Source organism: Haemaphysalis longicornis, unplaced genomic scaffold (genome assembly GCF_048455015.1).
Source record: "Haemaphysalis longicornis isolate Haplotype H1 unplaced genomic scaffold, Haemaphysalis longicornis Haplotype H1 scaffold_7, whole genome shotgun sequence".
NCBI lineage: Eukaryota > Metazoa > Arthropoda > Arachnida > Ixodida > Ixodidae > Haemaphysalis > Haemaphysalis longicornis.
This window is the reverse complement of record NW_027526422.1, coordinates 34,133,721-34,205,220: the sequence shown is the minus strand read 5'-3', so window position 1 is coordinate 34,205,220 and position 71,500 is coordinate 34,133,721. Positions and strand designations below refer to the sequence as shown.

General features: G+C 48.8%; 2 protein-coding genes and 1 long non-coding RNA gene across 3 annotated transcripts; 2 read left to right on the top strand and 1 right to left on the bottom strand.

Annotated features, from left to right (window-relative positions):
• Window positions 1–28,839: 28,839 nt before the first annotated feature.
• Window positions 28,840–30,408, top strand: LOC144145535 (uncharacterized). Its single transcript, XR_013317518.1, has 2 exons — window positions 28,840–28,927; window positions 30,073–30,408. It is a non-coding gene; the product is annotated as an uncharacterized LOC144145535 (long non-coding RNA).
• An 820-nt stretch (window positions 30,409–31,228) lies between these two features.
• Window positions 31,229–44,579, bottom strand: LOC144146244 (solute carrier family 22 member 15-like). The gene is made up of 4 exons (XM_077678208.1): window positions 43,646–44,579; window positions 40,254–40,881; window positions 31,512–31,858; window positions 31,229–31,326 (listed from the first exon to the last, which is right to left on the bottom strand). The coding sequence occupies exons 1-4, from the start codon at window positions 44,577–44,579 to the stop codon at window positions 31,229–31,231; spliced, it is 2,007 nt and encodes a 668-aa protein (XP_077534334.1).
• A 12,977-nt stretch (window positions 44,580–57,556) lies between these two features.
• Window positions 57,557–70,689, top strand: LOC144146243 (solute carrier family 22 member 4-like). Its single transcript, XM_077678207.1, has 4 exons — window positions 57,557–58,493; window positions 62,875–63,543; window positions 68,297–68,430; window positions 70,555–70,689. Exons 1-4 carry the CDS (start codon window positions 57,557–57,559, stop codon window positions 70,687–70,689), a joined length of 1,875 nt encoding a protein of 624 aa, XP_077534333.1.
• Window positions 70,690–71,500: the final 811 nt, after the last annotated feature.

Sequence of the window (71,500 nt, the reverse complement as noted above, 5' to 3'; positions counted from 1 at the left end):
GGCGCGCGCTGCCTGGCCGCGGACATGGCAGATACCCACGTGGGGGATTGGCCAAGAATCGGGCGTGAGAAGGGCTAATGCACCTGCTTAAAGGAGTACTGACACGAAATTTCAAAGCTGAGATCCGCTCTAGCAATCAAGTACAACGACAACACAAATAGGTGTCTGTGAATAAATGCATCTTTCTTTCTTTGTAGTTGTGTGTGTGTGTGCGATCTCTCGTCGCGAACATTACCGAACCACGCAAATTCAACTCGTGCATTCGCACTTTCACATTCTTCCCCTCGGGGAAATGCGGGGAATTTTGCTCTCTTTCCCGGTCTTGACGTTCTTCACAGCTCGAATTACGTCACTAAGGCCATGTAGCGGTTGTTGGCAGGTTTTTCTTCGGTTGCAGCAATGAACGCTTTTCGATTGCAACCTAAAAATGAAGAAACTATACGGTACTTTTTAGACGTCGTACGCTCGAGTTTGTGACAAGTGACAGTTGTTGATGGCATGCTCTTCCGTACTAAGCGCATCGTAGTTCCTGCCAAGCTCACAACGACTTTTGTCCAGCTGGCTCACAAATCACAGCCTCGCATCGTGAAAACAAAACAACGCCTACGAGAGAAGTATGATGGCCAGGGTTAGGCAAACATGATGAAACAGCTATCCGCAGTTCGTCAGTATGCGGACAAAAGTGCCAACATCTCACCCACACGACTTCAGCCAATTCCTCTTCCTGACAAACCTTGGGACAAGATAGCTATTGACATTGTTGCTCCTTTTGAGCGCGCACCTTCAGACTTGTGGGCCTGCTCTCTACGGCATGCCAAGAAATGAGGCACACTGCGGTTGCGTGAAAGAACTCTTTACTTACATCCTCGTCCGGCATACACACGCACACACCAAAAGTGCGGCACGCACACACACAGCTGGCTGGCGCCGCATCTTTTCAAAGTGCTACGAGTTGTGCCGCGCCTCCGCCAGATGGCGCCACGGGTTCCCTTGACCGAGAGAAGACGCAGTTAAACACCCCCCTCGCGAGGGGCACGATCAAATGCAGAGCATTTCCGGGGGCGCACGACGTTAAGTAGTTTGCGTTACGTTAATGTTGTTGCACTTGTGGCAACTGCTGACGAGAGAGCGCTCGTCAGCAGTAATTTGAATGAGTCAACGATATAAGGCGCGTTCGTAGCGTCCCATTCTGTGTCGGCTTTGTGCGCAGTGGGTAGAGCAACATGTACATTGCGTTCCGCCCGCAGGGTCGAGGCATCAAAACCGGGCGCCGGATAGTATTTTTTTTTTATATAGTAGGGACAACGACGGTGCGGACTACGGACGTCAACGCGGTGACATCATGAGTTACTGAAATGCTCTGCATTTAAAATAAGAGTACAGCACTATGACCACTCACAGCTGGATGAACTTCGCGTTGCTCTCATTTATAAAGTTTGTGATGATGCTGAGCTGGGTGTGTTCCTGCACTAAGGAAACAGAGAGACAATAAAATACCACGACACTGCAAATGGCTTATCTGCTAATATTCTCGTCCTGTACCGTCATTAGGTTCAAATAGGCCAGGTAGGGAAGTTACAGCCTTAGGAGGTGCATATAAGAAAGGCTGATCACCACTGGCTGCCTGCGAGGTGCAGTTATCAAACTTTACATGCCTTCAGCTTCCCACTGATTTACAATTTAAAGTTTGCTCTTTTCACCAGTTAGGCAATGTAGAATAGTATGTATGTGAGGGCACTTGTATTTGGAAACCCGCATCATACACCTGCCTGCATAAATTGCTGCCCGTGCAAGCATCGCACTCAGCCACCAAGAGCGCAGACATCAAGGGCGATAGCAAGCTAAGTGCAATGGCTTGGCTAATCTCGCCTTTACCCTAAAACAAATTGTCCGTTAGTGGGACTGACCTCTTCAGCTTCAGCTTTCATTATAAGTATTTCTCTCTCTCTCACTGTCACCGTGGAGTTCGTAGATATACCAGAACACAGTGAACTCGACCACGTCTCATTTGCGCATTTACCTATCGCCGAAATAACAAGCCGAATGTGATACGTCCAGCTTGGCACCCCAATGCACACAGTCATTTCTACATCACTGAATTCGCTTCATCACAGCACGGCATATCCTCGCTTGGTGAACTCTTTTGCTGCATGTTGTTGCTGACGGCAACGTGGCTTGTATACTTGTAGGATATGGGGGCGCACAACTAGTCGTGTCACACTTCGTCCTCGATTCTTTAGGGAAAAGATCGGTGTCGTCGCGTTGTCGCCGTTTCACCTGCGAGGGCTCAAGGTGACGGCTTCATTCGTGAGCTGGCTCAAAGAAGCAGAACACGACGCCGAGGGACACTTCGACGATACATTTCAACATATCACGCGGGTATCATCTACGTTAAAGAAACCAACTCGGGTGCAGAACAAATTCTAAGGGCAAAATGACGCAATAACAATAAAAAAAAACGGCGAAGCGACCGTAGCGTACACACACGATGCCTTTGGCAATCGCCTCCACATGCTTTGGCTGAAGCCTTGGGTGAAACTAAAGGAAGTGACGGCTACGTTGACAGAAACTCGGTCATCAAACAAACGCCAAAGCGAACCCACCGCTGCAGAAGGGCGCACTTGCGCAATGGTGATAAAAAACACCTTACTATGCGCAGTGCTTCATGAAAAAAGTAAAAACAACAAAAAAAGCCCACGGCCTAGGAAGTGACGAAAAAATTCTGACAGACTTTAAAATGAGTCGTCGCCCTTCTCGCGTTGCGTCATAAAGGGAGCATTTTCAAGCAAAAAAAATTGGCCGCGTATCTGCTCCTTTCGTTGCAAATGTCGTCAAAAGACGATAGTCTTTATCGGCTATTGCGAAGTAAATGCCTCCCTTCGCTTTGCCGCTCACCTCTCATGTTGTTCCTCTTGCGTCGCGCTCCTCCCAAGGTAAAGACGTCAAAGGTTTGCTTAAATCATTTTAAATTTCCCGTGTTCCACTGCTCCAAACCTGGTGTCTCGATGCGAACGCTGCTGTACGGCGGAGACGCGCGTTAATCGAGGCGCCCTACTTCAACGTTTATAGAACCGCGTTTCCCTACTCCACGTGCGTTGCAAGCAGAACGTGGAACCTATCTAGTGGAACCTTGCGTAACTGTTGCCGGTTGATTTCTTAAAATGTCGCGAGAAGCTATAGTGGCGCGGGCGACAGTAGGCGACGGCGAAGTGAATTCTTTTTCTGCAGTTGATGAAGTATTTAATTTCGCAAAAGCAAGCATGTTTGATTTTTTTATAAAAGAACACTGCAAATATCACTTCTGTATTGATTTGCTGTCTCATATTTGCGTAATGTCTTGTTCTTCTTCAACAATGTTGACAAGTATGAACCTTACACCGGACATAGACGGGTAGATTTAGCTGTGACTATATAAGACTAATGGGCAGGCATTGTTTTGCTTTGGCCGGGTGGCTGAATCGAGTCACAGACAGACAGACGGACAGACATACAGACATACAGACAGACCAAAATTTCTGGGTTTAAGGAGCCCAAGAAAGACTATCGTCTTTAAAAAATACGCTGCACCAATTACCCTCCATTTGAGCAGGTACTGTCGGTCGTAATACCTTTCAAGTGTTCGAATGATTGCACCTCTAATACCTATCCAAAGGAACACAGAAGAACGCGGAATCCTTAAGGGGACCCTGCAACACTTTTTTCAACTTTTTTGAAATCTTAAATGCTTGCAGAAAAAATTTGGCCAATACCCCCAGTACTTAGATTGGGGGATCGCAAAGTACCTCAGTCAAAAATTACTGCTTTATGCCCATCAGATAACTTGTAAACTCGCTCAAAATATTTTGCTTTCTTTCCCGGTCTTGAAGTTCTTCCACAGCTCGAATTACGTTACTAAGGCCATGTAGCGGTTGTTGGCAGGTTTTTCTTCGGTTGCAGCAATGAACGCTTTTCGATTGCAACCTAAAAATGAAGAAACTATACGGTACTTTTAGACGTCGTACGCTCGAGTTTGTGACAAGTTGACAGTTGTTGATGGCATGCTCTTCCGTACTAAGCGCATCGTAGTTCCTGCCAAGCTCACAACGACTTTTGTCCAGCTGGCTCACAAATCACAGCCTCGCATCGTGAAAACAAAACAACGCCTACGAGAGAAGTATGATGGCCAGGGTTAGGCAAACATGATGAAACAGCTATCCGCAGTTCGTCAGTATGCGGACAAAAGTGCCAACATCTCACCCACACGACTTCAGCCAATTCCTCTTCCTGACAAACCTTGGGACAAGATAGCTATTGACATTGTTGCTCCTTTTGAGCGCGCACCTTCAGACTTGTGGGCCTGCTTTCTATGGCATGCCAAGGAATGAGGCACACTGCGGTTGCGTGAAAGAACTCTTTACTTACATCCTCGTCCGGGCATACACACGTACACACCAAGAGTGCGGCACGCACACACACAGCTGGCTGGCGCCGCATCTTTTCAAAGTGCTACGAGTTGTGCCGCGCCTCCGCCAGATGGCGCCACGGGTCCCTTGACCGAGAGAAGACGCAGTTAAACACCCCCCTCGCGAGGGGCACGATCAAATGCAGAGCATTTCCGGGGGCGCACGACGTTAAGTAGTTTGCGTTACGTTAATGTTGTTGCACTTGTGGCAACTGCTGACGAGAGAGCGCTCGTCAGCAGTAATTTGAATGAGTCAACGATATAAGGCGCGTTCGTAGCGTCCCATTCTGTGTCGGCTTTGTGGCGCAGTGGGTAGAGCAACATGTACATTGCGTTCCGCCCGCAGGGTCGAGGCATCAAAACCGGGTGCCGGATAGTATTTTTTTATATATAGTAGGGACAACGACGGTGCGGACTACGGACGTCAACGCGGGTGACATCGTGAGTTACTGAAATGCTCTGCATTTAAAAATCTTTATCACGTGACTTTTGGCTGTGACGTCACGACCTCGATCTGTTGATGACCGGAGAGAGCGTCCCACCGCCGCCGCCGGCTGCTGCAGGAAAAAGTCTTTCCGCTCAGCGTTGGCGAGAGCCACGGTAGGTGCTTTGCTTGCTGTGCGTTTCTTCATTGTGAAGCGAAGCGAAATTCTTCGCAGCTGAGACGTAGCGCACACCGCCGTGCTGTACGGACCCAAACACTGCTCCCGTCGTCTACGTTCGCTCGCGAGTCGCCCGTACCGCGAAGCCGTTATCAAACCGGAAACAGCAAAGGATGATGGGAAAGAGTGCTGGGCTCAGTGGGCTCAAGTCATGGCGGGACTCGGCCTCACAAATGTAACGTCAGGGCCTCTCCTAACCTTTTCTTTCCTCCATGAATCCGATCCAAATCCATTTCACTCCAATCCAAATCCAATCCATTTCAATTCTATCCAATGCTTCTTGCGCATGCGCAACACTGTGTACACGGACGCCAAGCCCCGGACCGAGCGAGGTCCTAAGGTGCTTCGCCCCAAAAACAATACGCATACAGGGTGTAGCAGAAAAGAAGGCAGTTATAGTCATTCCTGCTAAAAGTCGAAGAATGAAAGAGAAGAAAGCGATGCAATTACAGTGCTGCAGCAAAGAGGAAGTTGATACGTGCCCATAGGCTTTCGCCTTAAGAGAATGTTGGCAGAGTTAAGCGCCTCGGGAAAATATCTTGCCTTCATTTTGTAGCGAAGATGTATACGATGTACTGTTTGGATTTGGTAAGTTAACTTTTTTTATAACGTTTGCTTCGCAGCTCTTAAAATTTTGGGTTTTTTATTTTGTAAGCTCTCTTTCATAATTTTTTTTATTTTTGTACGTGATGCCCTTAAATTCATTTACACCAATTATCTCCGTTTGAGTTATTATAGCCATTAAGTATGTCTACTTTGCTGTTTAAACATTTTTGCGCCGATGCAGGGAGTCACGCTGTGGTTCGTTTCCGTGATTTTGTTTGCCATTCTTTCCTGGTCCTTTTTATTTTAAATGCGAATGCATTTATTAGCCGGGGGTTGTCTTGCTCCGTTGGCCGGCGTGCGCCTGCATTCCTCCAGCGCGAGCGCACGTGAGCGCGCGCCTCGTAGTTCTGCCTTCGTCGTTGTCGTCGTCGTAAATGCGAATGCATTTCTTAGTCGGGGGTTGTCGTGCTCCGTCGGGTTGCGCCCGCAGGTGTTATCTCTCCGCGCTCCTCCTCGCCCCTAGCAACAGCTGTGGCACGCCTAGCAACCGGAGCAGGTAGTAGCTCGGGTAGAGTGTACTAGAACTTCTAGTACACTCTAGCTCGGGCGGGAGTAGCGGAGGGCAAGGGGAGAGGAGGAGCGCGCTCGGGCGTGTGAAGGCGCTCGCATCGCGGAGCTCGGGCGGAGTAGCGGAGAGTGAGTGGAGAGGAGGAGCGCGCTCGGGCGTGTGAGGGCGCTCGCATCGCGGAGCTCGGCGGGAGAGAGAGCTCACGCGCGGGGCGAGCGTGTTGCGCGGGTCTCTCTCTCCTCTCCGCGTACCCTGTCTCCGCTCGCTGCGCTCGGAAAATGTATATAAATGCAGTGGAGCGCACACCTCTCTCCGTTACTGCTTGCCGCAGCGCACTCATCGGTGCACCCAATGCATTCGCATTTCCGCGCGATCCCCTTCGGGGAGGTGGGGGGAGTTTTTTTGTCTTGATTTTTGTGGGGCAGGTGTATAACGTCCTAGTATTTTATTTCGTGCGCTCACGTTTATAATCGTTGAAATTGTTTGTATTTTTGCATTTTTTGTTTTCCAAAATTACATTCCAGCAGTTGTCTTCATGTGAGCTATTATGAGGGGTAAGTCTGTTAAATCAGTCAGTTATGCTTATTTGGGAATTGCCGGGCGTTGCATGGTTGGTTAGTTCTCATGATTTCTATCCACGTTTCAGTCGTTTTTTTCTAGAGATTTCAATTTTTAATAATTTTTATTTGCCTATATTTTATTTCTAGATATTATTTATCCAGATTTGTATATTAATGAAATTAATATACGATATATATATATATATATATATATATATATATATATATATATATATATATATATATATATATATATATATATATATATATATATATATATATATATATATATATATATATATATATAAAGAATTCTTGCCAATCTTTCCTTCCATTCCTTCTTCCAAACCCTTGCCAATTTCTTCCAAAAAATTCTAGAATTTCGGTAAATCCAATATTTATAATGATTTATAATGTATCAATATTGTGTATAATATGTATCTATAATATATATACGTTATATATATTTTATATATACATTATTCTTAATGCTCTTGCATCTGCTGTCGCGCACAAAGCGTAGAATGTGGTTGCACATCCGGCCCCCGGTCCCTTAAGGAGAGCGCTTCATGTTTTACTGGATGGGGCACCGCAATGCTCGCCGCGCCACCAGGCACGTGCCAACTGTGGCGAACCCCAAAAGCCCGTGACCCCGCGAAAACTACAACTTAAAGAATGGGCAGACAGCAAACGCAAATTCGCTCCCCGCACAAGAAATTGTACAGGGAACAGCAAACCACCATAAGGCTGACGCAAACGCCAACGCTACTCACACCCGACAAAGTATTGGTGGTCAAAGGCTGTATAAACACTTCCCTGCCAGTGTGCAATGAATGCCACGTGCCGACCAATCAAGAGCACATATGGCTGTGCCCCAAGGTAGGCAGAAGCAGTATCCGCAGGAAGTGGCTGACTCAACCGGCCACGCTAGAGCAGCAGCTACCGTTGACAGGCTTTGTCCAAAAGACCATAGGTCCTCCAGGCAAGATCCCTGGAAGACCCGCCAATGAGGAAATCCAGTGGCCCCCTGGAATAAGGAGGCCTTAGGCTTAAGGGCAAATAAATTCTCTCTCTCTCTCTCTCTCTCTCTCTCTCTCTCTCTCTCTCTCTCTCTCTCTCTCTCTCTCTCTCTCTCTCTCTCTCTCTCTCTTGCAGTTGGATACATATCCTCGGGCTCGCCTGCAGCGACAGGTAGGAGAGCGGCGTCGTCGGCGGCACAGTCGAAGCACCGTAACAAAGATGTGCCTTCTGGTATGGCGTGGCGTTAAATCTTAACAAATGAGTTTTTGGCTTACCTGAAGTTAACGTCTTTCTTAAACGTCACTCTCACGGACATATACTGCAATCGTCAGAGTACAACGTAATAATTGTTTGGAGGTTTGGAGGGTTTTATATTTGTTTGTGCTCGCAACCTCTGTCTTATGAATGCTTAATCCTATAAATGGCGCTTTTTTCTGCTGCTTCTGTTCGAGTATTTTTCATACTACACTACGTTGGTGTGTTCGTATGGTTTATTCCTTTCCTTTAAATATTTCAACAAATGTATAAGTAAAGAGACAAAAACAGCACGCCTTAGTATCTATCCGAGAACTATTCACAGTGCATTGAGAAAAAAATTTGATCCAATCCATGCTTTGAAGGTGGTTTCAAAGCAAAGGTTTAAACGACACCCACAACAATTGCCCATGGAAGAGTGAAAGCAGAGATTCTGCCAGCCATTACCCGGAATTCGCGGGGGCGGCGTCCTAACGCAGCAGCAGGGTCGGCCACGGCCAGTTTAGAGCTGCGGACGATGCCGCAGTAGACCGGCCGTGCGGCGGCAGAAAGAAAACGGACAGGAGTGTCTTTCCAAGAATGAGACAGCGGAACCTAGCCATCCTGATGTGCTAGCTCGGGGCAACACCACCGCGCGACACAAGCGCAGACACCGAAACAATTCGGCACGTGAGCTTGGTGATTCCCATTTATACCGATTTAAACTATAGTTAGTTTATACGGTTTGATGATTCCGAAAACGCTGAGGGAACTTTATTATCGCTATATACCTTTTGCTGCAATACGTCGTAAAATACAATCGAAATAGTATTCACCAATTTAGAAAACGGAGTCCCATTCGTGGCATGCACTGCGCAAAAAGTAGCGTTCCTCTAGCGGCCAGATATCGGTATGTGGTCTTTTCATTTTTTCCCCCGACTGCAAACCAATCCTTGACCTATCTTATGATACGACCACCTAATTCTGTACGACCACCGTTCGACCACCTAATTCCGTCGGGTGCGGGTTACCCAGGAAGGGCTCTCGAACGAGTTAATCAAGCCGTGCGAAGGAAGCGCACAATGGACGCAAAGCTGGCCAAAACAGGCCCAAAACAGCCGCCAGAGCAAACAACAAGGCTGCCCCTCCGACGCACCCGGCTGTGCAAGCTGTTGTTGTTGTTGTTCCTTTTGTTGTGGCGCATACCCACTTGGGGGATTGGCCAGGATCGGGAGATATATTGGGGCTAATGTGCCCGATTTAGGAGACTAAATTTTGGAGAAAAAAAAATTGTTGTTCAGAATAATTGCACAACAAATACAGGAATGAAAGTGTGCACTATGCAGGAATTTTCAAGAAAAGGCTATGCGGGATTTTGCAATAGGCTCTTATTTCGTCTGTGTACAAGAAGAGCGGCTAACAGGGTAGGCGCCTAGTCTCTGAGACGTAGGTGTGGACGGCCGTAACCAAATTCCTGTGGGGAAATCCAAGCGAAATGGCACCGAACGACAGTAAGACCGGCATTGAAAGGGTAAGTCCAAGGTGGTGAATTGGCTCCACTAGGTATTTTCTTCTCATTGAAGAGAAGCCGCGGCAATGTAAGAAAAAATGCTCTAGGGTTTCGGGTTCATCACAAAGAGCACAATGACGAGTGCAAGCAGGCACATGCGCGCGGGGAACGACGACGACGACGATGATGATAATCATGATCACGATGCTTAGCGGCTTCACCCTTGTACCGGGGTGGCGTTGCACAGCGACCTTAGTCGTAACGCCACTAATCACGTCACCAGAAAAAAAAAAAAGAAAAAAGAACTCTATGAACTTTTTGCGCTAGTCTGACTTCTTTGTTCGCATGTCTTGCCAGATTGTTTTCTGCTCTTTACCCACCAACATTCTAACCTTTTTTTACTAACACCTACTGCTGCCCAATTCACTTTTCCGTTAACATTAAAGCTAAGGGCTTCTAGAAGCAAGATGGCTTCCTCACTGAGGACTGGACTAAGGTGCCTTAACTGGACGGATACGTTTGCACTCAGTTACAATATGTCTCACGGATTCTCGCTCCCTGCCGCAGCCTGCGCACTGCGCACAATTCTTCCTGTACCGGCTCACGGATAAGCGTTTTTGACCACAAAAAAGATAATCCGCGCTGGGTAATTCGTCGCGCCGTGTATACACTCTGCTCCGTGAGTGAAAACCGCCCTCCCTCTCCCCAGCCACGTTGGGAGTTTCTTGTCGCGCACGCCACGAAGGAACCGTTGGCTGGTAGATGTACCGAAAACATTGCTTTATAAAGCGCGCCCCTACCATGGCTTTTGGATGTTTTTCGTCCTGCAAATTCAAAGCACTGTTTCTTCCCGCCCTTCACCTCACTCTAGAATAAACCCTTTCCCCTCCTCTTCCCCACTCTTCCGCTCCACGCCGCAACCGATCAGCTGCCCTCGCTTGGTTCACAGGCCGGCGTCGCAGGTCCAGCTGAATGAGATGACGCCACCGCCACGCGGGCCACCCTCCTCCTCACCGTCTGTTTTCTTTCTTTTTGTCGCTGCTGCATTCGGTATGCCGCCCCCGCGAAAGCCATGTAGCGGCTGCCAGAGGCTCTGGTTTCACTCTTTGTAGAGCCACGTGTATGCATCCAGGTGATGTCGCATACGTGACCGTTGTGGGTGTCGTTTACAGCTTCGCAGTCCAACCACCTTCTCACCGTGGATTGGAGCCAATTTTTAAAGACGACAGCCTTTCTGGGGTTCTTAAATGCAGAAATGGGGGGGGGGGGAGGTAAAGAGAATTTATTATAACACTCATATCAGGGCGTAGCACGACTAGTGGTACCAGCGCTGCACTAAGAATAGAAAAGTATCCAATCAGTTTTCGTGTAACATGGTCATTGTACACACTACACAAAAATGTTTGGGATGGCAACAAGCTATATACTACGCATCACGTCACAGAAAGTTCACCAGCCTTCAAAGAAAGAGTTCGTAAACTATACTGAACTCAGTACGGCACTAGAGAAACGCTCACGATGCTGTTCCTGACCACTATAAAGCGAGTAGACCAACGGCAAAAGGAAGGACTCTTCTCCTAGAGCTCCCACCTCGTGTTCCAAAGGACTCATGAGAATCGACCGGACACGCCACAGCAGTGGGAACATTGCCTGTTGCGGCTCCGCTCGAAGACATGCAGCACCACGATTTCTCCACAAAACAAAATCACCAGCACACATTACAAGATTCACCAACACATCATTTGAACGAGTGTTCATTCGAAGTGTGAGTCCGAACATACTCCATAATACAGCCCAAAACTTTGCTGCTACACGACAGTAAAACAAGGCATGTTCTAATGTTTCAGTGTGGCCGCATTGCGCACACCGTGCGGAACGCAACACGCCGAATCTCTCCAGACAGTCACACGTCGGGAGAACTTCCCAGATACGTAACCACCCGAAATCCCTAACATCAGCCGGAAGTGCTGCCGAAGTCAGCTCATGCCAACAGACACCACGTGACCTTCCCGTATGGTGGTTGTCTAATTGGGTTGTTGCCGATTTTTCTCACACTTCACTTGCCGTATTTTTCCTGAAACTTTGTCCTGGCAAGGAAGGCCGGATATTTCGCAATGTTTTTATAATGTACGCATAAAATGGCGGTGGCTGCTCATCAGAAGTACCGGCGAGGTGTACGTCATAAAACAATCACCGGGAAGTTCCCAGAAAGTACTCTAGCAGCGCCTTCCCTGTGTACTCGTGTGAGTCTACAAGGTCGGTCACTGCATGTACCACCAGCACGCTACACGTGATTTCCGAGCAAGGCTGACTAAAACCACATATTGACTTGGGCAGCCTCAGCAGCACTCGCGACACTGTTTCTATCTTGCCCGCCCAGACGATTCAGCCACCCGCCCAAAGCGAAACGAAAGCTGCGCAATAGTCTTATATACCCACCGCAAAATGTAAACGTCTCAGTCCCTAAGTACGGTGTCAATTTTCACCCTTTTCAACATTGTTGAACAAGAATAAGACCTCACGCAAATATAAGGTAGAAATCAATACATAAGTGACACTTGCAGTGTTCCTTTATATTAAAGTTCATGGATGCTTGGTTTTTGCAATAGCGAATGAAATACTACATCAACGGCAGAAATCCGTCACGTGCTTTTGCCCGCGCTACCTCGTGGCGGCATTTAAGAAATCACACGGCAATAACAACGAAAGGTTCCACTAGCTGGTATCCACGTTAGTAGGACAACGTGGTTATATAAACGTTGTACTAAGGTGCCTCAATTCACGCGCGTCTCCGCCTTACGGCAGCGCTGGCATCGAGGCACCCGTCTTGATGTCGTGAACGCGGTAAATGTAAATTGACTTCAGCAAACCTTAGTGTGTTAACCTTGGGAGGAATGAGAAGGGAGAGGAACAGCATGAAAGGTGAGCGGGAAAGAAAAGGGAAGCATTTACTTGGCAGGGGTATAGTCGACTGTCGTCTTTCGTCGACACTTGCAACGAAAGGAGCAGATACGCGGTCATTTTCTTGCTATAGTTTTTTTCTATACTTTTGTGGTGTATGTTTTCCCCGACATAGACTTGTTTCTTTAATTTGGGAATTTAAACTTATATCCATCGTTGTTTCACGGTTTCTTGAAATTATAACTTGCATAAAGCACCGTGATTGGCCTAACGTGCGATTGCGTTGCGCGAGTTGATGAAGCATCATTGTCGTCGTCGTCTTTGTCTTTGTCGTCGTCAGCTGTATCATCACTATCTTCAACAGCAGCATCGCCTGGCTGGGCACGCGCTTGTGCAGAAGCTCGCTTTCGAAGAAGAGAATCCTATAGCACGCCGATGCAGACGCTCCCAGAAGTCGCTCCACCCGGGTCTTCCAGCCGCCTCGGCCAGACGCCGAAGGCCAAAAAAGACCGCCAGAGGCTTTCCTGCAACCCCTCACCCTGGTTAACGTCCCTGACGTCGCAAAAAGGAGCGCGGGTCCCACGTTCCAACCTGCGCGTGTCTTTGTTCACGCTGCCGTTCTCCCGAGGACCACAGCCCGAAGATTCAGCTCTTTACAGCATAACACCGCCGCAGGAGCACATCCTAATATTTGGACAAGGCCGTTTCCAGAGGCTGGTCATGTTATGCACCATGCTGGTCGTCTTCACGTCCATCGTTCACGCCCTGGCTTCCAGTGACTTGGCGCCGCCCGTCGAGCACTGGTGCAGGGCGCCGGCGGCCTACTCCAACTTGCCTCTGGAGACGTGGAAAAACGCCAGCGTGCCTGCCTTCCATGCCGCGGGTAAGCAGCAAAGCCACTGCTTTCGTTACGAGCCCCCGTTTCCCGTCCAGGGTGACCCTGAAGCCGACAACCGGACCCTCGTGCCCTGTGACGCCGGCTGGGACTACGAGCCGGGCGCGGCAGAGCGTTCGATAGTGAGTGCCTGGAACCTCGTGTGTGGGCGGCGTTGGATGCTTTCCCTGTTGACGGCAGGGTACATGGCTGGCGGCGTCCTCGGAGGCGCCGGTGCTGGGATACTGGCTGATCGCATTGGCCGTAGGCCAGTCCTCTGCCTCCTGATCTTCGTGCTCATCCTGACCGGCTTCGCGACCGCGTTCGCGCAGAGCATGCAGGTCTTCGCCGCCCTCCGCTTCGTTCTGTCCACGGCGGCCTCGAGCACGCTCGTCACATCCATCGTGCTGCTCTACGAGGTCAACGACATCGACCACCGCGCCCTCTTCTGCGCTCTATCCGTGTCCGGCGCCGGAGTGACGTCCGCCATATATCGCGCACTCGTCGTGGCCTTCATTCGGAACCGGGAGATGGCGCAGATTGCGTACATGGTCCCCACGAGTGCCCTCGTCGTGGCGTTGTACCTGATGGAGGAGTCCCCCCGCTGGCTCCTGGCGACCGCGCGGGTGCGTCAAGCTGAGCGCGTCATGCAGTGGGCGGCGTATGTGAACAAGGTCGAAAAAGGTGACTTCGACACTCGTCTAGCTGCGCTCCGGTACGAAATAAGGAAGCAGAAGGAGGAACTGGAACGCGGTGTGCCACCCGATGTCGACGCCATTCTCTCGGATCGAGGTAATTCCCGCTGTTTCTCTAGCAACCGACTGCGTATTATCGCGTTGCTATTGGAAAAGTGCAGTGCGCTGGTTTAACAGAAAGGACATTTCCTTTCATGTGGGTGTGCAAGCAATGCTACACTACTTGTTATACCATTGAATTTATGGATCCATATTGGCGCTCTGCATTTCTTGCGGTCAGACTTGAATAAGGGTCACTAAACACTTTTTTATGTCATCACTTTAATTCATATACATAATACAATAGATTTCATACGTCCGTGAGCTCGAAATCACGGCTTACGGACAGATTATTTACCATATCCGATTGAGAAGCATGTCATGTCTATCCATAGTTGGATTTGGTTAATTACGACAATAACGAAGGCTGCCAAGCCTAACTGATGTAAACGACCTGACTGTGGTAAAAATGGGATGGCGTTTGTCTGTTGGTACGGCAAACAGATGTCTGCGGTCGAGAACTCGAGAATCATCATCCTCAGCCTGTCTACGCCCACTGCAGGGCGAAGGCCTCTCCTATAGATCTCCAAATATCCAGGTTCTTTGTTAACTGCGACCAATTTGACCCGCAAACTTCTTGATCTCATCCACTCTGTTACCCTCATGACCAACGGTTATCTCGCTTCGCTTTACATGCCCTGCCCACACTCATTTCTTCTTGATTTCTACTTAAAGGAGCCATGAAGAGAAAACACAAGTTTGGTTTATTCGAAAGATTGCCTCGTTAGAACCATAACGACACCACTTATAACGCAAACTTCGCTCAAATAAGCTACATAATTAGGAAAAAAGGAAATGACCATGCGACCCACCAGCTCATTTTCCGCAACAGAACCTGTGATGTCACTTGGGAATGCTCTGCGATTGGCGGAGGCCGGCAAAAGCAAACGCATGTTAGGCAGGGCTTACAGTTTGCATAGCGAGCTAAATGCCCGTGAAACATACTGCAGATTCTTTTTATGACAAAGAACGGTGGAGTAAACGGTTGAAGGTCCGAACGAACTCGCAAGCGTGTGCGCCAATGCATACGAATCTAGCGACGGCCGATCTCGACATCTCGCCGTCGCGCAGACGAATTTTCGGGTTCGAGGCTCTTCGGGGCCAACGAACCGTTCCAGCACGCACAGCCGCGACCTTGCTTCGTATCGTAATCCCTTCACAGGAGGTTGGCCGTCATATCGCCAACCAGCAAAGGTAAAAATAGAAACGAGGGGAGTAAAAAACAGCAAGAAGCGATGAGATAGTGCCAGTCGTCGCGTAAGTTTCGAATGGTGTTGGCTTGCTGCTGTCGTTACGAGCTCGTTTCCAGTTTACAACCACTGAAAACTTCAGTTTGTTCGAGTACTTTCGAACGGCTTTCCATACACGACACCGGCCAACTGGCATAAGTGATACTGCTACTGAAATTGAACTATTATTAACCGTAATCAAAATACGGCACATACGTACCAGTCTATATTCGTCCGTCGCGACGGGGCTGACGAGGCAGCGGTGCCGACGGCTGGGCGTTCGTCTGTTGTGGCTATCGCGGAATGGTCGCTTTCCTGTCCACCGCGTATCCCACAACTCTTGCCGCTCGTGCACTTAGAAGCATTGAGCGTTTTTGTGGTGTGAGGTTGTTAAATGCAAGCCCGAGCTCCTCGGCGAGAGTTTTATTCTCCGGATCAGGCGATTCCATGACTAGGGCTGCGGGTGCACTAGGTTTTACTAGTATTTTTAAAATGGCCGCCGTCTCGATCGACTCCCGCGTGTGGGTGCTATATGGAGTCGAAGTATCCGTTTCATGGACCGGCTCTATGACGCCATTGTACACGTCACGGAATGTTCAATTTTAGCGGGAGATTTAAAATTTTGGCTTAAATTGCCTTATATCTCTGTGAATAAAGCATCATTTGCTTCCGGGAAAGCGCTTAGGGTACTATGAAACACCTAATCTTTCGAATAAAACAAACTTTTGTTTTCTCTTCATGGCTCCTTTAAATGTCCTTACCAGCGTTTGTTCCCTGTCCTACTCCGCTATATTCTTGTCCCTTAATGATACGCCAACCATATTTTGTTCCATTGCTTGCTGAGTCGTTCTCAATTTAAGTTGAATCCTTTTAGTATGCCTCCGTGTTTCTGCCGCGTAGGTGAGTACCGGTAATATGCAGCTGTCATACACTTCCTTATTTAGGAACAGTGGTAGGCTGCCATTCATTATCTGAGAATGCCTGCCGAATTCACTCCACCCCATTCTTATCCTTCTAATTATCTTTGACTCATGTTTGGGGTCCGGGGTCATTACTTGACCTAAGTAGATAGTATATTCGCTCAGCACTTCCACTTCCACGTCACCTATCTTAAAACGCTGGGCTTTCGTTAAGCTACTGAGCTTTACCTTAGTTTTGTGTATATTGATTTTCACCCCTAGAATTGTACTCAATTTTTCCAATGCTGTAATCAAGGTTTTCAAATCGTCCCCCGAAATACTTACGGAGGCAACATCATGAGAAAATCTGATGTTACTGAGGCATTCTCCATTAACTCTTACGCCCAGCGGTTCCCAATCCAATGTTCTGAGTACCTCTTCTAAACATGCTGCGAATGACATTGGGGAAATTTTGTCTCCTTGTCTGACGCCCTTTCTATAGGTATTTTACTGCTTTCCCTATGGAGGACCATACTGGCTGTGGACCCATTGTAGATGTCCTCTAGTATTCTTACGTAATACTCATCTACACCGTGATTCCGCAATGCCAAAGTGAATGCAGTTGTTTCGACCGATTCAAATGCTTTCTCATAATTTAGGAAGGCTATATACTTCGCGCATTTTTCGATTACCTGATTGATCGTGTAAATATGGTTCATTGTTGAATACCTTTTCGAACCCTAAATTTTCCTTACGTTGGCTGAAATCTATGGTGGCAGAAACTCTGTTAGCGATTACCTTTGTAAGTTCCTTGTAGACGACTGCGAGTAAGGTGATCGGCATGTAATTTTTTTTTAAGTGCTTCATGCCACCATTGTTACGGATTAGGATGATATTCGCGTTCTTTCAAGATTCCGGTACACTCGCGGTCATTAGGCATTGCATATACAGGTTTTCCAGCTTCTCTAGTATAATTCTCCCGCCATCCTTCAAGCGATCTGCTGTTATCTGATCCTCACGAGGTGCTTTGCCACCTTGCATTTCTTTCAAAGCCTTCTATAATTTTTTTCTAGTTACTTCTTCGATCGTTACTTCCTCGGAACTACTTCCTCGGCGACAGGAAAACGCCAAAAAGTACATAACCTACCTAAGCAACCACTTTCGCAATGCCACCTCTTAGTCACTATCGTAACATGCTTAATAATCTACACAATAAGTGGTCGGTGCTCTTTCCTTCCAAAATGGCCATCGCATGCGATCTCATGCGGTGCGTCTCCTTTCGGAAGCCCTCTTGTCGAAATACACTCCATGAGTCTCCTCAGTGAGTTGCATGATCCCAAACAAAGATGTACAGCGTCCATGATGCCCTGTCACTCATAGGAAACGCTCTGATATAGATAAAACTCAGTTGATTAAGAGCGTGTACGTTATGTACGCTGCCTCTTGGATTGCGCAGCTCTGCTCAAAATAGGGGCGATAATAGTGACAGCTCGCAATACCTGCTCCCGGAATCACGTTTTGATTCTGCAAAATTGTTGCATGCAGGGTGGCATGCCAGGGCAGTCGTCTCAGTTGGCGAATGGCCATATGCGCCGGCCCGCTAAAGAACCTTCCTGTTTACAGCGTGTTTACCGCCAAATGGAAGAGCAGGTTTAATGGGGAGGGAAAGAGGGAAGGAGGTGGCTACAAGTCAGCAACTATGTTATGAGGAGCAGGATGAGTAAACAATCGGGTTAGAGAGATCATGACATGAAGGAACCAAAAATCAAATTATGATTGTTTGCTCCCGATCGCTACCCGGGTATAGAAATACAGGGCTACTATTTGCCGTATGTTACCTGAGTAGGCTTTGCCACAGTTAATCGCTGTTGTACGTTCATCAGGACGCCGGTGGCAGCGCACTTAGAGCAATGACCCACTTCCTTTTGCAGATGCCCACGTTGCAGACTTGGTAACGAACGCGACCATGCGCACCCGGTCCTTCGTCATGTTCGGCTGCTCGTGCATCACCTTCGCCATGTTCTACCACCTCAGCACGGGCGAAGTGATGCGGACAAGCTGGGTGCCACGCGTCGCTCTTCTGTCGTTGAAGATCGTCATGTTCCCTTTCAACGTGTACGCGTTGAGACGCAACGGCAGTCGGCTTACCTTAGCTTACAGCCTGGCAGCTCTGTCCGTCGTCGCCGGGTCACTAGCCGTGGTCGATGTGTACCGCGGTCCGTACGCGCTTGACTCGGGGGTCACCGTGGCGTGGCTGCTGGTCTTCGAGTTCACCGTGATCTCAGTGTATGCCTTCTCGGCCGAGCTCTTCCCTACAGTGGTGCGGGGCGCGGGCGTGGGCCTCTGCTACGTTAGCGGCCGGCTGGGGGCCATGGCTGGGCCCTTCCTCAACGAAGTGTCTTCTCTGAATCTTCGTAGCCTGGCCTACTCCGTAGCCGCCGTCCTGCTGCTGCTGTTCTCCCTGCTGGTGTTGTCCCTGGCCGAGACGGCGAAGCTCCCGCTGGCCAACACGGTTCGCGCCTTGACGGACGACAAGTTGAAGCTGCATTTCCCACTAAGGTTAGGCCGCAGCAAGGAGCCCATTCGCGGCTGCACAAAAGGCAGACGATCCAAGAGCATCGTGTCAATAAGGACAGCTACGGAACGCGCCACTACTGCACAAACTTGGTAGCGCTGGGCGATAAGAATGCATCCACACGGACTAAACCAAGGCGCATTTGGTCCATCCATAGACAAAATATCCCCGAACTGTACTGCGCCTTGACTTTTTGAATACGCGCTGAACGAGTGATTTCTGATATTGCATTTTGCTTTCTTTTCAATTTATCGTCATTTCTTACTTTATTGCGGCCTTAAGGGGCTCGCTGAATGAAAAAGCCACCATGATAAAAACGATAGTGTCATTCATTCTCTGCATGGATGATAGCGCAGAATTTTGTTCACTGCGGTAGTTATAACTCCTGCTTTACCAGACGCAAAGAAATCAAGAGGATGGTGAATGTGTTTCGAATGGGTGGTCTATGCATGCAGTGCAGAGCATGAACAACCCCTGGACCACAAGGGTAGCACTGTGATAACAGCTGACGTCAGGATATCGCGTATACGTCTCCAGTACACCCGAGATTCTCATATTCCCACTCGAGATAATTGACCTTAAGTAAGTTTATCGCGCCTGTACCGCACATAAGGAGTCGTAACTGTCGCCGTGAATTTTTGCCGCCATCGTGTTGCGGCCAGATATAATGCATTACCAGACGCAATACAGTCAAACCCGGCTATAACGAACTCGGATAGAGCGAATTATGCTATATATCAAACAAAAATTCAGTTACGGAAACACATGGGGAACATATTCCTTATAACGAAGTTAACATCCGATATATCGAACTCTGGGTGCCTAGAATGGCCGCCGAAATGCATGATCTCGAGCGGCGATTGAGATGGGGATTGGCCGCGACCATGGAGCAAGAGGCGTGACTGAGACATTGCGCCTCACACGAAGCGACATGACGCCCAATACTTTCTGTAACTGTTTCCGATGCGCGGGACTCGCGACAGAACCCGCTCAGTCAGCGAGTCCGGTCCAAGACAGCAGCATCGGTGAACGGTGGGAAGAGCTCGCCAACATTCCCGATGATGTCGCGAGTGAAACCCGTCCGACGCTTATAATAAAGCGGTTTCGGCAGTAGATGTGCTCCGCCAATGCTTTTTAGATTTTTGAGGACGCGGACTCGAACTGGTGCAAACAATGTTTCGTGTAGAGAATGCTATGCTAGTTGAAGCCGCCAAAACAAAAGTGAAAACAAAAATCCCCGTTTTTTTTTTTGCAACGTGGGCAGTTAAGGCTGAAAGTAGCTTTATTACTTGCAATAAATGGATTATTTTGGTATGGTAATGGCTACTGTACTGTGTTCGTTTCTGCATATGCCGATGGCGGAGTTGGGGAGGGGAAGGAGGCCTCCCGCGGATTGCGAACTCGTAGCAATAAGCTCGTTATAGGCGGGTTCGGCTATATCGAACTATTGGATATATCGAACTAATCGCGGTGCATATTGCAGTTCGCTATTAACGGGTTTGACTGTAGTTGAGCTTCCCTCACGCATCGCTTTGCCAACTTGGCGACGGAAGCGCCGTCCCCAGGTCCCCGTAACAGGGCTCTATAATCAAAACAGCTATTCCCCTTCTTATAATTCCCGTCGGCTGCGACGGCCGTACAAATGCCCATGATGATGAATATAATGATGATAATATCCTCTGCGATTAGTGCGACACCACGTCTTTCTCTCTCTCGAGTTCGTATGACTCTTCGTCATCGTCGTTCCAAGTCAGCGCTGGAAGCACAGGTGACATTACCTTGAAACAATGATAGCTCCGTGGTGTTCCGGGCTCCGGGTTGGTCGGTTGGCTTTCAGTTGCAATGATGCTTCTCATTTGCATCTTCTTCTTGACTTGTATCCAAGCTCAACATGACAATTTCGGTGGGTTAGCCAGTGATGATGCCAGCAGCCGCCACGATTGAGCTCAGCTACATCCTATATTCACCAATGTCATTTTCAAAAGGTAGTGTCTACTTTCGCGGCATCCGTGAGAATTACCGTCCGAAATTTCTCACGGCAGTCACCTTTCATTGTCTAAGCACGCTACCCGGAGATTATATGGGATAAATATTCCCTAAAAAGCCGTGGTTGTAGCTGCCCCTTTAGCGCCGCAATACAGTACTGGCTTTTAAAGGAGAAGGTTCAGGTTCGAGTCCTACATAGGGAGGTTTTTTTTTCGCTTTTGGAATATTTCGGTCATCATAATTTTGTTAATGCTTTTTTTCTCTGGTTTTTGCTATATCAAGAGATCGACGCGCAGGACTTCTAGAATGTGTTGGATTACATGTAATACAGGTTGTGTTCTGTGTCACTGGGCTGGGTTAGATTAGGTTTATTGCAGTTGGGCGGGATTTGGGTAGGTTCTTGGGCGTTCGGTTATATTAGGTTACGTTAGGTTCGGTAAGTTGGGACGTAATATTATTCCCCTAATTTTAGGCCAGCCAGCTTTTATGGAAACTGTCTTGAGAATTTCCCGGACATAACTCTCACGGCTGCCGTGAGATTAGACGCAGCCTTTTCAAAAACCTCCGGTGCAACTAGCCTGGGACGCCGACTCTACTGCTTGGGCACGAGGAGCGGAGTTTCTGGTATCTTCCACCCTCTCTCTTAGTTGTGGACAAAATAAGGTTGTTAACCATCATCGTCATCCCAGTTAGCTTCGGCCCACATCTCTCCCGCACAACCTAAGTGGTTTCGCCACTGACGATATCCACTGCTCGAGACACTCGCGGCCGGTTTGCCAATTCGCATGCATTGACTGCGACATCAACGCGACCAGGCACACATATGCTTTTCAGGTTCTGCAAGAACAGAATACCACGCATTCCGACATCGTAGCAAGACGTTTAGGTGCATTTCAACCTTTCAATGTTAATGTATGCGCGCCATTTGTGACGCGCTGAAAATTGGTAGCATAAAAATTCAAGAAAGCTTGCACTCACGCGCAAGACTTGAATGGCGAAGCTGTTGTAGGTGAGCATTTAATTTCAGTATCATTGTTTATTTGCCTCGTTGTGGTGCTAGTAATCGCCGTCATACGCATAGAAGAGGTCGTCGCCTTCTTCGCGGTGAGTGGTGGATGCAAAATAACACTCAGCATATTTTACGCACAATTAAGCCCATGCGAAGCACACGCTGGCGTCGCGTTAAATGGCAAAAAATTGAGAGGGACACTTAGTACTGTTTACGTGTGCAACTCAGCAGTACCTAAAGGGGAAGGAAGGAATAGTACAGGAAAGGCAGGGAGGTTAACCAGAATACTGTCCGGTTGGCTACCCTACTCAGGGGGGAGGGGATACGGGAAATGAAAGGGAAAGAAAGGACAGCGGTACATATTAAAGGAGAAAATGAGAGAAAGAAAACTAGAAAAAACACAAGGCGTGACCAGGCAACTATAAAGGCGGTACAAACAACGCACACAACCAGAAAATGCACAAAACTAATACGGTTCACTGATAAAATGGGCGAACTAAGGGCACTGCACTATAGTAATGTCCCTACAATCGTTCAGACAGGCCCGTGTCCTTCAAAAAGAGCAGTAGGGCTTTTATAGCCTTTTCGGCCTGTGTCGGACAGCGCCTATGGCACAAAATTGTCTGCGCCGTAAAGGGGAGGCCATCGAGTCGGCGAAGTGTGGTGGAGAGCTGTTGCCTCGGCGTTATGAAGCGGTCACAATGGCACAGAAGGTGTTCAATCTTCTCGTCGGTGGCGCACGCATCACAAGCAGGGCTGTTGGCCATTCCAATGGTGTAGGAGTAAGCACCGGTGAAGGCAACACCTAGCCACAGGCGACAAAGTAAGGTGACGTCCGAGCGTGGCACGTTATTAGGTAGGTGGCGCTGCAAATCTGGGTCGAGCGAGTAAAGACGAGCGTTAGAGAACTCGGGTGTATTCCACTTAGCGAGAGTGATTTCCCGGGCAATGGACCGCAGCGACCTTGCAGCATCAGTGCGTGATAGAGGGACGCGGGTCAATCTTGCACTTGTGTGGGCGCCATGAGCCGCTCTATCCGCCTGTTCGTTCCCAGTAATGCCGCAGTGGCTTGGGAGCCACTGGAAAACGATATCATGTCTATGCCTGACTAATGTGTCATATAAGCACCGGATTTCAGCCACAAATTGTTCGTATGGGCCGCGGCGGAGGGCAGATTGGATGCACTGAAGAGCGGACCTCGAGTCGCATAGCACAACCCATTTTTCTGGCGATTCCTGCTGGATGAATAAAAGGGCCTCCCGAATAGCTGCCAATTCAGAAGCGGTTGACGTCGTCGAGTTTGAAAGCTTAAAATAAATTTCGGTCGACTTCTGTGGTATCAAAACAGCGCCGGCAGAACTGGACGTGGTGACCGACCCATCCGTGTAGACATGGACCCGGTCTCTGTATGCCTCATGTAGAAAGAGTAGGGATAGCTGTTGAAGACCGCTAGGTGGAAGGTCCGCTTTCTTTTTTTATTCCCGGGATGTTTAAGTGCAGTTGTGGCTGTGACAGGCACCAAAGTGGCGACGAGGGCCGAGACGGAGGTGTATAGCTCGATGGCAAGCTCCCACTGTGAGCGGCAACCACCTTACAAAAAGATGCCTGCGGTCGTGTTGAAGGCAGGGATGCAAGGTGGTGATGGGGCAACCGGGTGAGTTGCCTAATGTGTGCCCTCAGTGTCTCCACTGTCATGTGGGTTGTGATCGGGTGATCCCTTGCAACGCAAATTGTGGCCACAGTTGAGGCGCAACGCGGGAGACCGAGACATGTACGAAGACCCTGGGCCTGTATGGCCTGAATTGCCTGTAGGTTGGTTTTACATGTGTTGGTTAATACAGGCAGGCTGTAACGCAAAACACCGAGAAACAGGGCATCGTACAGGCGTAACATTGAGTGCACGGAGACACCCCACGTCTTTCCGGCCAGAAACTTGAATAGCTGGACCACTGCAGTTAGCCTTTTTTTTTAGGTATGAAACCTGAGGAGTCCATGATAAATCCCGGTCCACGATAACTCCCAGAAAACGGTGACTTTTGACGTAAGGAATATGTTGTCCATTTAAAGAAATCTTATACTGCGACATTTTTTTGCGGGTGAAAGCAACCAGTGCACATTTCTCCGGAGATATTTCCAGCCCTTTTCGACGCAGGAACAAAGACGTTAGCGTTGCGGCTTTCTGAAGTCGGGCCCGAATCTGAGGGAGTGAAACTCCTGATGGCCAGATGCAGATGTCATCAGCATAGATGGAGAGCTGGACGTTGGTTGGTAATGCGGTGGTGAGTCCTATCAACGTCAGGTTAAACAATGTAGGGCTAAGCACACTTCCTTGCGGGACTCCACGAGAAACAAAGTGCTGTGATGTTGGGCCATCTGAAGTCTCAACGAAAAAATATCTTCCTGATAGGAAGCTTTGGATCCATCTAAATGTCCTTCCACCGACTCCTGCATCTTGTAGGCCGCCCAGAACGGCGTCATGTATTACGTTATCGTAGGCTCCTTTTATGTCTAGAAACAAAGCGGCTGTCAAACGTTTGAGTGATTTGTTGTGCTGTACCGATGTGACAAGGTCAATTACGTTGTCGATGGATGAACGTCCGCGTCGGAATCCAGCCATAGCACAGTTCTTAAAGCAGGCAAGTCTCCCCTTGACCCGGCATCATATCGTCCTATAGCCCTTGCAAGCTGCATTGGAAAATTAATGGAAAGGGTGGTTTTAGGTCGTTTGGAATGGTACCTTGAGCACCGTAAAATTTACCTAAAGGGGGCGTCTACGACAGTACACTGGGGACGAAGAGGGCGGAAGAACGGAGCTAAACGGGCGAGTAAACAAGCGGCGAAATTTCCTATCGCCATCAACACTCCCACCATGCGGCATCTACAGGAACGAGCAGCGTAGGGGCGCGTGGGAGACAGATCGAAGCCATTAAAAAGCCTTAATGCGGATAGCAAGGCAAAGCGTCTCAAGCGACAAGATTACGAATTCTTGACAATGAGGTGTGAAACCACAGCGTCTTATGCGTTCAAATGAGAGAACATTCATGTTTTCGCATCGCAACCCATCAGAAATGCTTAGGTGTCCTAGGTCTTTTTAAAGCGAAAGCTTTCTTAGTTGGACCCATGGCGTCCGGTCGAAAAACGAATGCATTTACCCATAGACTGGTTGGGCGACCGAGAAGCTCTGATAAGACCACTGGATGCACGGTGGGTACGTGAAACGGGGCTTCCACTGTGTCAAAACTGTTATTCGAAAATCACAAAAACGGAACTGTTTTAAATAAAACAATGCACGCAGTGACCATGCATAAGGAGCCAACAGTATACCTTTATCTCATAAACCACGTATCAGTTAGATTATTCGTAGATGCGCTTAATTTGCGTGCGAAAACTCGTCGCATGCATTCGTTCTCCGTTTGCAATTTTGGTCTTTGAAGGTTTGGCGATCGAAGGTTAGACGCACTTTTAGCGAAGGCTTTGATGCCCATTTGACGCAGCTTTGATGTAAAAAGCATTCGCGCTTCTTTAACTTACTTAAGGAACGGATAGTAAAGTTTTGCTTCCCTCGGCCAATATATTTTTCACTAAGTGTGCTACGATGGCCCCAGAATCACCTTTGATTGTAACGCGCAAATTGGCGCGCGTTAGAGACGAGAAGAAGAAGCGTCACGTACTCGGGGTCTGCAACGTATAAGCTCCATCGCCTCTTCCTGAACGCAAGGCTCTTCGCTGCTGTTTTGGGGTATCTAAAAATGCAGCTAACGCGTTACTTTATCTGGAAGCCGGAGTTCCCTCTCTGTTACACCGATTTCGAATGCTCACTGTGGATACTTTTCTGAGAGCCTATAGCGCGGGGGTTAACAGGGAACAATTTACTTTGTGGCAGAGCAAGCTGTGTTTCTGGCGGTCCAGTGGCCCAGGTCCTATCGGCCGAAAGTACTAGCACAAAGCTTGCTTTCTCCATTAGGGGTTGCGGTCAATAACATACTTCAATCTCTCGATAGGGGTAATACGTTAACGGTCAACTTCCGGAACATCTTTCCTCAAAATGCTAAAATGCTAACTTCCTGACTGCTCATTACTTCCGGCTAAAAAAATGGTCTCTTACGCGTTTCCCGGGTGTTTCCTAAGCTCTTATCCTAAAGACGCAGAACTAGCTAGTAGCTATGTCTGATTTCATCCACGCTACGCAGTGCTCGCAGCGTTTGAAGTACAAACCGTAAATATGATAGGCCACACCAGCACTTTTAAAAAAAGTCTCACCTCGTTCAGGATGCAAAACCGTTGTCGCAAAGAAAGCACTAGGCATTTCTTTCTCCACAAGAGAAGTTAACTCGAGGCTGCAGAAACCAGAAACGTACGTGTAAACGCTGCCGAAAGAGCCAAATGGCGGCTTCCGCTTGCGGCGTCGCCAGGCTTGCCTTCATATAGTGCATAAAGAAGCCAGTCGAGAAGACAGCCCTTCTGTCCGTGGCCAATGCTTGGGGCCGTCGTAGATTGGAGATATCCCCGATCGCGCTACAACTATCCGGCCAGCCTGTGCGCACTGCTACCTCTCTTCGCGTGCTGGGATTGGAAATTTCGTCGTCAGGGTCAGCTGCCTTGTGGCTTCGATCTGCCCGCCAACAAGCAGGTCAAATGCTACACCTTATCCGACGCATGTCACAAAAGGCTGGGGGCTCCTGCTTCAAAATAGCCCGACTCTTGGTGCGGTCAATACTTCAGCCTCGACTTATCTATCAGGCTCAATTCCAGCATATGACCCAAGCGGAGTGGGCCCGACTTGAATCAGTTAATAGAGCTGCAATGCGGACAATCACCTGCCTCCCTCAAATAACGCCCATACCATCTCTGCAGGCAGAAGCTCAACTGAACACCCTGGATGAGCTTGTACATCAGCGCCGCTCCGCCCGCCAGCACAAACTTAATTTTGTTGCGGAGGCAGTGGCGTTGGCAATTTACATGTGCCGTCCTCTACCCGCATTTCCAGCCCACCCTGTAACTAGGCCGCCCTGGCAATACCATCAAGTGACCGACAACAGGCCGCTAACTAGACTCCACAGTCGGTCGACCGGGAACGCAGACGCGCAGCCCGGGGGCGCACCATTACGAGCGGCCGCGAACCAGCCCCAGGTTGTAGAGGCATTTGTGGACGCTGGGGCCCAAGACGGCGTTTTAACTACGGCGATCCAATGTCCCTCTCATTCCGAAGTGAACCAAAACTGCGCTTATGAATCACTTCGCACCTGGCCTTCTATGCTGGCGGAGCTTACAGCCATCCGGGACGGACTGCAAGCGCCACTACCAGCACTTCAAGCCCCTGGAAGTTTTACTGTACAAATGTACACGGACTCAACGGCGGCCATACGGGATTTGCGCCGTGTAGCCTCCAACTCGTCCGTTTCAAGAGAGATTCATACACTGCTGGACACGTACCCCTTCCCAATCCAACTGTCGTGGATCCGGCGTAATACTATCACCGCGCATATTGCGGCGGATACTTCCTGTCACCTCTCCTCGGTTCCACGACCGCTGCCCTTGCTGACAGTGGACCCACATGAACAATTTGTCCAACTAAAGGAAGATCTGCGTCGCGCCACACGCGCTCTCATCCCACCGTGTGGAACAGACCTTCCCAGTGGGCTCGCTCGCTGGAAGGAGGTCTTGCTGCGTAGACTTCGAGTTGGGGGGGCCCTATCTCCTGCGGTAACCCGGGCGTGGCCACCACGATACCATGCCCCGTTTACCAACACCTGCCCCTTCTGTACGGTTCCTGCCGAAGACGCCGACACCAACCACCTGCTATGGACGTGCCCTTCCCTGAGTGCAGCGAGATCCAGACACCTTCGCGGCACAGACCTGCATCCTGGGAGACCTCCTGATCTGCAACGATGGCTGTGGGGGCCCCACCACCGCTGTCTTCTGGATTTCCTCCGGGAAACGGGTGCCAACTTGTACCTCTAAGACTTTATGCCAAAGGGCATACTATCGCAAAAATAAAAAGAAGAAGCCACAAAAATGTACATTCACAACTATTCAAATTTTTACATAAATAAGTGTGTAGTCTAATGAGCAACAAAATTTGAAAACTATAATATTGTGTGTTAACCTAATTTCAGACAGACTTTTTACCACTCGCGCCATCTGCCGGAAGGATCAAAAGTTAGGCATTCACGTGACCCTATTCGACCGCAATTTGGCCGAGTGTCCTCTATTTTACTTTTTTTGTCTATGGCTTCATTTCTCGTGGACATACATAGTCAATCGTGGCAGTAGTGCCCTCTCTCGGTAGCAGACACTGCATCAATAGTCTCCGTGGCGCCCTCTGTCTGTACAAACACCCACTACAGCTTGCACTAGTGCTGCAATGCTGGAGAAACAGCAGAGCTGGCGGCCCTTCTCCCTTCGTCGGAGACCCACCTGTTGCAACTCACGTTTATTTCTGAACGGGCTGCTGAAAGTTCTCCACCACTGACGGGCTCGGATCGTTTTGTCCTCAGGATGTCACATCTCCGCGTTAGCCCGCTCTAGGCCCCGCGGCAACCGGTTTCGCGAACTCGGCTTCTTTAGCGTTTGCTTTGCTGTGCTCCCCACTTCAGGCGCGAACGCACGTGAATTGGCGAGGAGGAGAGCACGCGAGAAATCATGTCACGAATTCTGGGCAGAGAGTTCTCGAAGGTCGAGCTGGACGATGCCGGGCACTCATGATGAGGCGCATGCTCACGTGCGCTCAGTATTTTTTCTTTGTATTTTTTTTTTTTGCGAACGCCAACGCACCAAGCTCAAGTTTAAACATCTCTGCCGTTAAAATGCCACTTTCATTGACGACTTCTTTTCAAACCTAACTAGGTAAAAAGAGCTGGGAATGGTATTACGTTGTACCCTTCATCTTATCAGGTGAGCCGCAATCTGAGCTCACATTACCGACCCAAAACTGCATGGCCGCGGTGCTAGTCCTTTCCCCCTGCCCCGCGTGTTGGAACGCAGGCCGTGGCGACCCAGACGCCGGAGTCCTTCTTCGTGGTGCCCGTGTGCCTGGTAGCCTCCGTCAACGTCGTACTGCCGGTGCCGCTACTCCTGGTCGTCATGCGAGAGTACCTCGACATCAGATGCGCGCAGTCGGTGAGTCAGATGCGCACGGGCGCATACAGGGGCACCGCTTCAGTGATTGGGGTGTATTTGGTGCTGGTAAACGTTATACCTCAATGCATGGGATTGGGAAAGGGGGTATGGATGGCGCAAGTAGGTTTGGTCGTGCTACTCTTTGAGTGAGAAGTTCTACTACTCCCCCACTGGATCCCCCACGGAGACGTTTATTCTTGGGTACCTATAGCACTCGCTCACACACACACGTGCCATAAATAGGGTGATCCGCTGCAGTGGAGAATGTTAAGACGTATGTTAACGCCGTCTGTATATAGACGGCGTTAGCACTTGTCCGTGACTGGTGACTTCCCTAACGCTTAGAGAAGGTGCAAAAGAAGATTTGTACTTACATGATGCGGCATTCTAGCAAGCTGTGTATAAGACGCCTCTCTGACCGTCAGAAATCGCTTTAAAAAAGCCGAAATAAGATGTTTGTTTTGTTGTATTTATGTGTTTGGTTGGTGCTCCAAGCTACCATAAATACGGCACAGCAACTATTGTCTTCTTTCAGCTTTCTTTCTAATCGATTTCTGACGGTCGGAGAGACGTCTAATATACACCTGGAGGATGCCGGATCGGGTGTGGACAGTCCTGTTTTTCCTCTTCACTAAGCGTTAAGAAGGTCGCCAGTAACGCATGGCAAGCGTGAGCACTTAGCGTGATAATTCACCATGCCTAAAATAACCGCGCAAAAAATATCTTGTACTCACGCTCCGCACGCGTTACGCCTCCCACGGGTCGTGCTTAGGAAGCGTGATTTTTCAGCGTGAAAGCGCATCACGCTTGGAAAAAGCTTGCAAAAAATCTTCGACACTCACGTTAGTTAAGCGTGAAAAAATTTAGAGTGTAGACAAACGAACGAGCGAAACAGCTACTTTACACCTTTATTCGCCAATAAGGGTCATGAAGTTTCATACAGATATATACTACTGAATGGAAATATGCGACTATGGTGACGAGGTGAGTCACACTTCAATAAATGTGGCCTGGTGAACCTCTGAGAAGTGGCTCCACTAACGCTTTGTGACTTCTCCTTTGAGTGCCGAACGCACCCACGATCGTAGTGCACACAGCTTTGCATATACACTTTCGCGATCCTGACCGTTAATTTCTCTGTGCAGGTGGCGTACGGAGTGTTCCTGAAATGTGCCACCGTCATCGTCGTGTTCATCTCCATGAACACCATCGGTCTTGTTGTCTTCCAGGACGTTCCGCTGCCGAATAGCGCCGCCCTTCACGGCCTCGGAAACGTCACCCCCATCGGAACAATCTTATGAGGGCCCTCAATTATGTTCTCTTCGTCATCTGGGCCAGCTTTCTATAATGTTCCTTTTTTGTTGGCAAAATGCACCTCGTATCTGCAATTAGTAGTACGCGTGACAATGTTTTTATTTTGGACCTGTGAATCAAGACTTTACGCTGAATCAAGAATCAAGACTTTACGCTGAATCAAGAACTTTACGCTGAATCAAGACTTTACGCACCAAAGCATGGGTCCCACCTTGTTCAATTCTTGGTAACGCCGTGACTGATATGTGGTGTTATTTTTGGATCGATTTTATTTTCTCTGGAGTGCTATTTCTGTGCTTAAAAATATGTGAGCTAAATGTCAATCTTTGGCACACTCCTGCCTGGACGAGATATCTTTTTATTCAGTTTTCGGACGTGTTAGTCCACACGAACCGTTGGAATGGGATTTCACATCACGCCAAATTACAGAACAAGTTGTGGCCGTACCGTTTCCTCCGCTGTTCTCCGATTCCTCTGGGAAATTGTGGATCCACGGTACGGTTGCGAATTCGAGCGCATTAAGGGGATTCCGTGGCTACACTGCCCGCTGCTTGCGCTGGCGAGCGTAGATATAAATATACAATGCCCGCAAAACTTGTCGGTCTGCTCATAATAAAGCACTGCGAAAGCCTTTGGCTTGTGGAGGGAAAACCAATGAAGGAAGGGCAGTGAAATGGCAATGGAATAATAGGAAGAACAGGCTGTGTACAGACTGTATAAATGCACACAGACTATATAGTGACTATTTACATACACACGCGCGCACACACGCACGCACGGAAACAAGGAAGAAAAGGAGACAGGAAAAAAGAAAAGGAAAGGAAAAAAGCAAAGGTTGATGGTGGGTTGGTTTAGGTTTTGACAGTTCGGGGCATATGTTGAGGCCCGACTCCTCGAGGCACGGGATGAGAAGCCTGAAGGCCTCTCGGTGCAGCATGAAGGGCTCTAGAGGATGCAGGATGTCCTTTGCGGTGCTCGAAGGTAGCCCTAGCCGCCGGTACCCGTGCAGGGCACCAGCATACGCGGGGCAGGTATGCTGAGGATTTGCTCCAAGGACACAGGGTCCGGGCAGTGTGCACAGGTAGCTGAGGCCTTGCAACCCTGCGTGCTAGAAAAGCTACCCAACTCCTCACGGCGTCGCCGAAAAGTCCATTCCCACGCCTCTGGTGTCCTGCAGCTGCTGTATTGAAGCAGCCGGTGCGAAGCCGGAGGGGGAGGAGCCCCTCCGTTTGGGCTGTCCCACGAGTGAGGAGTAGCCGCGGGACCTCACCGGAGGCCACTCGTTTGCAGGGGTGGCGTGTGGCCACCTCTCGCCTGATGGCGCCCCAAGCCACATCAGAGCACACCAGGGACCTGCAGACTGGGACCATGGGGGAGTCGTAGGCTGATTTGGCCAGTTCATCTGCAGTCTCGTTCCCCGGTGTGCCAAGGCGGGCGAAAGGATACTGCAGTCGGAGGCTGCAGCCTTCTTCCATCGGGTGGCGCAGCTTGGCAAAGAGGGACAGCTTAAGGTGGGAGTGGACCTCTGCGTCGCCGCTCCGCGCCGCCGCCGCCACCACCTGTTTTCGTCTTCGGGCTTCACGCAGCCGAAGTGCCGGCGTGAGGGCGCCGCCGGCACTGCGGTATTTTGGGGGGGGAGGGGGGGGGGAAGGGGGGAGGGCTGAAGTGGGAATCTTCCGAAAAACGAGGGAATATGAAAGAAAAAAATTCCCACACCATCTCCATTAACGTGAAACATGGGGATGGGCGAAGCATGCATTGTGTAAGTGTATTCTTGGCGCCTTGTCGTTTTTGCCCACGGAGATGAAAACGTTGGGGGGTAGAGGTATGCAGCTTTGCTGTAAAAGTTTAGTGTCTTTAAAGCACGAAGCCTTCTAGCGCGAGGCGTTGGAAAACGAGTGTCCCGGTGCGTTCTTTTAGTACGCGTTACGTTCTAGCGCGAGACGTCCCGCTGTTTTAGTCCAGTGACAAGCGCGAGGCCTAAAGAGTATCCCGGTGTTTTAGCACCGCGACTACATCGACGATGACATGAGACGACGGCATGAGACGCCGACAGCCCGAGCCCCGAAGGGGCCTCGTCCATAAAATTTGTCGATCCCTTGGAAGTTGTCGTTTCTCTGTCTGCACGAAATGCCTTTCTCTCAGCGTGGTGTTCGCCGTGAAATAACTGCGTTCCATCACTAATGAATGGGTGATTTGTACTTTCTGCATGTAATAATTGCAGTCACTCTGCTGCTCACGTCGGGAGACTCACTGGCATTCCTCGAGATCCCTTCCATTTTTTCTTCACCGTCCGTCTCACCAGTCGTACGAATGTTCCATAGGTGCCATTGTCAACCAAGGATTGCCTGCCGTGGTGGCGCACCCTGCTTGGGCCGGCGCCACACAAGCGTGACAACTCTCTCCTTTTCTCCACTCTTGAATCTCTAAAAGGACAGCAAATGTTCCTTCCTGTCCAGGCGCCGCCAGGTTGGTGGGGCCCATCATACAATTGCCTTTCTCTCGGGTCCCCCTTTCTTCTTCTTGTAGCGTGAGCTACACTGGCCGAGGTTGAGCAGTTTCGCGTGGCTCCTGGAGAGCCGTGCTGCGCATGCGCGAGGCGCAGTGACATCACACGGCGCACACAACTTTGCTCGCTTCCCGGCGTCTCTCACATACCCTACGCCCCCAGCGTCTTCGCCGACCTCAATTCCGAACGTGGCGGCCCGGTCCACTTGATCATGTGAGGGGTGGCCGGGTGTGGAACCGATGTCTCGTGCGTCGCAGCAACAATGCGTATACCGTGTGTGTGTCATTGAAGCAGCAGTAAGCATGATAATCAAGCTAATCTTAGACAACCAGGAAATCTAAGAATAACCAGCTGAACCTTAGCTCACGTTACGTATATCCTGGCATAACCAAGCTTTTTTTCATACACTTCCAGCAACAATTATGAAGTAAACGTTGTTGCGGCAGTGAAGAACACGCAAATCGGCTGCGATCATGGGCTAAAACCTTCGTGATGCTCGTGACGGTTGCGTACAGCTTTGCTACCCGTACGTTTTGCGCGATAGTGTGAGCTGCCTTCATTTGTTTTTTCAAAGGAATGTGGGAAATAAAACAAAAGCAAACGTGCGCTGAATCGTCCATCGCGCATGCCATCTTCGTTCCACTGTACAAATATGGCCAAACGGGTTTGACTACACTCATTCTTGATGAAGGCCGGTCCCCGGCGTATTTAAACCACCGTCATCCAACGGGGATAAAAGTATGTACTCCAGTAAAAAACAAAAGCCTAACACGAAAAGATGCGGGGAGAGAAATCGTAAAGAATAGGGCATTCCCAAGAATAAATGCAGAAGAGAGTATAACCACAAGTCTCACCAAAATCCAAGCAAACGGCAGGCAGAGGATTGTAACAACACGTTAATGAAAATATGTATACAACATGGCTCAAAATTCAGAACTCATTGACGTCATAAATACGATTCTTTACTGAACGTGAATGTGAACATTCTCTGTGAACTTTATCTTCGACATTTATCTGTGAACATTATCTTCGACAAAACTCTGGTTGGGTTAAACTTGAGGAAGAGGCAAATAGATCAACCAAGGGCGTTTATTGAAAGCGGTCTGAACGTTTCGGAGCCTACTCGGCTCCTTCATCAGGGCTGATTGGGTAAGACCAGAAGCAGCAGATATAAGGTGCCCTCTTTTTCTCTTTAGGTGACTTGCATATTGCTCTTACGCGTCGGAAACCGTGGGCGTAGATGGCGGGAAGGGTTCCTAGAGATCTAATCAGGCCTCCCCGAGCCTTTTGTATGTGCCAGGACTCAGGGGGTATTCTTTGTGAGTAACTGGTTTCGGCGCCAATCACCTGTGCCCTGTCGAAGTCAATCCGGTGGCAAGCTTTTTCAGTGTTCGGCCAATGCACTGCACTGAATCTCATTGTTGCGAACGTCGTTTTTCTGCTGCCGGAGGCGTTCTGGAAAGTTCCTGGGTAGTTTGCTGAACGTGTAACACAAAACTGGACGAAAACTCTTAAATCCGCATCACTTCAGCCGCAGTTCACCGCTGTGAGAAAATATTGCCGCCCGTTAGGGCAGAGGAGCGTATAGTGCTGGCCTTTCTGCGCAGGAGCCCAGTGAATGTGAACGTCTTGAGAAAACATACACATAGTGAAAGGTGAAATAAAAGAAAAATCTGCAGAAATTGAGGGAGTTGCCTATTAATGCATAACATAATAGGCCTCTTGTCTTCATTGCGTACTCTTTACAGCCAAATTCGGCTATCAGTAGCCATATACGTCAGGCTGTTTCGTTCTTTCAAAGCTTTGCTTTGTTTCCTTTCACCCCTGACGTACAATGTAGACCATTATTTGCCGCGAGATCGACATGTATGTGGCGACAGCGTCGGGCTGCCAGTGCTCCACTGATCCGTAGCGGGATGATGCACACTGCGGGAGCGCTTCGTGCCTTTCTCGCGCTGTGTGCAGGGAAGAAAGGCGTGGACAAGAGTGGTACGCTGTAGTTCGGTTACTCAACGTTCAATGTAGTGCATAGAAGTGGCAATAAGCTTTCATTACTACGTCGAAAAAGCGGAGACCCATTGGGAACCTTAGAAAGGCCTAAATAAAAACATTTAACCTGTACGTCGTGCCTCGATCGTAGCAATCTCGATCTTTCCCGAGTATGACTTCAATAAAAACAGAAAAAGAAACAAATCAGGAAGCCTCGATCTCTGGAATTCAGCTTACGACGGCAGTTTCAATCGCTTTCAGTTCATTCCATTCATTCTATCATTCTATTTGTGGGATGCCCTGAAACGGTAACAGCACTTGACTGCTCCGACATTTTTCGTAAGAGCTTACGATATGTTTCTGTGCGTTAGAAAGGCAACATATACTTTCTAAATTTCCAACCAGCGCTGAGATTATAAATGCAAACGTTCAAAGGGGTCAGTTAGGCGCAGCTTTAGTCAAATGAAATTTTGTCGACTTTGAAGGCAGGTTTGCTGAATAACTGTGTCAGGTCACTATTTAAGGCTTTTATCACAAGTGAAATTCAGAAATAAATTGCTAACTCGCGCAGTGCAGTCAACATTTCATGTTTAGCTGGATTTTTGCAAAGTGACAAGCAGGGTTACAGTGTGTAAATAAAGCTTCTTGTACGTACCTCAACAGTGAGCATAAATCTTCTGTTAGAGCTGCGCCGTTGACGCTGTTGACAAGTTGCCGCGTTACAGACGTGGTAAAGCGTTTCTCTTTATTTTTCGTTACAAAACAACGCGACTGTTTCTTGGTAACTGCGCTGTGTTGTCGACTGGTCCTCGCTTTTGTATTGCATTTAATTTTTCAGGAGGAGGGGGAGGAGGAGGTGGAGGCGAAACGTTTATTGAGCAAAAGAAAGAAAACGTCGCCTTTCGCGTTACATGCGTTCTCTTCTCGCGGCGTTGGGAACGTTGGAAGGAAGCCAAAGAAAAGAAAAGCACACAAAACTTTTATCCATGGCTTTTTAACAGGGGAAAAAGAACGTACGTGACGCGAGAAGCGAAACACCAAACGTTGGCGATCAGTATTACTTGCAATTGAAAGTACCCTAGGCGTCGTGATCCGAAGCGGTGAAAAAATTGTATTTCAACAAGAAATTTCAGTGTTTAAGACAGAAATAAGGGTTGGCAGTCAAGAAAACGTCGGAAAGCAAAGGGCAGGATGTGGTAGGTCATTGAAACAGATAAAGAATTTCGAAAGAAAGAAAGTGGAGAAAAAATGCCCGCCAGGTGGGATCCGATGCTGCTTCAGAGAATTGCAAAGCAAAGCTGACGTTACGAACTACGAAGCGCCACACCGTGCTCGCACTCCTACGAGCCCACCCTTTTAGTGTCGGGATGGGAAAGGACTTGCCACGGCTGTGCAGTTCAGGGTCGGTAATGTGAGCTCAGATTGCGGCTCACTTGATAAGATGAAGGGTACAACGTAATACCATTCCCAGCTCTTTCTACCTCGTTAGATTTGAAAAGATGTCGTCAATGAAAGTGGCATTTTAACGGCAGGGATGTTTAAACTTGAGCTTGGTGCGTTGGCGTTCGCAAAAAAGAATACCAAGAAAAAATACTGAGCGCACGTGAGCATGCGCCTCGTCATGAGTGTCCGGCATCGTCCAGCTCGACCTTCGAGAACTCTCTGCCCAGAATTCGTGGCGCGATCTCTCGCGCGCTCTCCTCCTCGCCAGTTCACGTGCGTTCGCGCCTGAAGTGGGGTGCACAGCAAAGCTAACGCTAAAGAAGCCGAGTTCGCGAAACCGGTCGCCGCGGGGTCTAGAGCGGGCTAACGCGGAGATGTGAAATCTTGAGGACAATACGATCCGCGCCCGTGAGTCATGGAGAACTTTCAGCGGCCCGTTCAGAAATAAACGTGAGTTGCAACAGGCGGGTCTCCGACGAAGGGAGAAGGGCCGCCAGCTCTGCTATTTCTCCAGCATTGTAGCACTAGTGCAAGCTGTAGTGTGTGTTTGTACAGACAGAGGGCACCACGGAGACTATCGATGTAGTGTGTGCTACCGAGAGAGGGCACTACTGCCACGATTGATTATGTATGTCCACGGGAAATTAAGCCATAGACAAAAAAATTGTAAAATAGAGGACACTCGGCCAAAGTGCGGTCGAATACGATCACGTGAACGCCTAACTTTTGATCCTTCCGGAATGGCGCGAGTAGTCTGAAATTAGGTTAACACACAATATTATACTTTTAAAATTGTGTTGCTTATTAGACTACACACTTATTTATGTAAAAATTTGAATAGTTGTGAATGAATGTACATTTTTGTGGCTTCTTTATGCACGATATGAAAGCAAGCGTGGAGAAGCCGCAAGCGGAAGTAGCCATTTGGCTCTTTCGGCAGCGTTTACACGTACGTTTCTGGTTTCTGCAGCCTCGAACTAACTTCACTTGTGGAGAAAGAAACACCCAGTGCTTTCTTTGCGACATCGGTTTCGCATCTTGAACGAAAGGTAAGACTTCTTTAAAAAGTGCTGGTGTGGCCTATCATATTTACGGTTTGTACTTCAAACGCTGCGAGCACTGCGTAGCCTGGGTGAAATCAGACATAGCTACTACCTAGTTCTGCATATTTAGGATAAGAGCTTAGGAAACGCCCGGGAAACGCGTAAGAGACCACTTTTTTTAGCCGGAGGTAATGAGCAGTCGGGCAGGCAGCATTTTAGTATTTTGGGGAAAGATGTTCCGGAAGTTTACCGTTAACGTATTTCCCCTATCGAGAGATTGAAGTACGTTATTAACCGCAACCCCTAATGGAGAAAGCAAGATTTGTGCTAGAGTAACTTGCGGCCGATAGGACCTGGGGCACTGGACCGCCAGAAACACAGCTTGCTCTGCCACAAAGGTAAATTGTTCCCTGTTAACCCCCGCGCTATAGGCTCTCAGAAAACTATCCACAGTGAGCATTCGAAATCGGTGTAACAGAGAGGGAACTCCGGCTTCCAAATAAAGTACCGCATTAGCTGCATTTTTGGGTAGCCATAAACAGCAGCGAAGAGCCTGGCGTTCAGGAAGAGCGATGGAGCTTATACGTTGCAGACCCCGAGCGCCCCGAGTACGTGACGCTTCTTCTTCTCGTCTCTAGCGCGCGCGCCAATTTGCGCGTTACAATCAAAGGTGATTTTGGGGCAATGGTAGCACACTTAGTAAAAAATATATTGGCCGAGGGAAGCAAAACTTTACTATCCGTTCCTAAAGTAAGTTAAAGAAGCGCGAATACTTTTCACATCAAAGCTGCGTCAAACGGGCATCAAAGTCTTCGCTAGAAGTGCGTCTAACCTTCGATCGCCAAACCTTCAAAGACCGAAATTGCAAACGAAGAACGAACCCATGCGACGAGTTTTCGCGCGCAAATTAACCGCATCTACGAATAATCTAACTGATACGTGGTTTATGAGATAAAAGTATGCATGGTCACTGCATGCATGGTTTTATTTGGTACAGTTCCGTTTTTCTGATTTTCGAGTAACAGGTTTGACACAGTGGAAGCCCCGTTCCACGCACGCACCCTGTATCCAGGGGTCTTATCAGAGCTTCTCGGTCGCCCAACCGGTCTATGGGTAAATGCATTCGTTTTTCGACCGGACGCCATGGGTCCCACTAAGAAAGCTTTGCTTTAAAAAAGACCTAGGACACCTAAGCATTTCTGATGGGTTGCGATGCGAAAACATGAATGTTCTCTCAATTGAACGCATAAGACGCTGTGGTTTCACACCTCATTGTCAAGAATTCGTAATCTTGTCGCTTGAGACGCTTTGCCTTGCTATCCGCATTAAGGCTTTTTAATGGCTTCGATCTGTCTCCCACGCGCCCCTACGCCGCTAGTTCCTGTAGACGCCGTATGGTGGGAGTGTTGATGGCGATAGGGAATTTCGCCGCTTGTTTACTCGCCCGTTTAGCTCCGTTCTTCCGCCCTCTTCGTCCCCAGTGTACTGTCGTAGACGCCCCCTTCAGGTACTGCTGAGTTGCACACGTAAACAGTACTAAGCGTCCCTCTCAACTTTTTGCCATTTAACGCGACGCCAGCGTGTGCTTCGCGTGGGCTTAATTGTGCGTAATCAATGTTGAGTGTTATTTTGCGTCCACCACTCGCCGCAAAGAAGACGACGACCTCTTCTATGCGTATGACGGCGATTACTAGCACCACAACAAGGCAAATAAACAATGATACTGAAATTATATGCTCACCGACAACAGCTTCGCCATTCAAGTCTTGCGCGTGAGTGCAAGCTTTCTTGAATTTTTATGCTACCAATTTTCAGCGCGTCACAAAGAGCGTGCATGCATTGACATTGAAAGATTGAAGGGCGCCTAAACGTCTTGCTACGATGTCGGAATGTGTGGTATTCTGTTCTTGCTGAGCCTGAAAAGCATATGTGTGCCTGGTCGCGTTGATGTCGCAGTCAATGCATGCGAATTGGCAAGCCGGCCGTGAGTCTCTCACAGCAGTGGATATCGTCAGTGGCGAAACCACTTAGGTTGTGCGGGAGAGATGTGGGCTGAAGCTAACTGGGATGATGATGATGGTTAACAACCTTATTTTGTCCACAACTAAGAGAGAGGGTGAAAGATACCAGAAACAACTCTCCTCGTGCCCAAGCAGTAGAATCGGCGTCCGAGGCTAGTTTCACAGGAGGTTTTTGAAAAGGCTGCGTCTAATCTCACGGCAGCCGTGAGAGTTATGCCCGGGAAATTCTCACGACACTTACCATAAAACCTGGCTGGCCTAAAATTCGCTGAATAATATTACGTCCCAACGTACCGAAACTTACGGAACCTAATCCAACCGAACGCATCATAACCTACCCAAATCCCGCCCAACTGCAACAAACCTAATCTTACCCAGCCCAGCAACACAGAGCACAACCTGTATTAAATGTAATCCAACACATTCTAGAAGTCCTGTGCTGAAGGTGCTGAATTGAACTTACTGAATTGTGCTGAATTGAACTTACTGAAGGTCAATTATCTCGAGTGGGAATATGAGAATCGCGGGTGTACTGGAGACGTGGACGCGATATTCTGACGTCAACTATCCTCTTCATTTCTTTGCGTCTGGTAAAGCGGGAGTTATAACTACCGCAGTGAACAAAATTCTGCGCTATCATTCATGCAGAGAATGAATGACACTATAGTTTTGTATCATGGTGGCTTTTTCATTCAGCGAGCCCCTTAAGATCGCATTAAATTAAGAAATAACGATAAACTGAAAAGAAAGGAAAATGCAATATCAGAAATCACTCGTTCAACGCGTACGCGTATTCAAGAAGTCAAGGCGCAGTACAGTTCGGGGATATTTGGTCTATGGATGGACCAAATGTGCCTTGGTTTAGTCCGTGTGGATGCATTCTTATCGCCCAGCGTTACCAAGTTTGTGCAGTTGTGGCGCGTTCCGTAGCTGTCCTTATTGACATGATGCTCTTGGATCGTGTGCCTTTTGTGCAGCCGCGAATGGGCTCCTTGCTGCGGCCTAACCTTAGCGGAAAATGCAGCTTCCACTTGTCGTCCGTCAAGGCGCGAACCGTGTTGGCCAGCGGGAGCTTCGCCGTCTCGGCCAGGGACAACACCAGCAGGGAGAACAGCAGCAGCAGGACGGCGGCTACGGAGTAGGCCACGCTACGAAGATTGAGGGAAGACACTTCGTTGAGGAAGGGCCCAGCCATGGCCCCCAGCCGGCCGCTAACGTAGCAGAGGCCAACGCCCGCGCCCCGCACCACCGTAGGGAAGAGCTCGGCCGTGAAGGCATACACTGAGATCACGGTGAACTCGAAGACCAGCATCCACGCCACGGTGACCCCCGAGTCAAGCGCGTACGGACCGCGGTACACATCGACCACGGCTAGTGACCCGGCGACGACGGACAGAGCTGCCAGGCTGTATGCTAAGGAAAGCCGACTGCCGATGCGCCTCAACGCGTACACGTTGAAAGGGAACTGGACGATCTTCAACGCCAGGAGAGCGAAGCGCGGCACCCGGCTTGTCCGCATCACTTCGCTCGTGCTGAGGTGGTAAAACATGGCGAAGGTAATGCACGAGCAGCCGAACATGACGAAGGACCGGGTGCGCATAGTCGCGTTCGTTACCAAGTCTGCAACGTGGGCATCTGCAAAAGGGAGTGGGTCGTTGCGCTGACACCGGCGTCCTGATGAACCTACAACAGCGATTAGCTGTCGCAAAGCCTACACAGGTAACATACGGCAAATAGTAGCCCTGTATTTCGATTCCCGGTTAGCGATCGGGAGCAAACAATCCTAATTTGATTTTTGGTTCCTTCATGTCATGATCTCTCTAACCCGATTCTTTACTCATCCTGCTCCTCATAACATAGTTGCTGACTTGTAGCCACCTCCTTCCCTCTTTCCCTCCCCATTAGACCTGCTCTTCCATTTGGCGGTAAACACGCTGTAAACAGGAAGGTTCTTTAGCGGGCCGGCGCATATGGCCATTCGCCAACCGAGACGACTGCCCTGGCATGCCACCCTGCATGCAACAATTTTGCAGAATCAAAACGTGATTCCGGGAGCAGGTATTGCGAGCTGTCACTATTATCGCCCCTATTTTGAGCAGAGCTGCGCAATCCAAGAGGCAGCGGACATAACGTACACGCTCTTAATCAAGTGGGTTTTCTCCATATCAGAGCGTTTCACATGCGTGACAGGGCATCATGGACGCTGTACATCTTTGTTTGGGATCATGCAACTCACTGAGGAGACTCGGGGAGTGTATTTCGACAAGAGGGCTTCCGAAAGGAGACGCAGCGCATGAGATCGCATGCGATGGCCATTTTGGAAGGAAAGAGCACCGACCGCTTATTGTGTAGATTATTAAGCATGTTACGATAGTGACTAAGAGGTGGCATTTCGAAAGTGGTTGCTTAGGTAGGTTATGTACTTTTTGGCGTTTTCCTGTCGCCGAGGAAGTAGTTCCGAGGAAGTAACGATCGAAGAAGTAACGAGAGAAAAATTATAGAAGGCTTTGAAAGAAATGCAAGATGGCAAAGCACCTCGTGAGGATCAGATAACAGCAGATCGCTTGAAGGATGGCGGGAGAATTATACTAGAGAAGCTGGAAAACCTGTATACGCAATGCCTAATGACCGCGAGTGTACCGGAATCTTGAAAGAACGCGAATATCATCCTAATCCGTAACAAAGGTGGCATGAAGGACTTAAAAAAATTACATGCGGATCACCTTACTCACAGTCGTCTACAAGGGACTTACCAAGGTAATCGCCAACATAATTTCTGCCACCATAGATTTCAGTCAACGTAAGAAAAATTCAGGGTTCGTAAAAGGTATTCAACAATGAACCATACTTACACGATCAATCAGGTAATAGAAAAATGCGCGAAGTATATAGCCTTCCTAAATTATGAGAAAGCATTTGACTCGGTCGAAACAATAGCATTCACTTTGGCATTGCGGAATCAGGGTGTTGACGAGCATTACGTAAGAATACTAGAGGACATCTACAATGGGTCCACAGCTAGTATGGTCCTCCATAAGGCGAATAGTAAAATACCTATAGAAAGGGCGCCAGACAAGGAGACAAAATTTCTCCAATTTTGTTCACAGCATGTTTAGAAGAGGTATTCAGAACATTGGATTGGGAACCGCAGGGCGTAAGAGTTAATAGAGAATGCCTCAGTAACATCAGATTTGCTCATGATGTTGCCTCCGTAAGTATTTCGGGGGACGATTTGAAAACCTTGATTACAGCATTGGAAAAACTGAGTACAATTCTGGGGGTGAAAATAAATATACACAAAACTAAGGTAATGCTCAGTAGCTTCGGGAGAGCCCAGCGGTTTAAGATAGGTGACGAGGCAGTGGAAGTGCTGAGCGAATATACTATCTACTTAGGCCAAGTAATGACGCCAGACCACAAACTTGAGTCAGAGATAATTAGAAGGTTAAGAACGGGGTGGAGTGATTTCGGCAGGCATTCTCAGATAATGAATTGCAGCCTACCACTGTCCCTAAATAAGGAAGTGTATGACAGCTGCATATTACCGGTACTCACCTACGCGGCAGAAACACGGAGGCATACTAAAAGGATTCAACTTAAATTGAGAACGACTCAGCAAGCAATGTAACAAAATATGGTTGGCGTATCATTAAGGAACAACAATATAACGTAGTAGGTCAGGGAACAAACGCGGGTTAAGGACGTACTAGTAGAAATCAAGAAGAAATGGGTGTGGGCAGGGCATGTAAAGCGAAGGCAAGATAACCGTTGGTTATGAGGGTAACAGAGTGGATGAGATCAGGAAGTTTGCGGAGACAAATTGGTCGCAGTTAGCACAGGACCGGGATAATTGGAGATCTATGGGAGAGGCATTCGCCTTTTAGTGGGGTAGACGGGCTGACAAAGATGACTCCTGTCGCCATTCTCGCGTGAGCTCGCGACCTCAGACATTTGTTTGCCTTACCAACAGAAAAACGCCATCCACTTATAACCACAGTCAGGTCGTTTACATCAGTTAGGCTTGGGAGCCTTCGTTATTGTCGTAATTAACCAAAATCAATGATGGATAGACATGGCATGCTTCTCACGTGGTCATCATAAATAATCTGTCCGTAAAACTTGCTTTCGAGTTCAAGGACTTATGAAATCTATTGTATTATGTAAATGAATTAAAGTGATGTCATAAAAAAGTGTTTAGTGACCCTTATTCAAGTCTGACCGCAAGAAATGTGCAGAGCGCCAATATGGATCCATAAATTCAATGGTATAACAAGTAGTGTAGCATTGCTTGCACACCCACATGAAAGGAAATGTCCTTTCTGTTAAACCAGCGCACTGCACTTTTCCAATAGCAGCGCGATAATACGAAGTCGGTTGCTAGAGAAACAGCGGGAAGTACCTCGATCCGAGATAATGGCGTCGAAATCGGACGGCACCCCGTGTTCCAGTTGCTCCTGCTGCCTCCTTATCTCGTGCCTTAGAGCAGTTAGACGAGTCTTGAAGTCACCTTTTTCGACCTTGTTCACATACGCCGCCCACTGCATGACGCCCTCAGCTTGACGCACCCGCGCGGTCGCCAGGAGCCAGCGGGGGGACTCCTCCATCAGGTACAACGCCACGACGAGGGCACTCGTGGGGACCATGTACGCAATCTGCGCCATCTCCCGGTTCCGAATGAAGGCCACGACGAGTGCTCGATATATGGCAGACGTCACTCCGGCGCCGGACACGCATAGAGCGCAGAAGAGGGCGCGGTGGTCGATGTCGTTCACCTCGTAGAGCAGCACGATGGATGTGACGAGCGTGCTCGAGGTCGCCGTGGACAGAACAAAGCGGAGGGCGGCGAAGACCTGCATGCTCTGCGCGAACGCGGTCGCGAAGCCGGTCAGGATGAGTACGAAGATCAGGAGGCAGAGGACCGGCCTACGGCCGATGCGATCAGCCAGTATCCCGGCACCGGCACCGCCGAGGACGCCGCCAGCCATGTACCCTGCCGTCAACAGGGAAAGCATCCAACGCCGCCCACACACGAGGTTCCAGGCACTCACTATCGAACGCTCGGCCGCGCCCGGCTCGTAGTCCCAGCCGGCGTCACAGGGCACGAGGGTCCGGTTGTCGGCTTCAGGGTCACCCTGGACGGGAAACGGGGGCTCGTAACGAAAGCAGTGGCTTTGAAGCTCCCCCGCGGCATGGAAGGCAGGCACACTGGCGTTTTTCCACGTCTCCAGAGGCAAGTTGGAGTAGGCCGCCGGCGCCCTGCACCAGTGCTCGACGGGCGGCGCCAAGTCACTGGAAGCCAGGGCGTGAACGATGGACGTGAAGACGACCAGCATGGTGCATAACATGACCAGCCTCTGGAAACGGCCTTGTCCAAATATTAGGATATGCTCCTTCGGCGGTGTTATGCTGTAAAGAGCTGAATCTTCGGGCTGTGGTCCTCGGGAGAACGGCAGTGTGAACAAAGACGCGCGCAGGTTGGAACCTTGGACACGCGCTCTTTTTTGCGACGTCAGGGACGTTAACCAGGGCGAGGGTTGGCCGGAAAGCCTCTGGCGGTCTTTCTTGGCCTTCAGCGTATGGCCGAGGCGGCTGGAAGACCCGGGTGGAGCGACTTCTGGGAGCGTCTGCATCGGCGTGCTATGGGATTCTCTTCGTCGAAAGCGAGCTTCCGCGCAAGCGCGTGCCCAGCCAGGCGATGCTGTTGTTGATAATAGTTATGATATAGCTGACGACGACAAAGACAAAGACGACAACGACTACGACAATGATGCGATTCATCAACTTGCACGATGCAATAGCATGTTAGGCCAATGAGGGGGCTTTATGCGGGTTATAATTTCCAGAAACCGTGAAAGAACGATGGATATAAGTTTAAATTCCCAAATTAAAGAAACAAGTCTATGTCGGGGAAAACATACACCACAAAAGTATAGAGAAAAAACAAAACCAAAGCAAGAAAATGACCGCGTATCTGCTCCTTTCGTTGCAAATGTCGACGAAAGACGACAGTCGACTATACCCCTGCCAAGTAAATTCTTCCCTTCTCTTTCCCGCAAACCTCTCATGCTGTTCCTCTCCCTTCTCGTTCCTCCCAAGGTTAACACACTAAGGTTTGCTCAAGTCAATTTACATTTACCGCGTTCACGACATCAAGACGGGTGCCTCGATGCCAGCGCTGCCGTAAGGCGGAGACGCGCGTGAATTGAGGCACCCTACTACAACGTTTATATAACCACGTTTCCCTACTATCGTGGATACCAGCTAGTGGAACCTTTCGTTGTTATTGCCGTGTGATTTCTTAAATGCCACCAGAAGGTAGCGCGGGCAACAGCAGGTGACGGATTTCTGCCGCTGATGTAGTATTCCATTCGCTATTGCAAAAACCAATCATCCATGAACTTTTAAATAAACGAACACTGCAAGTATCACTTACGTGTTGATTTGCTGCCTTATATTTGAGTGAGGTCTTATTCTTGTTCAACAATGTTGAAAAGTATGAATAATGATACCGTACTTAGGGACTGAGACGTTTACATTTTGCGGTGGGTATATAAGACTATTGCGCAGCTTTCGTTTCGCTTTGTGCGGGTAGCTGAATCTTCTGGGCGAGCAAGATATAAACAGTGTCGCGAGTGCTGCCTAGGCTGCCCAAGTCAATGTGTGGTTTTAGTCAGCCTTGCTCGGAAACCGCGTGTAGCGCGCTGGCGGTACGTACAGTGACCGACCTTGTAGACGCAGACGAGTACCGTACTTACCCGATTCTAACGCGCCCCCGATTCTAACGCGCACCCGATTTTCCTGGCGAAAAAACCAAAAAAACTTGCACCTCCGATTGTAACGCACACGGAACTTTACAACCCAGACAAACGAATGCGGGAGAAATGGGCGATTTATTTCCCGAAGCAATCTCACTCATCTCACTCCTCGTCGCTTTCCGCTGACCATAACATCTCGTCCTCGGTACCGCCAAGAGCGTTCGCGATGCCACACTTCTGAACGAACGTTCAACCATGGTCGATGGGATCGTGGCCCACGCCTCGCACGCCCATCCCGCTAGCTTCTCCAAAGCCGCACGCTTCAGCCGACCGCTCGTTTTGAACGCGTGAGAGCCGCTGCTGCCATTGCTGTTATCAAGTGCGCAAGTGGAACGATCTGACGATTTGAGTGAACGCCGACAGAAAACTATAGGCGCTTATGCTTCCTCCGTTCAAAAAATTGTTGCTAAACATGGAGGAAGTCTTCCTCCATGTTGTTAAAGGCTTTGGCGCCATCTTGAGATGGCGATGGCGATGGGTGGGACAAAATATTCGCTGTTTCGGCAGTTTCGGTTTCGTATCCGATTCTAACGCGCATGCGATTTTTCGGCCTATTTTTCCGGAAAAAAGGTGCGCGTTAGAATCGGGTAATTACGGTACCCAGGGGAGGCGCTGCTAGAGTACTTTCAGGGAACTTCCCGGTCATTGTTTTATGACGTACACATTGCCGGTACTTCTGATAAGCAGCCGCCGCCTCTTTATGCGTACATTATAAAAACATTGCCAAATATCCAGTCTTCCTTGCCAACACAAAGTTTCAGGAAAAATACGTTCTCACTACGTGCTCACTGGCCCCTTGTAGATCCCTCTGAATAGTTTTGAAATTTTTAAGCCGCATCGCTCCGCCATTCGTAGGGACCATAGCCACAGGAACGGCCGTCACACCATTCCTCAGGAAGGCGTCTAAGGGTAAGTCCTGCGCCGAGAGACTAGCCGACCAGGGAGAAGACCCCTGGCCGGGGGAAAAAATAGACATGGCAAAAGCCTATGCGTTCGCGCAGATGTACCTAAACGTAAAAGAATAAATCAGACACCCGATACTTGGCCAAACCCAACTCCGAATTACAAGCAGCGATTGTAGCCGACGTGTCCTTCAGCCCGAGCCGCGACGAGGTGCTCGTCTCGAGAGGGGCGCGAGGATTGTAAGCAGGCACATGCGCGCGGGGAACGATGATGGTGATGATGATGATGATGATGATGATGACGATGATGACGACGACGACGATGATCATGGTCACGATGCTTTGCGGCTTCACCCTTGTAATGGTGTGGCGTTGCAAAGCGACATTAGTCGTAACGCCACTGTACAATCACGTCACCAGAGAAAAAAAAGAAAAAGAACTCTATGAAATTTTTGCGCTAGTCTGACTTCTTTGTTCGCATGTCTTCCCAGATTGTTTTCTTCTCTTTACCCACCAACATTCTAACCTTTTTTTACTAACATCTACTGCTGCCCCAATTCACTTTTCCGTTAACCTTGAAGCAAAGGGCTTCTGGAAGCTAGATGGCTCCCTCACTGAGGACTGGACTAAGGTGCCTTAACTGGACGGATACGTTTGCACTCAGTTACAATATGTCTCACGGATTCTCGCTCCCTGCCGCAGCCTGCGCACTGCGCACAATTCTTCCTGTACCGGCTCACGGATAAGCGTTTTTGACCACAAAAAAGATAATCCGCGCTGGGTAATTCGTCGCGCCGTGTATACACTCTGCTCCGTGAGTGAAAACCGCCCTCCCTCTCCCCAGCCACGTTAGGAGTTTCTGGTCGCGCACCCCACGAAGGAACCGTTGGCTGGTAGATGTACCGAAAACATTGCTTTATAAGGCGCGCCCCTACCATGGCTTTTGGATGTTTTTCGTCCTGCAAATTCAAAGCACTGTTTTTTCCCGCTCTTCGCCTCACTCTAGAATCTACCCTTTCCACTCCTCTTCACCACTCTTCCGCTCCACACCTCAGCCGATCCGCTGCCCTCGCTCGGTTCACAGGCCGGCGTCAGAGGTGGAAACATGGGCGCGCAGCCGCCGGCGATTTCTGACCAGCGCGCAGGTTCAGCTGAAAGAGATGACGTCATCGCCACGCGGGCCACCCTCCTCCTCACCCTTCGCCAGAGTCTTCTGTCTGTTTTCTTTCTTTTCGTCGCTGCTGCATTCGGTATACCGCCCCCGCGAAAGCCATGTAGCGGCTGCCAGAGGCTCTGGTTTCACTCTTTGTAGAGCCACGTGTATGCATCCAGGTGGCGTCGCATACGTGATCGTTGTGGGTGTCGTTTACAGCTTCGCAGTCCAGCCACCTTCTCAGCGTGGATTGGAGCCAGTTTTTAAAGACGACAGTCTTTCTTGGGCTACTTAAATGCAGAAATGTGTGGTAAAGAGAATTTATTATAACACTCATATCAGGGCGTAGCGACTAGTGGTATCAGCGCTGCCCTAAGAACAGAAAATTATCCAATCAGTTTTCGTGTAACATGGTCATTCTACACACTACACAAAAATGTTTGGGATGGCAACAAGCTACTACACATCAAGTCACACAAAGTTCACCAGCGTTCAAAGAAAGAGTTCATAAACTATACTGAACTGAGTACGGCCCTAGAGAAACGCTCAGGATGTTGTTCCTGACCACTATAAAGCGCGTAGACCAACACAAAAGGAAGGACTCTTCTCATAGAGCTGCCACCTCGTGTTTCAAATGACTCATGGGAATCTACCGGACACGCCACAGCAGTGGGAACATTGCCTGTTGCGGCTCCGCTCGAAGACATGCAGCACCACGATTTCTCCACAAAAAAAACCACCAGCACACATCAGAAGATTCACCAACTCATCATTTGAACGAGTGTTCATTCGAAGTGTGAGTCCGAACATCCTGCATAATAAAGCCCAAAACGTTGCTGCTACACGACAATAAAACAAGGCATGTTCTAATCTTTCAATGTGGCCGCAGAGCGCACACCGTGCGGAACGCAACACGCCGAATCTCGCCAGACGGTCACACGTGTGGAGAACTCCCCAGCCACGTAACCATACGAGATCCCTAACATCAGCCGGAAGTGCTGCCGAAGTCAGCTGATGCCAACAGACACCACGTGACCTTCCTGTATGGTGGTTGTCTAATTGGGTTGTCCGATTTTTCTCATACTTCACTTGCCGTATTTTTCCGGAAACTTTGTCTTGGCAAGGAAGACTGGAGATTTTGCAATGTTTTTATGATGATGATGATGATTGTACTTGATGGCACAAGGGCGTCTAGGCCAAAGAGCGCCAAAACAAGGGTGTGTAATGTCGCAGGTTAGTTATATGCTGCATGCTTTCGTTAAAAGTTGGTTATGTAAAATTGGTGTATAGGGCCAATGATTGTCACTAAAAAGTGAATAAAACTAGTTGTGAGAGTATAAAGATTTGGTCTAAAAATCAGGGTGCCTCGGGAAGAGTTTTTGCCTAGGACAAAAAGGATGAGGCCCCTGAGTGTCACGGAAAAGTACCTCAGCAGTGTCCTTATTACTGACGGACAAGCTGGGATCATGTGCGATAAGAAATTTTCATTAAAAAATTGACCTCAGCCAAGTAGTCGAAAACTTTTTTGCAACTGATTCCTTCATCCGAGAGAAAGTGCGCAGGGTGTAGTGGTATGTATTGTGTGTATATACTAGCGAAGTGTCTTTTTCTGATTGTTTCGAGTGACTTACATTCAATAAGCATATGGAGTCCAGAAAGATCTTCTCCACATTTGTCACGTCGTGGTGTTCCATTTAAGAGATATCTATGTGTGCCATGTGTGCGCCCTACCCTTAAACGACACAGAGCAACTTCTACAGACCTGTGTAGTTGTCCGATTATGTGTCTACCTATTTGTGGTTTAATTGTATGGAGTTTGTTTTCTGTTTGCGTGTCCCGGAGTTTTCTTTTAATGAGCGATTTCAGGTCACAGTAAGCCACTGACATTATGTCCACATCTCTACGAAGACCAGCGACAGCTGCGTCCCTATCAGCAGCCTCATTTCCTGCTATTCTACAATGACCTGGAACCCAACAGACAGTAATTTTGAGCCCCATCCAATATGATGTCATGATAGCGTGTATGAGGGAATTGAGTACTGCGTTCTTATGCGGCTTTGCTAAGGACAGTGCTGTCACCACACTGAGAAAATCAGTGTATATGACCGAGCAAACGTTTTTGTTGTGTATTATGTGTTCTATAGCCAGTGCAGTGGCTTGGGCTTCACCTGTGAAAATGCTACTGCAAGGATTAAGGATTTTTGAAGCGCAGAGGTTCGGTCCAAGTACTTCACATGACACTGCAGAATTTGTTTTGGACGCGTCTGTATAGAACTCTGCACATTGATATTTATGCTGACGACTTAATAAGTGCTGTTGAATCAAGGCACTAGGTGCTTTTTTTTGTTTATGCTTGCAAAGACATGTCGCATGCTACAGGCGATAACTTCCATGGGGCTATAACATCAGCTAAAGAGGTTTTGTACGTGTCTTTGAAGGAAATGTCCAAGTTGGAGGCTACAGTACTTACTGTTATTGCATAGGACTGCGGAAGTGACGGCCGCTTAACGAACAAAGATAAAGTGGATGTGTCATGAATTGAGATGTTGGATGGGTGCTTTATGACTCAGGTTGTTTTTACAGCAAATAACAAGGAGGTGTAATCACGCTGGTTTTCCAGTGACCACACGTCAGATTCTACATACAAACTTTCGATCGGGCTCGTACGAAAAGCACACGTCGCCAACCGCAGGCCTAAATGATAGACAGGGTCCAGAAGTTTCAGAGCAGCTTTTGGGGCTGACTGATCCACTAGTCTACCATAGTCAAGCCTCGATCTTACGAGGCTGTTGAAAATATTCAATAAGGATGCTCTTTCCGTGCCATATGACTGACGTGACAGAATCTCTATAAAATATTTAGTGCTTTCGTTGATTTTATTCGTAATTGTTTTATGTGAGGAATAAAGCGTAATTTTTCATCCAGCAGCACTCCCAAAAATTTGTGCTCTTTTGCTATCGGGATGGGCTTCCCTTCAAGAGTCACACATGGGTCTGCCCGCATGCCCCGTAGCTTAGTAAAAAGTACTCAGCTGTTTTTGTCACAGTTAAATTTAAAACCATTCGTATTTGCCCACCTTGAGAGGTTGTTCACTCCAAGTTTGAGTTGTCTTTCACAAATGGCCATATTGCAAGATTTAAAACTAATCTGTACATCATCCACGTATACAGAGTAAAAGAGAGAGCGGGGTAGACTGTTCTTTAAAGAATTCATTTTGACGGTGATAAGCGAACAACTCAAGACACCTCCCTGAGGTACACCATTTTCCTGGATGAAAGTGCGTGATAACACGTGGCCAATTCTAACTCGGAATGTCCTGTGGGTCAGATAGTATTCTTTGGCATTTAGCATATTGCCACAGATTCCGAATGAACAAAGATAGAGTAGAATGCCGTAACGCCACGTAGTATCATAGGCCTTTTCTAGGTCAAAGAAAATAGACATACAGTGTTTTTTATCCACGAAGGCGTCACGCGCGTATGCCTCAAAGGCCACAAGGTCATCCGTCGTACACCTTCCCGACCGAAAGCCCGCTTGACACTTGTCTAAAATCCCGTTATGCTCTAAAAAATAAACAAGGCGTGTGTTTATCATTTTCTCGAAAAGCTTGCATAAACAGCTTGTTATTGCAATCGGCCTGTAGCTGGCAGGTAAACAGGTATCCTTCCCTTCTTTTAATATTGAAACTACAATGGATTCTTTCCAATAATTGGGAAGGCGTCCTGCTTGCCATATTTAATGGAATAAAAAAAGAATTGCTTCTTGAGTGTCTTGATGAACATGTTTTAACATTTCATAAGTTATTTTGTCGGCCCCTGGAGCAATTTTTCTGCGGGTCGAAAGTGCAACTGCAAACTCATGTTTTGTGAACGTGCAGTTGTAGCCCATGCGGTCTTTCTCTTTCCGCAGAGGCTGCTGTTCCATTAACTTATTGTGAGCCAAGAATTGTGCAGTGTGGTGAGAAGAGCTGGAGGCACTCTCAAAGTGTTGCCCAAGGGCTTTAGCTGATCTTCAAACGTTTCTCCAGTCGTGCTAACGAGTGGTAGGGTGTTTGTGTTTCTTCCTTGTAGTGCACTAATTCTTTTCCAAGCTTTCTGAGTATCAGTGTAAGTGTTGATGGAAGAAAGAAATGTTTCCCAATTGTCCGTTTTCGCCTCTCGTCTTATTCGGCGGCTTTTTGCCTTTGCGTGCTTGACGGCAATGAGATTTTCAGTAGTTGGATACCTTCTGAGGGCCGCCCAGGCTTTATTTTGTTGTTTGCGAGCTATCTTGCACGTTTCGTTCCATCAAGGCCTCCATTTGTTGTTGTTTCTACCAGAGGTTTGGGGAATTGAGGAATGCGCTGCCTCTATTATGTGTGCAGTAATTATATCTGTCGTTTCAGCAATATCTAACTTTTCTATTGAGGCATACGACAGTCGGGACATCATGCTGAATTTTTTCCAGTCGGCTTCCTCTTCACAAAATCGTTGTGTATGTGCTGGAATTTTGGGGTTATCTCTTGCGGTTAATGCAAGAGGAAAATATTCACTACCGTAGGGATTTGGTGTTACACTCCACTCTACTAATGCAAAGAGGGTTGGGGAGCCTATTGCGAGATCGATCGCGGAGTAATTGTTCTGGGTTGGGTTGTAATAAGTCGGCTGTTTTTTTGTTAAATAAGCAGTTTCCAGAGGAGAGCAAGAATTTTCTATAAGTCTTCCTCGTGTATCGGCACGTGCAGAACGCCAGAGTTGATGATGAGCCTTAAAATCACCCATCAGTATGAAAGGCTGCGGGAGTTGGTCAACTAAAGTTTCAAATCCATTAGCCTGGAGGTGGTAATCTGGGACTATATAAAAAGAACAAACAGTTATTAGCTTATTAAAGATAATCGCGCTGATGACAACTGCTTCAAGGTTAGTTTGCAGGCTTATTTTATGACAAGCAATCGACTTTTGAAAGACTAAGGCAACACCTCCGGAGGAGTGAGTGGAGCCATCTCTATCCTTTCTAAAAACCGTGTATTGTGTCAGAAAGTGTGTGTGCTTTGCGTTCAGATGTGTTTCCTGGAGACAAATTACCTGTGGCTTGTGTTCTGACAATATTTCGTAAATATCGTCAATATTTTTCGACAGGCCCCTACAATTCCACTGAATAATGTTTTGCAGCATAGATTTTGTTTTTGAGAAGATTGTGCTCGTTGGTTTACTTCAGTTTTGTTATTTATTGCGTGGTGGACCTGTTACTCTTGTTATTTGTTTTCTACGCTCCACTGAGGGGCTCCCTCGACAGCTCTGGTGCCACCGGGTACGGCGTTACGTCCATTTCCTCAACGGGCGCCCCATGAGCAGCTGATGGGTCAGGCACTTTCGGGTGTGCTCCGAGAGGGTTGGTGTCTTTGTTGACCGCGCGCGCTGGAGGCGTAGAACGCGGCACGGCAAACTTGGAGGGGGAGCCCCCCCCCCCCCCCCCCGAGTCCATGTCCCCCAACCTCTCAGGAACACTGAGGGTGGGTGCATCAGACAGACACCGGAGTGGCTGCACCATCTCCAGAAGTCTTTGTCGCCACTGCTGCTGCAGTCGCAGGCAGTGTGACGATGTTTTGGACTGCCGAGGGCGGCCCAGCGGGGGGCGAGGATGGGACCAAGTCAGCACTGCTGTACTGGGTCACCACCGACACCAGACGCGGCTCCGCGCCCAGGCGAGCCGCATTGGCATACTTAGGAGAAAACATCGCACGTTTTCTCCGCGCTTCCTGGTAGGAGACGTTTTGTGTTACTTTGAGATTGATTATTTTTTTCTCTGCTTTGAACTTTTCACATTTTCGGGAATAGGCTGCGTGCGGTTGTTCGCAGTTGGGGCATTTCAGCTCATCAGATGTACATATTTCGGACGGGTGATCGTGCGCTGCACACTTGGAGCACGTCAGACGTCCGCGGCAGGAGGTTGTACTGTGCCCATACCGTTGCCACTTGAAACATCGGCGTGGATTGGGGATGTATTGTCGAACTTCGCAATGCAAGAATCCCGCAGTGACCGACTGGGAAGAGTGCTCCGATCAAAACTTAGAATCACATGCTTCGCGGGTATTTCATTTCCATCACATCTTATCAATATTCTCCTGACTGCAGTAACCCCTTGGTCACGCATGCCATCTAGGATGTCAGAATTGGTCTCTTTCAAGAGGTCAGGTTCAGAATTTGCATCTTGAGATGAAGAGAAAACACAAGTTTGGTTCATTCAAAAGATTGTCTCGTTAGAATCATACTGACACCACTTTTAACGTAAACTTCGCTCAAATAAGCTACATAATTAGGAAAAACGGGAATGGTCATGCGACCCACCAGCTCATTTCCCGCAACAGAACCTATGATGTCACATGAGCTAAGCTCTGCGATTGGCGGAGGCTGGCAGAAGCAGACGCAAATTAGGTAGAGCTTATAAACTAGACGAACGAGCGATTTGCGCTTAAATTTAGGGCACATTCTTTACAAAGCAATAAGAATGATGGGACAAATAGTGGAAGTTACGAAAGCACATGTAAACATAGAAGTACTGATGCCTTCCGCTGTTCGTACTGCGCACAGCATGCTTGGTTTAGCTGCACAGCACTACAGGGCTTGGGGTTGTCTCAGACGACACTGGCCGATTGACGCAAGCAACGGTGTCTTACGTGACCCCATTTGTCGAGCGAGCACTGTTTCAGGGAACGAATATTTTCTCCCAGAACAAAAACAAGCCAAGTTTAAATGCGGGCAAAAACAAACCAAACGCTTGCCACGGTATGATGGCGCTATCTAGGATACGGAACGTAAAGAAACGCGGGAACAAACCAACACCGCTGTACAGGGTGGAGACAACCTTTGAGCGGTCCCGTGCCGCCGCAATTGGGCCAACGGGCTCAAGGCGTTATTCTTTTCGTTTCCCACGAGACCTAGCAACGCGAAACAGACAATATGATTCAAACTTCTTCAGTAGACCACGTTGCGGCGATAATTTTAGCGCGGTTTTGACACAATGACTTGCTTCGGCGGCGAGCGAGCAAGCGAAAATGGCGGCGCCAGCGTATACGTGTCTCTACCCTGTACGGCGGATGCGTGAATGAAGGTACTCTAGGCTGCAGAGCGGTCGGTTCCTGTGATGTCATTTGGGACCACGAAAACGCACGATTGAGCGGGAAAATAAAAATTTTAACCTAAATTGTTTAATTTCTCAGTGAATAAAGCACCGTTTGTATCCGGACAAGCGCTGGGAGCACTATAAAACACGAAGTCTTTCGAATAAAACCAACTTGCATTTTCTCTTCATGGCTCCTTTAAGCTTCGATGTGGAGTGACAGATACTTTGATATCATATGCATCTCAGTCTGACTCAAGAGTTTCTTGGATTGTTCTTTGGTTTGCACTTCAACGAGAATGTCGCCTGATGTTAGCTTCTTCGCCTTGTAGTTTGCGCCATCTACACTCTCTATGAACTTAGCCACCAAAAAGACTGATTTACTGGTGATTGGTGCATCTTTCCCAACGGACTGTATTATCAGAAAACGAGGGAAGTTGTCAGGTCTTGTAAACAATTGAGCAGAAAGTGGTGGGAAAGTAATTACTTCGGTGCGAGCCCTCTTCAGGGCTCGATCGTTTGGTTGAGGGGGTTTAGAATATGCCATAAGCTACACTATACAGCAGGGAACGGGAGTACTTTCTTCTCGAGCCTTACTTTGTTAGCTAAAGAGGACCCGGAGCTCCCTAGCTAATAAACAGATAGGGAGCCCATCCACCGGAGCTTGACCTAGGCTCCGACAGCCACCGTTTGAGGTTTCTACCCTTCACCTTAAAACTCATTACCACGGTCGGTTACAGCGTGAGTATGGGGGCTCGGGATCGGTGGAGTCGCCAATACCGTCACCAAGATTGCTCAAGGTGCCCCGTGCGAGGGCAATGTTTTTATAATGTACGCATAAAATGGCGGCGGCTGCTCATCAGAAGTACCGGCGATGTGAACGTCATAAAACAATGACCGGGAAGTTCCCTGAAAGTACTCTAGCAGCGCCTTCCCTGGGTACTCGTCTGAGACGACAAGGCCAGTCACTGCACGTACCGCCAGCACGCTACACGTGGTTTCCGAGCAAGGCTGACTAAAACCACACATTGACTTGGGCAGCCTCAGCAGCACTCGCGACACTGTTTCTATCTTGCCCGCCCAGAAGATTCAGCCACACGTCCAAAGCGAAACGAAAGCTGCGCCATAGTCTTATATACCCACCGCAAAATGTAAACGTCTCAGTCCCTAAGTACGGTGTCAATATTCATACTTTTCAACAGTGTTGAACGAGAATAAAACGTTACGCAAATATAAGGCAGCAAATCAATACATAAGTGACACTTGCAGTTTTCCTTTATTTAAAAGTTCCTGCATGATTGGTTTTTGCAATAGCGAATGAAATACTACAGCAACGGCAGAAATCCGTCACCGGCTGCTGCCCGCGCTACCTCCTGGCGGCATTTAAGAAATCAAACGGCAATAACAACGAAAGGTTCCACTAGCTGGTATCCACGATAGTAGGGCAACGTGGTTATATAAACGTTGTAGTAGGGTGCCTCAATTCACGCGCGTCTCCGCCTTACAGCAGCGCTGGCATCGGGCACCCGTCTTGATGCCGTGAACGTGGTAAATATAATTGACTTGAGCAAACCTCTGAGTGCTATCTTGGGAGGAACGAGAAGGGAGAGGAACAGCATGAGAGGGGAGCGGGAAAGAGAAGGGAAGCATTTACTTGGCAGGGGTATAGTCGACTGTCGTCTTTCGTCGACATTTGCAACGAAAGGAGCAGATACGCGGTCATTTTCTTGCTATAGTTTTTTTCTATACTTTTGTGGTGTATGTTTTCCCCGACATAGACTTGTTTCTTTAATTTGGGAATTTAAACTTATATCCATCGTTCTTTCACGGTTTCTGGAAATTATACCCGCATAAAGCACCCTCATTGGCCTAACGTGCTATTGCGTCGCGCCAGTTGATGAATCGCATCATTGTCGTAGTCGTTGTCGTCTTTGTCTTTGTCGTCGTCAGCTATATCATAACTATTATCAACAACAGCATCGCCTGGCTGGGCACGCGCTTGCGCAGAAGCTCGCTTTCGAAGAAGAGAATCCTATAGCACGCCGATGCAGACGCTCCCAGAAGTCGCTCCACCCGGGTCTTCCAGCCGCCTCGGCCATACGCTGAAGGCCAAGAAAGACCGCCAGAGGTTTTCCGGCCAACCCTCGCCCTGGTTAACGTCCCTGACGTCGCAAAAAAGAGCGGGGGTCCAAGGTTCCAATCGGCGCGCGTATTCCTTTACGCTCCCGTTCTCCCGAGGACCACAGCCCGAAGATTCAGCTCTTTACAGCATAACACCGCCGCAGGAGCACGTCCTAATATTTGGACAAGGCCGTTTCCAGAGGCTGGTCATGTTATGCACCATGCTGGTCGTCTTCACGTCCATCGTACACGCCCTGGCTTCCAGTGACTTGGCGCCGCCCGTCGAGCACTGGTGCAGGGCGCCGGCGGCCTACTCCAACTTGCCTCTGGAGACGTGGAAAAACGCCAGCGTGCCTGCTTTCCATGCCGCTGGTGAGCGGCAAAGCCATGGCTGCTTTCGTTACGAGCCCCCGTTTCCCGTCCAGGGTGACCCTGAAGCCGACAACCGGACCCTCGTGCCCTGTGACGCCGGCTGGGACTACGAGCCGGGCGCGGCCGAGCGTTCGATAGTAAGTGCCTGGAACCTCGTGTGTGGGCGGCGTTGGATGCTTTCCCTGTTGACGGCAGGGTACATGGCTGGCGGCGTCCTCGGCGGTGCCGGTGCCGGGATACTGGCTGATCGCATCGGCCGTAGGCCGGTCCTCTGCGTCCTGATCTTCGTGCTCATCCTGACCGGCTTCGCGACCGCGTTCGCGCAGAGCATGCAGGTCTTCGCCGCCCTCCGCTTCGTTCTGTCCACGGCGGCCTCGAGCACGCTCGTCACATCCATCGTGCTGCTCTACGAGGTGAACGACATCGACCACCGCGCCCTCTTCTGCGCTCTATCCGTGTCCGGCGCCGGAGTGACGTCTGCCATATATCGAGCACTCGTCGTGGCCTTCATTCGGAACCGGGAGATGGCGCAGATTGCGTACATGGTCCCCACGAGTGCCCTCGTCGTGGCGTTGTACCTGATGGAGGAGTCCCCCCGCTGGCTCCTGGCGACCGCGCGGGTGCGTCAAGCTGAGGGCGTCATGCAGTGGGCGGCGTATGTGAACAAGGTCGAAAAAGGGGACTTCAAGACTCGTCTAACTGCTCTAAGGCACGAGATAAGGAGGCGGCAGGAGCAACTGGAACACGGGGTGCCGTCCGATTTCGACGCCATTCTCTCGGATCGAGGTACTTCCCGCTGTTTCTCTAGCAACGGACTGCGTATTATCGCGTTGCTGTTGGAAAAGTGCAGTGCACTGGTTTAATAGAAACACTTACCTTAATGTGCCAACAATTTTTAAGTCTGTAAAAAGCCTGCTGTAGGCTTTCTCTGTATGCAAGGACCCTCAACACGGTGTTAGGTACAGCAAGGGCTTAATATATATTTTAATTCGCTTCTAAAAAGTACCTAAGTGCTCTTCTCGCTAAGTACCCATCGCTAGCGCCACTAACCATGACGTCTGTGAATTGCCAGCATAACAAAGTTTGTGACGTCATACCACGTTAGCGACTCGAGCGACGTCAACGTGAACTCCAGTTAGCACAGTTTCTTTGGTCGCTTGGTCGTATCAGACACACTATGCCGACACGACGGTGACGGCGACGCCGACGTACGAGTCGCCAAACCATCGGCCAACTGCCAAATTGCCAGACCGCGTTGTCACACTACGCCGACGGCGACAAAAACACGTCGGGCGAAGGAAAGTCGCCGTAGTGTGACTGACTCGCCGACCGAAGACGCCAACAAAACCGGTCGCACGACCGGTCGCCCGACGTCGTCGGGAATCGGCCGAGGAGCGAAAACTGCGCCCCGAGGGCCGACAACATTCGTGCCGCAATGACTGTGGCTCTATTTTGTTAGTTTCTGCAGTGTAATAAACTTAAGGTCCATGAAGCCCATACAACTCAACACTAGCGCTAATGCGATCCGTATTTTGGCGTTCAACGGTTCGGCCGTGCTCTTCGGCGACGCCGCTACTCCGGAGCTGCAAACTGCATATGCTTCTGCGATCGGCTCGCCTGTAGAAAATATAAGGTCAGTTTCGTCAAGAAGAAGTGTTAAGTAGGGTAATTTGTGTAATAAGATATAAATATCGGCAAAGGTTTTTTAACGTAAACGTAAAGCCAAAGTACGGCAACCACTATCCCTACAGTGCAAAATCGCAGCCGCAGCCGGGCACACTTTTCTTGCGAGCGCTTTCGCGAAGGAGCAGAGTTGATGGCGATAAGCTATTGCGGGGGCTTCGCGGAACCTTGCTGCGAAAGCGCTATTTAAGAAATTTCATTTTACAAGCCAGGAATTCTGTAAAGTAGCTAGTAAACACCGACGTACGACTCGAAGGATGGGTCTCCATCTAGTACACCGGCTATTTCGCAACGGGAGATCATTTGTGCGGTGGCGTAGTGGTCTCGTGCATCGCGCCCGCTCGGTCAACGTTGAGGGTTCAATTCGCGACGGGGACAGCTTTTTCTTTTTGAGCGGTTTTTTAAGGGCATGGTTTGCATATCCAATTGCATTTTTATGGCAGACAAAGAGTCCGAGTCGGAGCTGTGGTGGCTTGACATGACGAGTCTGCGTGTTTACTTCCGTGGTGAAGCACGGGTGTGCGGGAGCAGCACCGCAGTAAAGTCGCAGCGCACCGCAGCGCCGCATGGTAGCCACACGTGGCAGGGCGTCCTCGCAACACTGTGACGTCACTGCTGAAAGGGTGCCCAGAAACCGAAACCGAATGAATCGTGCATGAATTTCGCACGAATCGTGCCATAAAATTTTTTTACTCAGAATATGTGCATGTGAGGCCATGTACATGCTTTCTAAAGAAATATAAAACGTTTGCAACAAAGAATGCACAAGCAACAAATTTGGTGGCACAACACCTTTACGTAGTGCGTTCCCAAAGGACATTTCCCTTCATGTGATTGTGCAAGCAATGCTACACTACTTGTTATACCATTGAATTTATGAATCAATATTTGCGTTCGGCACATTTAGTCCGGTCAGACTTTAATACGGGTCACTAAACACTTTTTTATGTCGTCACTTTAATTCATATACATAATACAATAGATTTCATGAGTCCTTGAACACGAAAGCAAGGCTTTCGGACCTGTGTATTTACCATATACGATTGAGAAGCATGCCATTTCTATCCTTAATTGAATTCGGTAATTACGACAATAACAAAGGCTGCCAAACCTAACTGATATAAACGAACTGACTGTGGTTAAATTTGGATCGCGTTTGCCTGTTGGTAAGGCAGACAAATGTCTGCGGTCGAGAACTCACGCGAGAATAGCGACAGGAATCGTCATTGTCAGCCCGTCTACCCCACTAAAAGGCGAATGCCTCTCCCATAGATCTCCAATTATCCCGGTCCTGTGCTAACTGCGACCAATTTGTCTCCGCAAACTTCCTGAGCTCATCCACTCTGTTACCCTCATAGCCAACGGTTATCTTGCCTTAGCTTTACATGCCCTGCCCACACCCATTTCTTCGTGATTTCTACTAGTATCTCCTTAACACGCGTTTGTTCCCTGACCTACTACGCTATATTCTTGTCCCTTAATGATACGCCAACAATCTTTTGTTCCATTGCTTGCTGAGTCGTTCTCAATTCAAGTTGAATCCTTTTAGTATGCCTCCGTGTTTCTGCCGCGTAGGTGAGTACCGGTAATATGCAGCTGTAATACACTTCCTTATTTAGGGACAGTGGTAGGCGCTGCCATTCATTATCTGAGAATGCCTGCCGAATTCACTCCACCCCGTTCTTAACCTTCTAATTATCTCTGACTCATGTTTGGGGTCCGGGGTCATTACTTGGCCTAAGTAGATAGTATATTCGCTCAGCACTTCCACTACCTCGTCACCTATCTTAAACCGCTGGGCTATCCCAAAGCTAATGAGCATTACCTTAGTTTTGTGCATATTAACTTTAACCCCCAGAATTGTACTCAGCTTTTCCAATGCTGTAATCAAGGTTTTCAAATCGTCCCCCGAAATACTTACGGAGGCAACATCATGAGCAAATCTGATGTTACTGAGGCATTCTCCATTAACTCTTACGCCCAGCGGTTCCCAATCCAATGTTCTGAGTACCTCTTCTAAACATGCTGCGAATGACATTGGAAAATTTTGGTCTCCTTGTCTGACACCCTTTCTATAGGTATTTTACTGCTCTCTTTATGGAGGACCATACTAGCTGTGGACCCATTGTAGATGTCCTCTAGTATTCTTACGTAATGCTCGTCTACATCCTGATTACGCAATGCCAAAGTGAATGCTGTTGTTTCGACCGAGTCAAATGCTTTCTTATAATTTAGAAAGGCTATTGATCGTGTAAATATGGTTCATTGTTGAATACCTTTTACGAACTCTGAATTTTCCTTATGTTGACTGAAATCTATGGTGGCAGAAATTCTGTTTGCGATTACCTTGGTAAGTTCCTTGTAGACGACTGCGAGTAAGGTGATCGGCATGTAATTTTTTTAAGTCCTTCATGCCACCTTTCTTTTTGATTAGGTTGATATTCGCATTCTTCAAAGATTCCGGTACACTCGCGGTCATTAGGCATTGCATATACAGGTTTTCCAGCTTTTCTAGTATAATTTGCCCCCCATCCTTCAAGCGATCTGCTGTTATCTGATCCTCACGAGGTGCTTTGCTACCTTGCATTTCTTTAAAAGCCTTCTTTAATTTTTCTCACGTTACTTCTTCGATCGTTACTTCCTCGGCGACAGGAAAACGCCAAAATGTAAATAACCTACCTAAGCAACCACTTTCGTAATGCCACCTTTTTATCACTATCGTAACATGCTTAATAATCTACACAATAAGCGGTCGGTGCTCTTTCCTTCCAAAATGACCATCGCATGCGATCTCATGCGCTGCGTCTCCTTTCGGAAGCCCTCTTGTCGAAATACACTCCACGACTCTCCTCAGTGAGTTTCATGATCCCAAACAAAGATGTACAGCGTCCATGATGTCCAGGCACTCATGGCAAACGCTCTGATATGGAGAAAACCCAGTACATTAAGAGCGTGTACATTATGTCCGCTGCCTCTTGGATTGCGCAGCTCTGCTCAAAATAGGGGCGATAATAGTGACAGCTCGCAATACCTGCTCCCGGAATCACGTTTTGATTCTACAAAATTGTGGCATCCACGGTTGCATGCCAGGGCAGTCGTCTCGGTTGGCCAATGGCCATATGCGCCGGCCCGCTAAAGAACCTTCCTGTATAAGCTAAGTTCAATGACGCTGACAGCGTTTTTACCGCGAAATGGAAGAGCAGGTCTAATGGGGAGGGAAAGAGGGAAGCAGGTGGCTACAAGTCAGCAACTATGTTATGAGGAGCAGGATGAGTAAAGAATCGGGTTAGAGAGATCATGACATGAAGGGACCAAAAATCAAATTAGGATTGTTTGCTCCCGATCGCTAACCGGGAATCGAAATACAGGGCTACTATTTGCCGTATGTTACCTGTGTAGGCTTTGCCACAGTTAATCATTGTTGTACGTTCATCAGGACGCCGGTGTCAGCGCACTTGGAGCAACGTCCCACTTCCTTTTGCAGATGCCCACGTTGCAGACTTGGTAACGAACGCGACCATGCGCACCCGGTCCTTCGTCATGTTTGGCTGCTCGTGCATCACCTTCGCCATGTTTTACCACCTCAGCACGAGCGAAGTGATGTGGACAAGCTGGGTGCCGCGCTTCGCTCTCCTGGCGTTGAAGATCGTCCAGTTCCCTTTCAACGTGTACGCGTTGAGGCGCATCGGCAGTCGGCTTTCCTTATCCTACAGCGTGGCAGCTCTGTCCATCGTCGCCGGGTCACTAGCCGTGGTAGATGTGTACCGCGGTCCGTACGCGCTTGAATCGGGGGTCACCGTGGCGTGGCTGCTGGTCTTCGAGTTCACCGTGGTCTCAGTGTTCGCCTTCTCGGCAGAGCTCTTCCCTACGGTGGTGCGGGGCGCGGGCGTGGGCCTCTGCTACCTTAGCGGGCGGCTGGGGGCCATGGCTGGGCCTTTTCTCAACGAAGTGTCTTCCCTGAATCTTCGTAGCGTGGCCTACTCCGTAGCCGCCGTCCTGCTGCTGCTCTTCTCCCTGCTGGTGTTGTCCCTGGCCGAGACGGCGAAGCTCCCGCTGGCCAACACGGTTCGCGCCTTGACGCACGACAAGTGGAAGCTGCATTTTCCACTAAGGTTAGGCCGCAGCAAGGAGGCCATTCGCGGCTGCACAAAAGGCAGACGATCCAAGAGCATCGTGTCAATAAGGACAGCTACTGAACGCGCCACAACTGCACAAACTTGGTAACGCTGGGCGATAAGAATGCATCCACACGGGCTAAACCAAGGAGCATTTGGTCCATCCATAGACCAAATATCCTCGAGCTGTACTGCGCCTTGACTTTTTTGCATGCGTGCTGAACGAGTGATTTCTGGTATTGCATTTTGCTTTCTTTTCACTTTATCGTTTTTTCTTAATTTAATGCGATCTTAAGGGGCTCGCTGAATGAAAAAGCCACCATGATACAAAACTATAGCGTCATTCATTCTCTGCACGGATGATAGCGCAGAATTTTGTACAGTGCGGTATTTATAACTTCCGCTTTAACAGACTCGAAGAAATGAAGAGGATGGTGAACGTTGTTCGAATGGGTGGTCTGCTCATGCAATGCAGAGCATGAACAACCCCTGGACCACAAGGGTAACACTGTGATAACAGCTGACGTCAGAATATCACGTCCACGTCTCCAGTACACCCGCGATTCTCATATTCCCACTGGAGATAATTGACCTTCAGTAAGTTTCTCTCTCCTATACCGCACCTATGGAGTCGTAACTGTCGCCGTGAATTTTTCCGGCATTGTGTTGCGGCCAGATATAATGCGTTACCAGACGCAATAGTTGAGATTCACTCACGCATTGCTTTGCCAACTTGGCGACGGAAGCGCCGTCCCCAGGTCCCCGTAACAGGGCTCTATCATCAAAATAGCTATTCCCCTTCTGGTAATTCCCGTCGGCCGCGACGGCCGTACAAATGCCCATAATGATTAATATGATGGTGATAATATCCTCTGCGATTAGGGCGACACCACGTCTTTCTCTCTCTCGAGTTCGTATGACTCTTCGTCATCGTCGTTCCAAGTCAGCCCTGGAAGCACAGGTAACATTACCTTGAAACAAAGATAGCTGCGTGGTGTTCCCGGCTCTGGGATGGTCGGTTGGCTCTTAGTTGCAATGGTGCTTCGCAGTTGCATCTTCCTCTTGACTTGTATCCAAGCTCAACATGACGATTTGGGTGGATTAGCCATGGTGATGATGCCAGCAGCCGCCACGATTGAGCTCAGGTACATCCTATATTCACCAATGTCATTTTCAAAAGGTAGTGTCTATTATCGCGGCAACCGTGACAATTACCGCCAGACATTTCTCACGGCAGTCGCCTCTCATCGGCTAAGCATGCTACCCGGTGATATTCGAATGTCGTCGGACGGCACTCTAGCCATGCCTGCAACGATTAGTTAGAGTGCCGTCGTACGGCACTCTAGACACTGCGTTTCTTAATTGTGGACAAAATAAGGTTGTTAACTATCATCGCCATCACAATTAGCTTCCGCCCACATTTCTCCCGCGCAAGTTAAGGGGATGGCCACTGACGATATCCACTGCTGCGAGAGACTCGCGGCCGGCTTGCCAATTCGGATGCATTGACTGCGACATCAACGCGACCAGGCACACATATGCTTTTCAGGCTCAGCAAGAACAGAATACCACGCATTCCAACATCGTAGCAAGACGTTTAGGTGCCCTTCAATCTTTCAATGTTAATGCATGCGCGCTCTTTGTGACGCGCTGAAAATTGGTAGCAAAAAAATTCAAAAAAGCTTGCACTCACGCGCAAGACATGAATGGCGAAGCTGTTGTAGGTGAGCATTGTCGGACACATAGTTAATTTCAGTATCATTGTTTATTTGCCTTGTTGTGGTGCTAGTAATCGCCGTCATACGCATAGAAGAGGTCGTCGCCTTCTTCGCGGCGAGTGGTGGACGCAAAATAACACTCAGCATTGATTACGCACAATTAAGCCCACGCGAAGCACACGCTGGCGTCGCGTTAAATGGCAAAAAATTGAGAGGGACGCTTAGTACTGTTTACGTGTGCAACTCAGCAGTACCTAAAGGGGGCGTCTACGACAGTACACTGGGGACGAAGAGGGCGGAAGAACGGAGCCAAACGGGCGAGTAAACAAGCGGCGAAATTCCCTATCGCCATCAACACTCCAACCATACGGCATCTACAGGAACGAGCAGCGTAGGGGCGCGTAGGAGACAGATCGAAGCCATTAAAAAGCCTTAATGCGGATAGCAAGGCAAAGCGTCTCAAGCGACAAGATTACGAATTCTTGACAATGAGGTGTGAAACCACAGCGTCTTATGCGTTCAATTGAGAGAACATTCATGTTTTCGCATCGCAACCCATCAGAAATGCTTAGGTGTCCTAGGTCTTTTTAAAGCGAAAGCTTTCTTAGTGGGACCCATGGCGTCCGGTCGAAAAACGAATGCATTTACCCATAGACCGGTTGGGCGACCGAGAAGCTCTGATAAGACCCCTGGATACACGGTGCGTGCGTGGAACGGGGCTTCCACTGTGTCAAACCTGTTACTCTAAAATCACAAAAACGGAACTGTACCAAATAAAACCATGCACGCAGTGACCATGCATACTTTTATCTCATAAACCACGTATCAGTTAGAATATTCGTAGATGCGTTTAATTTGCGCGCAAAACTCGTCGCATGGGTTCATTCTTCGTTTGCGATTTCGGTCTTTGAAGGTTTGGCGATCGAAGGTTTTACGCACTTTCCTCGAATGTTAGACGCACTTCTAGCGAAGACTTTGATGCCCATTTGACGCAGCTTTGATGTAAAAAGCATTCGCGCTTCTTTAACTTACTTTAGGAACGAATAGTAAAGTTTTGCTTCCCTCGGCCAATATATTTTTTACTAAGTGTGCTACCATGGCCCCCGAAGCACCATTGAATGTAACGCGCACATTGGCGCACCCGCTAAAGACGAGAAGAAGAAGCGTCACGTACTCGGTATCTGCAACGTATAAGCTCCATCGCCTAGTTCTTCCTGAACGCCAGGCCCTTCGATGCTGTTTAGGGGTATCTAAAAATGCAGCTAATGCGTTACTTTATTTGGAATCCCGAGTTCCCCCTCTGTTACACCGATTTCCAATACTCACTGTGGATACTTTTCTGATAGCATAGGGCGTGGGGGTTAACAGGACACAATTTATCTTTGTGGCAGAGCCAGTGGTGTTTCTGGCGGTCCAGTGGCCCAGGTCCTATCGGCCGTAAGTTAGTCTAGCACAAAGCTTGCAGTCTTCATTAGGGGTTGCGGTCAATAACGTACTTCCATCTTTTGAGAGGGGTAATACGTTAACAGTGAACTTCAGGAAGATATTTCCCCAAAATGCTAAAATGCTACCTGCCCGACTGTTCTATGGTATCCTACAAGATCATTTGGTCTCAGTTCAGCAAGGTCCTATCTATCATATAAACAGATGCTTCTCAGTGAGATGAAAAATCCGGAATAGGTATAATTTCTCCTTTATTAAATTGGTCCTTTTCGGTTCGCCTGATGGATTTTATTCCTATATTCTATGCGGAATTCTTGGAAGTCGTCTTGGCACTGCGAATTGACATATCGATATCGTCTCCAGTCAAAAATTACAGATTCCCTTCCGTAGGCTTAGCCCTTTCTTCTCCTAAAGACTCACCTCTTCTACGGACGTTTCGATCACTGCTGCCATCTCACATTACTGAAGTTTACCTTCCTTGGGTCCCTGGGCATGCAGAGATCACCTTTAAGGAAACCGCAGATTCACTGGCTAGGGTTGCACTCTCCGGGCCTGTTGTCGATATCATTGAGACAACGCCTTTATTAACTGCCGCAAGGTTCCGTAGATTGTTGAACGCGATATTGCCGCCGGGATGTTTGTTCTGCTCTTCTGCGCTTCATAGAAAAAAGATTCACAACGTAATTCGATTCTTATTATTTTAATAATGACTAATTTTCAAAGTCAATTCCTCAAACACAAAAAGAAAAAAGCTTCGAAATTTTTATAATTTTCCTCGAGTAATATGTACCTAGTCAGTAACTTCTCGGTTTAACGACTGATGTTTGGCCGATCCCCCGATTGGGTATGCATCATTAATATAAGGAACAACAACAACAACAACCAATCAATCCGACCTTCGAAAGAGCGCGCAGGTCAGAGAGAGGCCAGGCCATCTAGGGGCCTTTGTCTTGACAGACCGCTCAGCCCGCAGATCTTTTCGTATTTTCGTCCACTATTGTCAACCAGATTGACCCCGCGATTAACCTCTCAGCAGTTCCTCAAGGAACAGCCCAAAGCAGCGATACTCAAGGGACGTGGTCACGCCCGCCATTGCGGTACATGACATCACTTTCATGACAAATGTTTTCAACGTGCACAACTTTCAGAAAAGTTCCCTTTAACAGCAGTGAAGGCGCAACTTTTCTCTGTATTAAGAAGTTAAAGAAATGGGTGTTTCACGTGCCGAAACTACACTGAGGTTTGAGTTAAACTTGGACTTGTTTTACTTTGAACTTTTCACTGATGTCTGTCAGTCTACGCCTCCTGCACATTCTGCTAGGTTTCCTATTCGCCTCTTGGTAGGGGAGAGGGGAATGGGTGGGGGCAACGTTCGCTCGCCGATTGCCAGTTTTGCTTTCTGGACTTCGCGATGTGCTATTTTCCGACACAAACTATTTCACGGCAAACGAGAGATAGAAACGTGGGTTTTTATTATTTAGGTGTAAGGAAACAAGACGAACAAAAGCGCTAACAGCCACGAGAAGTGTGATCCTTCAGTCAAAATGAAAGGTTATTCAGCCATTGGCTTCAGTTGAGAATGGCGTCACGCACACCTCACGACCTTGATGTCCCTCGCGCGTGCATGCAGGCGACCTGAGCAAGAAGAGTCGCACGACGACGACGCTCATGTTGGCCGAGACGCAGCGTCGGAGTGGCAGCGTCACCGAGTGCCTCGAGTTCCTCATGCCCGTCTACCTGCTGCCGTTCGTCTTCGGTGGCAAGGTGCGTTCGGCCGCACTTCCCGCTTTCGCCCGAGCGATCGATGTCCTGCCGACCTCGGGCAGCCTTTGGGCTAGAAGGAGTTCACTGGCAAAAACGTGAAGGACTGATAGAAGAAATACCGCTGCGCACTGAACAGCGCAAGGATTTGCGAAAGAATTGAGAGACTTTTGGGAAGTTTTGTCGAACTGGGTGGACGCCAAACCGGAGTTCATGTGTGTCCTCATTGGCGGTGGTAATTGATTGCTGATGCCTTTACAGGTTTGCAGGCTATTCTCAATGTCTCTAGCGTACTATACCCTGATCGCGTGATAATCGACCCTTTTGAGAAAGATGAGCACGCACTTCTTTGTGAAAAACCACACATCGTTTATTGGTGAGGAAGTAGTCCCTGTGACTTGGGAAGGCGTAGCTCGTCTGCGTTTCTGGCACAGTTCCTTCAGCCTTATGAGGCTGAAGGAATTGTGCCAGAAATCCGCTGAATTCTGACATTACTTTCAAATTCGTAACTTATTTTTGATTGATTGTAGGGTTTAACGCGCCGACGCAACGCAGGCGATGAGCCACGCCGTAGTGGAGGGCTCCGGATTAATTTTGACCACCTGGGGATCTTTAACGTGCGCCGAAATCTCGTACACACGGGCGTTTTTGCTTTTCGCCTCCATCAGAAAAGCGGCCGCCGCGGCCGGGAATCGAACCCACGTAACTTAATTTTCAACATGGCCCTCTCCTGATCTTCGAAAAACGAAGGGTTCTGCGCGTCTATAAATATGGTTCGAAAACTGTTGCACACACAGTGCACAGACCTCAGCAGGTAATATGGGGGTAGAGTGGGAGACTCACTCAGCAGTAAAGCCGATCCTACACCCAAATCCATCGTATCCAAGCAGCTCGATTCGTCTCCTTGGGGAGATGGTTTGCCGCCAAGCAAATCCGCAGTCGCTGATGGCCTTCGTCGGTCAGATGCGCCAGATTAGCCCGAAAAAGGTTCTTTGTCCTTTTTAACTGAGCGGGACCAGATCGCCATTTTATCAGTGAAAATTAATTCATCACAACCATGCGTGCAGGCACCTTTTCTAGTTCTCAGTGCCTGCCTTTAGCCCATTGAATAAAGGAGCCAAGGTACGATACCACCATGACAGCTTCGTGCTTTAATGTGTCGTATTCGCATTTCTAACACTAAAGTATTTTATGCCGGGGTACCGCGAGTCCTCACCAACATCATATCTGTCACAGAAAGGACATCGCCAGAAAAAGATCAACCTACGCGGCGGCGCTAGGTTTCGAGCCCATGATCCCTCTGGTCTGGTGAGACACTGCAAACTGAGCTATGACTCACGCCTGTTTATCTCTACAAACGCGCCTTATATCCTTTCCTATAACATTCTCTATTCAGATGGTGCTGTCGTTTAGGAGAGGTGAAGCGTAGTAGTGCGTTGTGACGCTAATGAGCGCCGATAGTTGGCGCTACTGCTGCGGGTGTGATGGCCCCGCGTAAGGAAACTTGCATTGAGGCAGAAAGGCAACGACGCCGACTGGTGATTGTCGTGCTCATGACTGCTTTGGTGTGACGAGAGACGCCAGCGGCAAGCGGAACGCGTTCACGCATTCACGGTCCAGGCTGAGAACCCAGCCTCTCGCGTTCCACAAGCTGAGCTCGTCGCAACTCAACCGTCTGCCGTATTTGCCACGGAGCACGACCGAAGTGGCGCACCTTTGCCGGAACGACCCGCCAGCAGGACTTAGGTCTCCAAGCACACCATCTGGACGTCCACGGGGTCAATTGGGGCAATGCAGGATCGCTTGCAAGAAGCAGCGGATGCGGTAAGCGAGTACGCGAAGTCGTGGGGCCTCGGCTGCGCTCCGCAAAAATTGGAGTTGCTAGTCGTTTCGCCAAGACAGAAACATGTCCCAGGCACACCTATCATATGCCTCAAGTTGGATGGCCACACCATCACTTCATCTCAGCATATAGAGATTCTTGGAATGACCTTTCAAGCAAACAAGACCAACTCACTACCCATTGCCAAACTCAAGACAATGACCGATCAGGTAACGCACATGATACGCCGGATAGCCACGAAAACCCGTGGCATGGGAGAGGTGGACTTGCTTCGGCTCGTCCAGGCCTTTGTCGTGTCGAGGATTATATACGTGTTACCATACGCTCTGCTCAACATCACCGAGACACAGAAGGTCAGCACGATGATCCGCAAGGCCTATAAACCGGCACTCGGACTTCCGGTCTCCACCTACACCTAAAGACTTCTTCGGCTCGGAATTCATAACACTGCCGAGGAGCTAATTGAGGCTCATCTAACCAACCAAAGAGCGAGGCTTGGGGTAACGGCAACGGGGAGGGTGATCCTCTCACGTCGGAGGCTCTCGGCTCCACTCGACCACCCGCCTGCACTCACGGGAAACCTACCGCACGAAGTCCGTAAAAACATCACGGTATACCCCCTGCCCCGTAATATGCACCCCGTGCACCACGTCGACAGGAGGGAAGCCAGAGCAAAAAATTGGCCGCGTATCTGCTCCTTTCGTTGCAAATGCCGTCAAATGCCGTCAATGCCTCCCTTCGCTTTCCCGCTCACCGCTCATGTTGTTCCTCTTGCGTCGCGCTCCTCCCAAGGTAAAGATGCCAAAGGTTTGCTTAACTCATTTGAAATTTCCCGCGTTCCACTGCTCCAAACCGGGTGTCTCGATGCGAACGCTGCCGTACGGCGAAGACGCGCGTTAATCGAGGCACCCTACTTCAACGTTTATAGAACCGCGTTTCCCGACTCCACGTGCGTTCCAAGCAGAACGTGGAACCTATCTAGTGGAACCTTGCGTAACTGTTGCCGGTTGATTTCTTAAAATGGCACCACAAGCTGTAGTGGCGCGGGTGACAGCAGGCGACGGCGGAGTGAATTCTTTTTCTGCAGTTGATGAAGTATTTAATTTCGCAAAATCAAGCATGTTTGATTTTTTTATAAAGGAACACTGCAAATATCACTTCTGTATTGATTTGTCGTCTCATATTTGCGTAATGTCTTGTTCTTCTTCAACAATGTTGACAAGTATGAAC

Bases quoted from the DNA above. Each gene is read 5' to 3' on its own strand.
- LOC144146243 (XM_077678207.1), top strand. From the start codon at position 57,557: ATGCTGGTCGTCTTCACGTCCATCGTACACGCCCTGGCTTCCAGTGAC. The intron at 58,494-62,874 runs GTACTTCCCGCT...TTCCTTTTGCAG, and splicing joins CGCCATTCTCTCGGATCGAG to ATGCCCACGTTGCAGACTTG. The intron at 68,431-70,554 runs GTGCGTTCGGCC...CGGCTCGTCCAG, and splicing joins CGTTCGTCTTCGGTGGCAAG to GCCTTTGTCGTGTCGAGGAT.
- LOC144146244 (XM_077678208.1), bottom strand. From the start codon at position 44,579: ATGCTGGTCGTCTTCACGTCCATCGTTCACGCCCTGGCTTCCAGTGAC. The intron at 40,882-43,645 runs GTACTTCCCGCT...TCCCTTTTGCAG, and splicing joins CGCCATTATCTCGGATCGAG to ATGCCCACGTTGCAGACTTG. The intron at 31,859-40,253 runs GTTAGGCCGCAG...AAAATACCGCAG, and splicing joins AAGCTGCATTTTCCGCTAAG to TGCCGGCGGCGCCCTCACGC.